At 47.2% G+C, this 67681-nt stretch overlaps 2 protein-coding genes and 3 pseudogenes across 2 annotated transcripts in view; 1 reads left to right on the forward strand and 4 right to left on the reverse strand.

Moving 5' to 3' along the window:
• Window positions 1-5729, reverse strand: part of LOC147121667 (uncharacterized) — a gene marked incomplete at its 5' end in the record, with an annotated part of 11162 nt that extends 5433 nt beyond the window's left edge. Inside the window, one exon of the mRNA XM_085977982.1 lies at window positions 5190-5729. Coding sequence (XP_085834108.1) covers window positions 5190-5729 — 540 coding nt within the window. The remainder of the gene's footprint in view (window positions 1-5189) is intronic.
• Window positions 5730-36625: 30896 nt separating this feature from the next.
• LOC147121668 (uncharacterized) lies at window positions 36626-37243 on the reverse strand (annotated as a pseudogene).
• Window positions 37244-37366: 123 nt separating this feature from the next.
• Window positions 37367-38071, reverse strand: LOC147121669 (uncharacterized; annotated as a pseudogene).
• Window positions 38072-40258: 2187 nt separating this feature from the next.
• LOC147121670 (uncharacterized) lies at window positions 40259-42745 on the reverse strand (annotated as a pseudogene).
• A 13114-nt stretch (window positions 42746-55859) lies between these two features.
• kiaa0040 (KIAA0040 ortholog) lies at window positions 55860-60298 on the forward strand. The gene is made up of 2 exons (XM_085982117.1): window positions 55860-56293; window positions 58246-60298. The coding sequence occupies exon 2, from the start codon at window positions 58931-58933 to the stop codon at window positions 59219-59221; it is 291 nt and encodes a 96-aa protein (XP_085838243.1). The 5' UTR covers window positions 55860-56293; window positions 58246-58930; the 3' UTR covers window positions 59222-60298.
• The last annotated feature ends 7383 nt before the right edge of the window (window positions 60299-67681 follow it).

Genomic DNA, 67681 nt, shown 5'->3' on the forward strand with positions numbered 1-67681 from the left:
GCGGTGTTTTGGAAGAAAGCCTATTTGGTTTTTTCTGAGGATATTATGTTTGTTAACAAAATCAAGTAATCTACTGTTTAGAATACTGCAGAATAACTTCCCTAGACAACTGTTGACACAGATGCCGCGGTAGTTATTTGGGTCTGATTTGTTTCCGCTTTTATATATGGGGGAGATTAGTCCTTGGCACCAGATATCGGGAAAACAGCCTGAACGTAATATGATGTTGAATAATTTGAGTACCGCACCCTGCATCTCCATATTGCTGAACTTGAGCATTTCATTTTTGATGTTGTCTGGGCCACAGGCTTTCTTTAGGTGGAGAGATTTTGTTTTTGTGGCCAGTTCTTTCCATGTGATTGGGGAGTCTAGAGGGTTTTGGTTGTCTTTAATTGTTGCTTCTAATGTGTGGAGTTTTTCTGTGACCTGATGTTGACTTGGGTTTGTTTCGTTTATTGGGATGTCTTTGTAGAGGTTTTCAAAATGTGTTCTCCAGATGTCGCCATCTTGGATTGGTAATGCTTGCAATTGTGTTGTACTCAGGTTATTCCACATTTCCCAGAATTGTTTTGGATTGGTGGAGTTTTCAATTTCTTCGAGTATTTTGTGGGTATAGTTTTGTGTTTTGTTCCTAATGGTGTGTTTATATCTTTTGAGGGTTTCATTGTATCTAGTACGTAGGTCCGGATTGTTTGGTTGCCGATGCTTTTGGTTTGATATTTTTCTCAGGTCTTTTCTGGCATTTTTGCATTCGTGGTCAAACCATTTCTTATTTTTATTTTGTCTTTTGTGACTCTTCCTCTTCTGTTTCACGAGGTCGGCTTTTACAGCTGCCTCATGGAAGATCATATTTATATCCTCTATGGCCATGTTTACACCACCTCTCCCTCTCTACTCTTTCTCTCCCTCTCTGCTCTTTCTCTCACACTCTGCTCTGTCTCTCCCACTCTGCTCGTTCTCTCCCTCTCTGCTTTCTCTCCCTCTCTGCTTTCTCTCCCTCTCTGCTCTCTCTCACTCTCTACTTGCTCTCCCTCTCTGCTTTCTCTCCCTCTCTGCCTTCTCTCCCTCTCTGCTTTCTCTCCCTCTCTGCTCTTTCTCTCCCTCGCTGCTCCTACTCTCTCTCTCTTGTTCAGCTCTTTCTCTCACTGTGTGCTCTTTCTCTCCCTCTCTGCTCTTTCTCTCCCTCTCTACTCTTTCTCTCTCTCTCTGCTCTTTCTCTCTCTCTCTCTGCTCTGTCTCTCTGCTATCTCTCTCTGCTCTTTCTCTCTCTCTCTACTCTTTCCCTCTCTCTGCTCTTTCTCACTCTCTGCTCTTTCCCTCTCTCTGCTCTTTCTCTCACTCTGCTCTTTTAATCTCTGCACTTTCTCTCTGTGCTTTTCTCCCTCTCTCTGCACTCTCTCTCTCCCTGCTCTTTCTCTCTCTCTCTGCTCTTTCTCTCTATTCTTTTCTCCCTCTCTCTGCTCTCTCTCTCTCTCTGCTCTTTCTCTCTCTCTCTACTCTTTCCCTCTCTCTGCTCTTTCTCACTCTCTGCTCTTTCCCTCTCTCTGCTCTTTCTCTCACTCTGCTCTTTTAATCTCTGCACTTTCTCTCTGTGCTTTTCTCCCTCTCTCTGCACTCTCTCTCTCCCTGCTCTTTCTCTCTCTCTCTGCTCTTTCTCTCTATTCTTTTCTCCCTCTCTCTGCTCTCTCTCTCTCTCTGCTCTTTCTCTCCCTCTCTGCTCATTCTCTCTCTGCTCTTTCTCTCTCTCTTTGCTCTTTCACTATCTTTGCTCTTTCTCTCCCTCTCTACTCTTTCTCTCTCTGCTCTTTCTCTCTCTCTCTGCTGTTTAGCTCTCTCTCTCTGCTCTTTCTCTCTCTCTTTGCTCTTTCACTATCTTTGCTCTTTCTCTCTCTCTCTATGCGCTCTCTCTCTCTCTCTCTCTTGCTCGGCTCTTTCTCTCTCTGTGTGCTCTTTCTTTCCCTGTCTGCTCTTACTCTCTCTATCTGGTCTTTCTCTCGCTCTCAGCTCTTTCTCTGCCTCACTGCTCTTTCTCTCTCTCTGCTCTGTCTCTGCTCTGCTGTTTGTCGCTCTCTCTGCTCTTTCTCCCTTTCTCTGCTCTCTCTCTTTCTCTCTCTCTCTGCTCTCTATCTCTCCCACTCTCGCTCAGCTCTTACTCTCTCTGTGTGCTCTTTCTTTCCCTCTCTGCTCTTACTCTCTATCTGGTCTTTCTCTCACTCTCTGATCTTTCTCTCCTTCTCTGCTCTTTCTCTCCATCTCTGCTCTTTCTCTCTCTCTCTCTCTGCTCATTCTCTCTCCCTCTCTGCTCTGTCTCTCTGCTTTCTCTCTGCGCGCTCTCTCTCTGCTCTTTCTCTCTCTCTGCTCTTTCTCTCCCTCTCTGCTATTTAACTCCCCGTGCTCTTTCTCTCTGTCTCTCTGCTCTTGCTCTCTATTCTTTTTCTCCCTCTCTCTGCTCTCTCTCTCTCTGCTCTTTCTCTCTCTCTCTGCTTTTTCTCTCTCTATCTCTGCTCATTATCCCTCTCTCCCTCTCTTTCTCTGCTCTCTCTCTCTCTGCTCATTCTCTCTCTCTCTGCTCTTTCCCTCTCTATGCTCTTTCTCTCATTCTGCTAATTTACTCTCTGCGCTTTCTCTGTGCTCTTTCTCTCTCTCCCTGCTCTATCTCTCTCTCTGCTCTTTCACTCTCTCTCTGCTCTTTCTCTCTCTCTCTCTCTCTCTCTCTTGCTCTGCTCTTTCTCTCTCCGTGTGCTCTTTCTCTCCCTCTCTGCTCTTTCTCTCCCTCTCTGCTCTTTCTCTGCCTCTCTGCTCTTTCTCTCTCTCTCTGCTCTCTCTCTCCCTCTTTGCTCTTTATCTCCCACTCTGCTCTTTACCGCCCTCTCTGCTCGTTCTCTCCCTCTCAGCTCTTTCTCTCCCTCTCTGCTGTTTCTCGCCCTCTCTGCTCTTTCTCTCTCTCTCTGCTCTTTCTCTCGCTCTCTCAGCTCTTTTTCTCTCCCTCCCTGCACTTTCTCTCCCTATCTGTGTTTTCACTCCCACTCTGCTCTTTCTCTCTCTCTGTGCTCTTTCTCTCACTCTCTGCACTTTCTCTCCCTCTCTGCTCTTTCTCTCTCTCTGCTCTTTGCCTCTCTCTGCTCTTTCACTCTATTCTTTTTCTCCCTCTCTCTGCTCTCTCTCTCTCTCTGCTCTTTCTCTCTCTCTCTCTCTGCTCTATCACTCTCTCTGCTCTTTCTCTCTCTCTCAGCTCTTTCTCCCTCTCTCTCTGCTCTTTCTCTCTCTCTGCTCTTTCACCCTCTGCTCTTTCTCTCTCTGCTCTTTTCCTCTCTCTCTGCTCTCTCTCTCTCTCTGCTCTTTCTCTCTCTGCTCCTTCTCTCTCTGCTCTTTCTCTCTCTGCTCTTTCTCTCTCTGCTCTTTCCCTCTCTCTCTGCTCTCTCTCTTTCTCTGCTTTTTCTCTCTAAGCTCCTTCTCTCACTGCTGTTTCTCTCTCTGCTCTATCTCTCTCTGCTCTTTTTCTCTCTCTCTCTGCTCTATCACTCTCTCGGCTCTTTCTTTCTCTCAGCTCTTTCTCCCTCCCTCTCTGCTCTTTCTCCCTCTCTGCTCTTTCTCCCTCTATCTCTGCTCTCTCTCTCTCTCTGCTCTTTCTGTCTCTGCTCTTTCTCTCTCTCTCTCAGATTTTTCTCCCTCTCTCTGCTCTTTCTCTCTCTGTCTCTCCCTGCTCTCTCTCTCTCTGCTCTTTCTCTCTCTCTGCTCTCTCTCTCCATCTCTGCTCTTTATCTCCCACTCTGCTCTTTCTCTCCCTCTCTGCTCTTTCATGCCCTCTCTGCTCTTTCTCACCCTCTCTGCTTTTTCTCTCCCTCTCTGCACTTTCTCTCTCTATCTGGTCTTTCTCTCCCTCTCTGCTCTTTCTCTCCCTCTCTGCCCTTTCTCTCTCTAGTCTTTCTCTCTCTCTCTGCTCTTTCTCTACCTCCATGCACCTTCTCTCTATCTTTGCTCTTTCACTCGCTTTGCTCTTTCTCTCCCTCTCTACACTTTCTCTCTCTGCTCTATCTCTCCCTCCCTGCTCTTTCTCTCTCTCTGTGCTCTTTCTCTCTCTCTCTCTCTCTGCTCTCTCTCTCTGCTCTTTCTCCTGCTCTACTCTTTCTCTCTCTCTGTGCTTTCTCTCCCTCTCTGTTCTTTCACTCTCTCTCTCTGCTTTCACTCTCTCTGCTCTTTCACACTTTCTCTCTCTCTGCTCTTTCTCTCTATTCTTTTTCTCCCTCTCTCTCTCTGCTCTTTCACTCTCTCTCTATGCTCTTTCTCTCCCTCTCTGCTGTTTCTCGCCCTCTCTGCTCTTTCTCTCTCTCTGTGCTCTTTCTCTCACTCTCTGCTCTTTCTCTCCCTCCCTGCAATTTCTCTCTCTCTGTGCTCTTTCTCTCTCTCTCTCTCTCTGCTCTTTCTCCCGCTCTGCTCTTTCTCTCTCTCTGTGCTCTTTCTCTCCCTCTCTGTTCTTTCACTCTCTCTCTCTGCTTTCACTCTCTCTGCTCTTTCGCACTTTCTCTCTCTCTGCTCTTTCTCTCTATTCTTTTTCTCCCTCTCTCCCCTCTCTCTCTCTGCTCTTTCACTCTCTCTCTCTGCTCTTTCTCTCCCTCTTTGCTGTTTCTCGCCCTCTCTGCTCTTTCTCTCTCTCTGTGCTCTTTCTCTCACTCTCTGCTGTTTCTCTCCCTCTCTGCACTCTCTCTCTCTATCTGGTCTTTCTCTCCCTCTCTGCTCTTTCTCTCCCTCTCTGCTCTTTCTCTCTCTCTGCGCTTTCTCTCTCTGCTCTTTGTCTCTCTCTGCTCTATGCCTCTCTCTGCTCTTTCTCTCTCTCTCTGCTCTTTCTCTCTATTCTTTTTCTCCCACTCTCTGCTCTCTCTCTCTCTCTGCTCTTTCTCTCTCTCTCTGCTCTTTATTTCTCACTCTGCTCTTTCTCGCTCTCTGATCTTTCTCTCTCTCTCTGCTCTTTTTCTCTCTCTCTGCTCTTTTTCTCTCTGCTCTTTCTCTCTCTCGCTGCTCTGTCTCTCTCTCTGCACTTTCTCTCTCTCTCCTCTTTCTCTCTCTGCTCTTTCTCTCTCTGCTCTTTCTCTCTCTCTCTCTCTGCTCTATCACTCTCTCTGCTCTTTCTCTTCCTCTCTCAGCTTTCTCCCTCTCTCTCTGCTCTTTCTCTCTCTGCTCTTTCACACTCTGCTTTCTCTCTCTGCTCTTTCCCTCTCTCTCTGCTCTCTCTCTCTGCTCTTCCACTCTCTGCTCGTTCTCTCTCTCTGCTCTTTCACTCTCTGTGCTTTCTCTCTCTGCTCTTTCCCTCTCTCTCTGCTCTCTCTCTCTCTGCTCTTTCCCTCTCTCTCTGCTCTCTCTCTCTCTGCTCTTCCACTCTCTGCTCTTTCTCTCTCTGCTCTTTCTCTCTCTGCTCTTTCTCTCTCTGCTCTTTCCCTCTCTCTCTGCTCTTTCTCTCTCTGCTCTTTCTCTCTCTGCTCTTTTTCTCTCTCTCTCTGCTCTATCAATCTCTCTGCTCTTTCTTTCTCTCTCTCAGCTCTTTCTCCCACCCTCTCTGCTGTCTCTCTCTCTCTGCTCTTTCTCTCTCTCTCTCTGCTCTTTCTCCCTCTCTCTCTGCTCTGTCTCTCTCTCTGCTCTCTCTCTCTCTCTCTCTGCTCTTTCTCTCTCTCTCTCTGCTCTTTCTCCCTCTCTCCCTCTCTCCCTGCTCTCTCTCTCCCTCTCTGCTCTTTCTCTCTCTATCTGGTCTTACTCTCCCTCTCTGCTCTTTTCTCTCTCTCTGCTCTTTCTCTCTCTCTCTCTCTCTGCTATTTCTCTCTCTCTCTCTGCTCTTTATCTCTCTCTCTGCTCTTTCTCTCTCTCTGCTCTGTCTCTCTCTGCTCTTTGCCTCTCTCTGCTCTTTTTCTCTCTCTCTCTGCTCTTTCTCTAGCTCTCTGCTCTTTCCCTCTCTGCTCTTTCTCTCTCTCTGCTCTATCAATCTCTCTGCTCTTTCTCTCTCTCTCTCAGCTCTTTCTCCCTCTCTCTCTGCTCTTTCTCTCTCTCTGCTCTTTCACTCTCTGCTCTTTCTCTCTCTGCTGTTTCTCTCTCTCTGCTCTTTCCCTCTCTCTCTGCTCTCTCTCTGCTCTTTCTCTCTCTGCTCTCTCTCTCTCTCTGCTCTTTCTCTCTCAGCACTTTCTCCCTCTCTCTCTGCCCTTTCTGTCTCTCTGCTCTTTCGCTCTCTGCTCCTTCGCTCTCTGCTCTTTCTCCCTCTGCTCTTATTCTCTCTGCTCTTTCTCTCTCTCAGCTTTCTCCCTCTCTCTCTGCTCTTTCTCTGTCTCTCTCTCTCTCCCTCTCTGCGCTTTCTCTCCCACTGCTCTTTATCTCCCACTCTGCTCTTTCTCTCCCTCTCTGCTCTTTCTCTCCCTCTCTGTTCATTCACTCTCTATCTGGTCTTTCTTTCTCTCTCTCTATCTTTCTCTCCCTCTCTGCTTTTTCTATCCCTCCCTGCTCTTTCTCTCAATTCAATTCAATTCAATTCAATTCAATTCAAATGCTTTATTGGCATGAAAGTTTACAGGGAACCATATTGCCAAAGCTTACATAACAAAAAGTCCAGTTTTCCAACATTCTGTAGGTGTCAAACAATTTTGACCTTCGTTGGGTACAGACAATATTAATTTAAACAGTCGTTGACCCTCGTTGGGTACATTCAGTATTAATTTTTTTTTAAACAGTCGTTGGGAACCTTCGGTATTGATTTAAACATTCTTAATGTTTATATATGCTATGGGTGTGCCCTCACTGTTCCTCAGGTTGTGACATGTTGTTACATATTGGGCACCAAGGTATGGTCTGTCTCCTTCTCCCAGGGCTAATCTTAATTTTGACAGGTCATCCAATTCTTTGAAATCTGGGGTTGTTTGGCTGAGCTTGTCAAAATATATGTTTCTTGTTTTGTTGAATTTTTCGCATTTTAGGAGGAAATGCATCTCTGTCTCAACCTTGCTGGCCAGACATTGATCACATATTCTATTCTCTCTAGGCTGCCAGGATTTCTTGTATCTTCCTTTTTCAATTGCCAGTTGGTGGTCGCTTAGTCTGTACCTGGTGAGGTTCTGTCTCTGTTTTGTGTCTCTGATGGTCGTGAGATAGTCTGCCAGTTTATATTCTCTTTTTAGGGCCTGGTAACATTCTAATCTGCTTTGGCTTTTGGTTATTTTGTTCCAATGTTCCAGGTAGGTTTCTTTGCATTGTTTAATGATTTGGTTCACTCGGATTGGTGTTTGGAGGGCAGTGTTGGTCTGGGACTGGTCAGGGTCCGGCTGAGTAGGAGTACTTAGTTTCAGTGGCAGCTGACTCAGGGGACTCATTTCTGGGTTCAGCTCTTGGGTCTGGAGGGCTTTAAAATGAAGGGTGTCTGGGGAACTAGATTTGAGGTGATTTAGAAAGTTTAGTGCTCGTTTTTGGATGTTTATTATCAGTGGGTATCTGCCTAGTTTGGCTCTACATGCATTTGTTGGTGTTTTCCTTTGGGTGCGAAGAATGCTTCGGCAAAATTCTGCATGTAGGTCTTCTATTGTGTGTTTTTCCCATTTAGTGTAGCTATGGTGATTGAGTGGGCCCCATACTTCACTACCGTACAGCGCAATGGGCAGGATTATGCTGTCAAATATTTTGAGCCAGATTTTGATTGGAATTTGGATGTTGTAGAATTTTCTTTTTATTGCATATAGGGCTCTTCGGGCTTTTTCTTTTAGTGCATTCACTGCTATGCTGAAGCTCCCTGATGCTGTGATGGTTAGACCAAGGTAAGTGTAGCTCATAGTGTGTCCTATGATGGTATCACTGAGAGTAAACTGGTAATAGTTTTCCTGACATCTGGGCCTTTTTTGAAAAATCAAGATGTTGGTTTTCTTTAGATTTACTGTCAGGGCGCAATTTTCTCTCTCTCTCTCTCTCTGCTCCTACTCTATCTCTGCTCTCTCTCTCTCTCTCTCTCTTGCTCTGCTCTTTCTCTCTCTCTGTGCTCTTTCTCTCCCTCTCTGTTCTTTATCTCTCTATCTGGACTTTCTTTCACTCTCTGCTCTTTCTCTCCCTCACTTCCCTTTCTCTCTCTCTCTGCTCTTTCTCGCTCTCTCTCTACTCTTTCTCCATCTCTCTCTCTGCTTTCTCTCTCTCTCTGCTCTTTCTCTCTCTCTCTCTCTCTCTGCTCTTTCTCTCTCCCTGCTCTCTCTCTCGCTCTGCTCTTTCTCCCTCTCTGCTCTTTCTCCCTCTCTCACTCTCTCTGCTCTCTCTCTCTGCTCTTTCTCCCGCTCTGCTCTTTCTCTCTCCCTGTGCTCTTTCTCTCCCTCTCTCTACTCTTTCTCCCTCTCTCTCTCTGCTCTTTCTCTCTCTCTCTCTGCTCTTTCTCTCTCCCTGCTCTCTCTCTCTCTCTCTCTGCTCTTTCTCACGCTCTGCTCTTTCTCTCTCTCTCTGCTCTATCTCTCTCCCTCTCTGTTCTTTCTCTCTCTATCTGGTCTTTCTCTCACTCTCTGCCCTTTCTCTCCCTCACTTCCCTTTCTCTCTCTTTCTATTCTTTCTCTCTCTCTCTCTACTCTTTCACCCTCTCTCTCTCTCTGCTCTTTCTCCCTCTCTGCTTTTTTGCCCTCTCTCTCTCGCTCTGCTCTCTCTCCCTCTCTGCTCTTTATCTCCCACTCTGCTCTTTCTCTCACTCTCTAATCTCTCTCTCTCTGCTCTTTCACTCCATCTGCTCTTTCTCTCTCTCTGCTCTTTCTCTCTCTCTGTGCGCTTTCTCTCCCTCTCTGTTCTTTCACTCTCTCTGCTTTCACTCTCTCTGCTCTTTCACTCTCTTTGCACTTTCTCTCCCTCTCTACTGTTTCTCTCTATTCTTTTTCTCCCTCTCTCTCCTCTCTTGCTCTGTTCTTTCTCTCTCCCTGTGCTCTTTCTCTCCCTCTCTGTTCTTTCAATCTCTCTCTGCTTTCACTCTGCTCTTTCACACTTTCTCTCTCTCTGCTCTTTCTCTCTATTCTTTTACTCCCTCTCTCTCCTCTCTCTCTGCTCTTTCTCTCTCTCTCTCTGCTCTCTCACTCTCTGCTTCCTCTCCCTCTCTGTGCTTTCTCTCCCTCTCTCTCGCTCTGCTCTCTCTCTCTCTCTGTGCACTTTCTCTCCCTCTCTGCTCTTACTATCCATCTCTGCTCTTTCTCTCTCTCTGTTCTTTCTCCCTCTCTGTGCTCTTTCTCCCCTTCTCTGCTCCCTCCCTCTCTCTCTGCTCTCTCTCTCTTGCTCTGCTCTTTCTCTCTCTCTGTGCTCTTTCTCTCCCTCTCTGCTTTTTCTCTCCCTCTCAGCTCTTTCTCTCTCGCTGCTCTTTCTCTCTCTGCTCTTTCTCTCTCTGCACTTTCTCTCTCTGCTCTTTCTCTCTCTGCTCTTTCTCTCTCTGCTCTTTCCCTCTCTCTCTGCTCTTTCTCTCGCTCTGCTCTTTCTCTCTCTGCTCTTTCACTACTCCTACTCTCTCTCTCTGCTCTTTCTCCCTCTCTCTGCTCTTTCACTCCCTCTCTGCTCTTTCTCTCTCTCTGCTCTTTCTCTCTCTCTGCTCTTTCTCGCTCTCTGCTCTTTCTCTCTCTCTGCTCTTTCGCTAGCCCTACTCTCTCTCTGCTCTTTCTCCCTCTCTCTGCTCTTTCTCTGACTCTCTGTTCTCCCTCTCTACTCTTTCTCTCTCTCTGCTCTTTCTCTCTGCTCTTTCTCCCTCTTTCTGCTTTCTCTCTGCTCCTTCTCCCTCTCTCTGCTCTTTCTCCCTCTCTCTGCTCTTTCTCCCTCTCTCTGCTCTTTCCCTATCTCTCTGCTCTTTCTCCCTCTCTTGGCTCTTTCTCTCCCTCTCTGCTCTTTCTCTCTCTCTGCTCTTTCTCTCTCTCTGCTCTTTCTCTCTCTCTGCTCTTTCTCCCTCTCTCTGCTCTTTCTCTCCCTCTCTGTTCTTTCACTCTTTCTCTCTGCTTTCACTCTCTCTGCACTTTCACACTTTCTCCCTCTCTGCTCTTTCTCTCTATTCTTTTTCTCCCGCTCTCTCCTCTCTCTCTTTGCTCTTTCATTCTCTCTCTCTGCTCTTTCTCTCTGCTCTCTCTCTCCCTCTCTGCTTTATCTCCCTCTCTGCTCTTATTCTCCCTCTCTGCTCTTTCTCTCTCTCTCTCTCTCTCCTCTTTCTCTCACTCGCTCCTCTTTCTCTCTCTCTCTCTCTGCTCTTTCTCTCTCTGCTCTTTCTTTCTCTCTCTCTGCTCTATCTCTCTCTCTGCTCTTTCTCTCTCTGCTCTCTCTCTCACTGCTCTTTTTCTCCTTCTCTGCTCTTTCTCCCCTCTCTGCTCTTTCTCTCCCTCTCTGCTCAATAATTCCCTGTGCTCTTTCTCTCTCCCTCTCTGCTCTTTCTCACTTTCTCTGCTCTTTCTCCCTCTGTCTGCTGTTTCACTCCCTCTCTGCTCTTTCTCTCTCTCTCTGCTTTTTCTCTCCCTCTCTGCTCTTTCTCCCTCTCCCTGCTCTTTCTCCCTCTCTCTGCTATTTCTCTCCCTCTCTGCTCATTCCGTCTCTGCTCTTTTGCTCTCTCTCTGATATTTCTCTCTCTCTCTGCTCTTTCCCTCTCTCTCTGCTCCTACTCTCTCTCTCTGCTCTTTCTCTCTCTCTGCTCTTTCTCTCTCTCTGCTCTTTCTCTCTCTGCTCTTTCTCACTCACTCTGCTCTTTCTCCCTCTCTCTGCTCTTTCTCTCCATCTTTGCTCTTTCTCTCTCTCTGCTCTTTCTCTCTGCTCTTTCTCTCTCTCTCTGCTCTTTCTCTCTCTCTGTGCACTTTCTCTCTCTCTGCTCTTTCTCCCTCTCTGCTCTTTCTCTCTCTCTATTCCTTCTCCCTCTCCCTGCTCTTTCTCTCCCTCTCTGCTCTTTCTCTCTCTCTGCTCTTTCTCGCTCTCTGCTCTTTCTCGCTCTCTGCTCTTTCTCTCTCTCTGCTCTTTCACTACTCCTACTCTCTCGCTTATCTTTCTCTCTCTCTGCTCTTTCTATCTCTCTCTGCTCTTTCTCTCTCTCTCTGCTCTTTATCCCTCTCTCTGCCCTTTCTCTCTCTCGGCTCTTTCTCTCTCTCTACTCTTTCTCTCTCTGCTCTTTCTCCCTCTCTCTGCCCTTTCTCTCTCACTGCTCTTTCTCCCTCTCTCTGCTCTTTCTCTCTGCTCTTTCTCTCTCTCTCTGCTCCTTCTCCCTCTCTCTGCCCTTTCTCTCCCTCTCTGCTCTTTCTCCCTCTCTGTGCTCCTTCTCTGCTCTTTCCCTATCTCTCTGCTCTTTCTTCCATTCAATTCAATTCAATTCAAATCGCTTTATTGGCATGACATCTTATGTTGCCAAAGCATCGGAAAACATTCATGTTTGTTCACAAAAATACAGATCTATCCATACAGTGTATAAACAGATATATCCCTGAGTGTATAAATATACTTTCATATAATTTATATATACTCTTATCTTTAGTGGTTGACCCTCTGTTTATGGCAAGCTGTAACATAGTGTGCCGCTAATGTTACGCAATTTCTCTCTTCCCCTAGTAGGTATGGGAGTTTTTGGTCATCATTCAAATTTCTGAATTCCAGGCATATTTTTGTAAATTTTGGGTAGAAATTCTCCCTTATGCCCTGATATTTTCTACAAGCTGTGAGGAAGTGCATCTCTGTCTCCACCATTCCCTGACTGCAGTGAGAGCATATCCTGTCCTCTCTTGGTAGCCGGGTCTGCCTGTGTCTACCTTTTTCGATCGCCAGGCTATGTTCACTAAGTCTGTACATTGTCAAGACTTTTCTCAGTTTGCTGTCCTTTACCATGGTCAGGTAATCAGCTATGTTGTATTGTCTGTTTAGGGTCAAGTAGCAATTGAGTTTGCTTTGGGTTTTTGTTGTTTCTGCCCAATATGTCAGATATTTTTCCTTTTGCTTAGCGATGATTGTGTTGGGTCGAATTCTTTGTGTTACGCTGTCACTGTCCTGGGGCTGGTTATTGTTAGTAGTGTTAGTAGTTACTTCGCTGAGTCCCAGGACTAGTTGACTGAGGGTATTCTTCTTTATGGTCATCTCTTGGCATTTCAGGGCGTCATAGTGATAGCATTGGGGGTTGCTCATTTCTAGGTGTTTCCAAAATTTGGTGGCTCTTTTTTGGATAGTGATTATTAATGGATATTGGCCTAGTTCTGCCCTGCATGCATTGTTTACTGTTTTCCTTTGAGTCCGGAGGATACTTTTACAGAATTCTGCATGTAGGATCTCAATTGGGTGTTTGTCCCATTTTGCAAATTCTTGTTGTGTTAGCGGTCCCCACACCTCACTGCCATAGAGTGCAATTGGTTCAATTACTGATTTGAAAATTTTGAGCCAAATGCTAATTGGGATTTCTATTTGGATTGATTTTTTAATGGCATAGAAAGCCCTTCTTGCTTTCTCTTTCAGTTCATTCACAGCCAGTTTGAAGTTTCCCGTAGAACTGATTTTTAAGCCCAAGTATGTGTAGTTAGTGGTTTGTTCAATTTTGGTTGTTCCTATTGTGAAATTTATTTTGGGTCCCTGATGTCTGGATCTTTGCTGGAACACAAGGACTTTGGTTTTTTGGGGATTTATTGTCAGGGCCCAAGTCTGGCAGTACGACTCCAGCACATCCAGGTTCTGCTGTAGACCCTCCTTAGTTGGTGACAGCAGAACCAGGTCGTCTGCATAGAGGAGGAATTTAACCTTGAATTCATATAGGGTGAGGCCGGGTGCTGTAGATTGTTCAAGTAGTTTTGCCAATTCATTTATGTAAATATTAAAGAGTGTCGGTGAGATTGGCGAGCCCTGCGTCACCCCCCGCCCCTGTGGGAAGTATTTTGTTTGTTTGTCTCCAATTTTAACTGCACATTTGTTGTTTGTATACATTGATTTAATTACATCATATGTTTTTCCCCCTACCCCGCTCTCCCTACTCTCCCTCTCTGCTTTTTCTCGCTCTCTGCTCTTTCTCGCTCTCTGCTGTTACTCCCTCTCTCTGCTCTTTCTCTCTCTCTCTGCTGTTTCTCCCTCTCTCTGCTCTTCCCCCTTCTCTGCTCTCTCTCTATCTGCTCTCTCTCTCGCTCTCTCTCTCACTCTGCTCTTTCTCTCTCTGTATGCTCTTTCTCTCCCTCTCTGCTCTTTCTCTCCCTCTCTGCTCTTTCTCTCCCTCTCTGCTCTTTCTCTCTCTATCTGATCTTTCTCTCCCTCTCTGCTCTTTCTCTCCCTCTCTGCTCTTTCTCTCGCTCTGCTCTTTCTCTCTCTCTCTGCCCTTTCTCTCCCTCACTGCCCTTTCTCTCTCTCACTACTCTTTCAGTCACTCTCTCTACTCTTTCTCGCTCTCTCTGCACTTTCTCTATCTCTCTGCTCTCTCTCTCCCTCTCTGCTCTTTCTCTCGCTCTGCTCTTTCTCTCTCTCTGTGCTCTTTCTCTCCCTCTCTGTTCTTTCACTCTCTCTCTCTGCTTTCACTCTCTCTGCTCTTTCACACTCTCTCTCTGCTTTCTCTCCCACTCTGCTCTTTCTCTCCCTCTCTGCTTCCTCTCCCTCTCTGCTTTCTCTCCCTCTCTGCTCTTTCTCCCTCTCTCTGCTCTTTCTCTCACTCTCTCTCCTCCTACTCTCTCTCTGCTCTTTCTCTCTCTCTCTCTTCTCCTACTCTCTCTTTATCTCTCTGCTCTTTCTCTCTCTCTGCTCTTTCTCGCTCTCTGCTCTTTCTCTCTCTCTATCTGCTCTTTCTCGCTCTCTGCTCTTTCTCCCACTCTGCTTTCTCTCTCTCTCTCTGCTCTTTCACTATTCCTACTCTCTCTCTGCTCTTTCTCCCTCTCTGCTTTCTCTCTCTCTCTGCTCTTTCTCTCTCTCTCTGCCCCTACTCTCTCTCTGCTCCATCTCTATCTCTCTGCTCTTTCTCTCTCTCTGCTCTTTCTCGCTCTCTGCTCTCTCTCTCTCTCTGCTCTTTCTCACTCTCTGCTCTTTCTCCCTCTCTGCTTTCTCTCTCTCTCTGCTCTTTCTCCCTCTCTCTGTTCTTTCTCTCCCTCTCTGCTTTCTCTCCCTCTCTGCTCTTTCTCTCACTCTCTGCTCCTTCTCTCCCTCTCTGCTCTTACTCTCTCTCCATCTGTTCTTTCTCTCTCTCTCTGCTCTTTCACTATTCCTACTCCCTCTCTGCTTTCTCTCCCTCTCTGCTCTTTCTCTCCCTCTCTGCTCTTTCTCTCCCTCTCTGCTTTTTCTCTCTCTATCTGATCTTTCTCTCCCTCTCTGCTCTTTCTCTCCCTCTCTGCTCTTTCTCTCGCTCTGCTCTTTCTCTCTCTCTCTGCCCTTTCTCTCCCTCACTGCCCTTTCTCTCTCTCACTACTCTTTCAGTCACTCTCTCTACTCTTTCTCGCTCTCTCTGCACTTTCTCTATCTCTCTGCTCTCTCTCTCCCTCTCTGCTCTTTCTCTCTCTCTGTGCTCTTTCTCTCCCTCTCTGTTCTTTCACTCTCTCTCTCTGCTTTCACTCTCTCTGCTCTTTCACACTCTCTCTCTCTCTGCTTTCTCTCCTACTCTGCTCTTTCTCTCCCTCTCTGCTTTCTCTCCCTCTCTGCTCTTTCTCTCCCTCTCTCTCACTCTCTCTCGCTCTGCTCTTTCTCCCTCTCTCTGCGATCTCTCCCTCTGCTCTCTCTCCCCCTCTGCTCTTTCTCTCTCTCTGCTCTTTCTCCCTCTCACTCTGCTCTTTCCCTCTCCCTCTGTCGCTCCTTCTCTCACTCTCCCTCTCTGCTCTTTCTCTCCCACTCTGCTCTTTATCTCCCGCTCTGCTGTTTCTCTCCCCCTCTGCTCTTTCTCTCCCTCTCTGCTCTTTCTCCCTCTCTCTGCTCTTTCTCTCACTCTCTCTCCTCCTACTCTCTCTCTGCTCTTTCTCTCTCACTGCTCTTTCTCTCTCTCTGCTCTTTCTCGCTCTCTGCTCTTTCTCTCTCTCTATCTGCCGCTCTCTGCTCTTTCGCCCACTCTGCTTTCTCTCTCTTTCTCTGCTCTTTCACTATTCCTACTCTCTCTCTGCTCTTTCTCCCTCTCTCTGCTTTCTCTCTCTCTGCTGTTTCTCGCTCTCTGCTCTTTCTCCCTCTCTGCTTTCTCTCTCTCTCTGCTCTTTCTCCCTCTCTCTGTTCTTTCTCTCCCTCTCTGCTCTTTCTCTACCTCTCTGCACTTTCTCTCTCTCTTTGCTCTTTTACTCTCTTTGCTCTTTCTCTCGCCCTGCTCTTTCTCTATCTCTCTGTGCTCTTTCTCTCCCTCTCTGTTCTTTCACTCTCTCTCTGCTTTCTCTCTCTCTGCTCTTTCTCTCTATTCTTTTACTCCCTCTCTTCTCTCTCTCTCTGCTCTTTATCTCCCTCTCTGCTTTCTTTCCCTCTCTGCTCTTTCTCTCCCTCTCTGCTCTTTCTCTCCCTCTCTGCTCTTTCTCTCCCTCTCTCTGATCCTCCTCTCTCTCTCTCTGATCTTTCTCTCTCTCTCTGCTCTTTCTCTCTCTCTGCTCTTTCTCTCTCTTTGCTCTTTCTCCCTCTCTGTGCTCTTTCTCCCCTTCTCTGCTCCCTCTCGCTCTCTCTTGCTCTGCTCTTTCTCTCTCCCTGTGCTCTTTCTCTCTCTCTCTGCGCTTTCTCTCCCTCTCTGCTCTTTCTCTCCCTTTCTGCTCTTTCTCTCCCTCTCTGCTATTTCTCTCCCTGTCTGCTCTTTCTCTCCCTCTCTCTGCTCTTTCTCTCTCTCTGTGCTCTTTCTCTCCCTCTCTGCCTTTTCTCTCCCTCTCAGCTCTTTCTCTCTCTCGCTGCTCTTCCTCTCTCTGCTCTTTCCCTCTCTCTCTGCTCTTTCTCTCTCTCTGCTCTTTCTCTCTCTGCTCTTTCTCTCTCTCTGCTCATACTCGCTCTCTGCTCTTTCTCTCTCTATGCTCTTTCGCTAGTCCTACTTTCTCTCTCTGCTCTTTCTCCCTCTCTCTGCTCTTTCTCTCCCTCTCTGCTCTTTCTCTCTCTCTGCACTTTCTCTCTCTCTGCTCTTTCTCTCTCTCTGCTCGTTCTCGCTCTCTGCTCTTTCTCTCTCTATGCTCTTTCGCTAGTCCTACTCTCTCTCTGCTCTTTCTCTCCCTCTCTGCTCCTTCTCTCCCTCTCTGCTCTTTCTCTCCCTCTCTCTGCTCTTTCTCTCTCTCTGTGCTCTTTCTCTCCCTCTCTGCTTTTTCTCTCCCTCTCAGCTCTTTGTCTCTCTCGCTGCTCTTTCTCTCTGCTCTTTCGCTCTCTGCACTTTCTCTCTCTGCTCTTTCTCTCTCTGCTCTTTCCCTCTCTCTCTGCTCTTTCCCTCTCTCTGCTCTTTCTCTCTCTCTGCTCTTTCGCAACTCCTACTCTCTCTCTCTGCTCTTTCTCCCTCTCTCTGCTCTTTCTCTCCCTCTCTGCTTTCTCTCTCTCTGCTCTTTCTCTCTCTCTGCTCTTTCTCACTCTCTGCTCTTTCTCTCTCTCTGCTCTTTCGCTAGTCCTACTCTCTCTCTGCACTTTCTCTATCTCTCTGCTCTCTCTCTCCCTCTCTGCACTTTCTCTCGCTCTGCTCTTTCTCTCTCTCTGTGCTCTTTCTCTCCCTCTCTGTTCTTTCACTCTCTCTCTCTGCTTTCACTCTCTCTGCTCTTTCACACTCTCTCTCTCTCTGCTTTCTCTCCCACTCTGCTCTTTCTCTCCCTCTCTGCTTTCTCTCCCTCTCTGCTTTCTCTCCCTCTCTCTCGCTCTATCTCGCTCTGCTCTTTCTCCCTCTCTCTGCGATCTCTCCCTCTGCTCTCTCTCCCCCTCTGCTCTTTCTCTCTCTCGCTGCTCTTTCTCCCTCTCACTCTGCTCTTTCCCTCTCCCTCTGTCGCTCCTTCTCTCACTCTCCCTCTCTGCTCTTTCTCTCCTACTCTGCTCTTTATCTCCCGCTCTGGTGTTTCTCTCCCCCTCTGCTCTTTCTCTCCCTCTCTGCTCTTTCTCCCTCTCTCTGCTCTTTCTCTCACTCTCTCTCCTCCTACTCGCTCTCTGCTCTTTCTCTCTCTCTCTCTTCTCCTACTCTCTCTCTATCTCTCTGCTCTTTCTCTCTCTCTGCTCTTTCTCTCTCTCTCTCTTCTCCTACTCTCTCTCTATCTCTCTGCTCTTTCTCGCTCTCTGCTCTTTCTCTCTCTCTATCTGCTCTTTCTCGCTCTCTGCTCTTTCTCCCACTCTGCTTTCTCTCTCTCTCTCTGCTCTTTCACTATTCCTACTCTCTCTCTGCTCTTTCCCTCTCTCTCTGCTTTCTCTCTCTCTCTGCTCTTTCTCCCTCGCTGCTTTCTCTCTCTCTCTCTGCTCTTTCTCACTCTCTCTGTTCTTTCTCTCCCTCTCTGCTCTTTCTCTACCTCTCTGCACTTTCTCTCTCTCTTTGCTCTTTTACTCTCTTTGCTCTTTCTCTCGCCCTGCTCTTTCTCTCTCTCTCTGTGCTCTTTCTCTCCCTCTCTGTTCTTTCACTCACTCTCTGCTTTCGCTCTCTCTGCTCTTTCTCTCTATTCTTTTTCTCCCTCTCTCTTCTCTCTCTCTCTGCTCTTTATCTCCCTCTCTGCTTTCTCTCCCTCTCTGCTTTCTCTCCCTCTCTGCTCTTTCTCTCCCTCTCTCTGATCCTCCTCTCTCTCTGATCTTTCTCTCTCTCTCTGCTCTTTCTCTCTCTCTGCTCTTTCTCCCTCTCTGTGCTCTTTCTCCCCTTCTCTGCTCCCTCTCGCTCTCTCTTGCTCTGCTCTTTCTCTCTCTCTGTGCTCTTTCTCTCTCTCTGTGCTCTTTCTCTCCCTCTCTGCGCTTTCTCTCCCTCTCTGCTCTTTCTCTCCCTTTCTGCTCTTTCTCTCCCTCTCTGCTATTTCTCTCCCTCTCTGCTCTTTCTCTCCCTCTCACTGCTCTTTCTCTCTCTCTGTGCTCTTTCTCTCCCTCTCAGCTCTTTCTCTCTCTCGCTGCTCTTCCTCTCCCTGCTCTTTCCCTCTCTCTCTGCTCTTTCTCTCTCTATGCTCTTTCGCTCGTCCTACTCTCTCTGCTCTTTCTCCCTCTCTCTGCTCTTTCTCCCTCTCTCTGCTCTTTCTCTCCCTCTCTGCTCTTTCTCTCTCTCTGCTCTTTCTCTCTCTCTGCTCTTTCTCTCTCTCTGCTCGTTCTCGCTCTCTGCTCTTTCTCTCTCTATGCTCTTTCGCTAGTCCTACTCTCTCTCTGCTCTTTCTCTCCCTCTCTGCTCTTTCTCTCCCTCTCTGCTCTTTCTCTCCCTCTCTCTGCTCTTTCTCTCTCTCTGTGCTCTTTCTCTCCCTCTCTGCTTTTTCTCTCCCTCTCAGCTCTTTGTCTCTCTCGCTGCTCTTTCTCTCTGCTCTTTCGCTCTCTGCACTTTCTCTCTCTGCTCTTTCTCTCTCTGCTCTTTCCCTCTCTCTCTGCTCTTTCTCTCTCTCTCTGCCCTTTCTCTCTCTCTGCTCTTTCGCAACTCCTACTCTCTCTCTCTGCTCTTTCTCCCTCTCTCTGCTCTTTCTCTCCCTCTCTGCTCTTTCTCTCTGTCTGCTCTTTCTCACTCTCTGCTCGTTCTCGCTCTCTGCTCTTCCTCTCTCTCTGCTCTTTCGCTAGTCCTATTCTCTCTCTGCTCTTTCTCCCTCTCTCTGCTCTTTCTCTCACTCTCTGCTCTCCCTCTCTACTCTTTCTCACTCTCTCTGCTCTTTCTCTCTGCTCTTTCTACATCTTTCTGCTCTTTCTCTCTGCTCAATCTCCCTCTCTCTGCTCTATCTCCCTCTCTCTGCTCTTTCTCCGTTACTCTGCTCTTTCCCTATCTCTCGGCTCTTTCTCCCTCTCTCGGCTCTTTCTCTCCCTCTCTCCTCTTTCTCTCTCTCTGTCTTTCTCTCTCTCTGCTCTTTCTCTCTCTCTGCTCTTTTTCTCTCTCTCTGCTCTTTCTCTCTCTCTCTGCTCTTTCTCTCTCTCTCTGCTCTTTCTCTCTCTCTGCTCTTTCTCTCTCTCTGCTCTTTCTCACTCTCTCTGCTCTTTCTCACTGTCTGCTCTTTCTCTCTCTCTGCTCTTTCTCCCTCTCTCTGCTCTTTCTCGCTCTCTGCTCTTTCTCGCTTTCTGCACTTTCACTACTGCTACTCTCTCTCTGCTTTCTCTCTCTCTCTTTGCTCTTTCACTACTCCTAGGCTCTCTCTGCTCTTTCTCTCTCTCTGCTCTTTCTCTCTCTCTCTGGTCTTTCTCTCTCTCTGCTCTTTCTTTCTCTCTGCTCTTTCTCTCTCTCTGCTCTTTCTCCCTCTCTCTGCTCTTTCTCACTGTCTGCTCTTTCTCTCTCTCTGCTCTTTCTCTCTCTCTGCTCTTTCTCTCTCTCTGCTCTTTCTCTCTCTCTGCTCTTTCTCTCTCTCTGTGCTCTTTCTCTCTCTCTGCTCTTTCTCCCTCTCTCTGCCCTTTCTCTCTCTCTGCTCTTTCTCTCTCTCTCTGCTGTTTCTCCCTCTCTCTGCCCTTTCTCTCTCTCTGCTCTTTCACCCTCTCTCTGCTCTCTCTCTCTCTCTTGCTCTGCTCTTTCTCTCTCTCTCTGCCCTTTCTCTCTCTCTGCTCTTTCTCTCTCTCTGCTCTTTCTCCCTCTCTCTGCTCTTTCTCTCCCTCTCTGTTCTTTCTCTCTTTCTCTCTGCTTTCACCCTCTCTGCTCTTTCACACTTTCTCTCTCTCTGCTCTTTCTCTCTATTCTTGTTCTCCCTCTCTCTCCTCTCTCTCTTTGCTCTTTCATTCTCTCTCTCTTCTTTCTCTCTCTCTGCTCTTTCTCTCCTTCCCTGCTTTATCTCCCTCTCTGCTCTTACTCTCCCTCTCTGCTCTTTCTCTCTCTCCTCTTTCTCTCACTCTCTGCTCTATCTCTCTCTCTGATTTTTCTCTCTCTCTGCTCTCTCTCTCGCTGCTCTTTTTCTCCTTCTCTGCTGTTTCTCCCCTCTCTGCTCTTTCTCTCTCTCTCTGCTCAATAATTCCCTGTGCTCTTTCTCTCGCCCTCTCTGCTCTTTCTCTCTTTCTCTGCTCTTTCTCCATCTCTCTGCTGTTTCTCTCCCTCTCTGCTCTTTCTCTGTCTGCTTTTTCTCTCCCTCTCTACTCTATCTCCCTCTCTATGCTCCTTCTCTACCTCTCTGTACTTTCTCTCTCTCTTTGCTCTTTCACTCTCTTTGCTCTTTCTCTCCCTCTCTAATCTTTCTCTCTCTGCTCTTTCGCTCCCTCTCTGCTCTTTCTCTCTCTCTGCTCTTTCTCTCTCTCTGTGCACTTTCTCTCCCTCTCTGTTCTTTCACTCTCTCTGCTTTCACTCTCTCTGCAGTTTCACTCTCTTTGCTCTTTCTCTCCCTCTGTACTTTTTCTCTATTCTTTTTCTCCCTCTCTCTCCTCTCTCGCTCTGTTCTTTCTCTCTCCCTGCTCTTTCGCTAGTCCTACTCTCTCTCTGCTTTCTCCCTCTCTCTGCTCTTTCTCTGACTCTCTGTTCTTTCTCCCTCTTTCTGCTCTTTCTCTCTGCTCCTTCTCCCTCTCTGCTCTTTCTCCCTCTCTCTGCTTTTTCTCCCTCTCTCTGCTCTTTCTCTGACTCTCTGTTCTCCCTCTCTACTGTTTCTCTCTCTCTCTGCTCTTTCTCTCTGCTCTCTCTCCCTCTTTCTGCTCTTTCTCTCTGCTCCTTCTCCCTTTCTCTGCTCTTTCTCCCTCTCTCTGCTCTTTTCCTATCTCTCTGCTCTTTCTCCCTCTCTCGGCTCTTTCTCTCCCTCTCTGCTCTTTCTCTCTCTCTGCTCCTTCTCTCTCTCTGCTCTTTTCCTCTCTCTCTGCTTTTTCTCTCTCTCTGCTCCTTCTCTCTCTCTGCTCTTTCTCTCTCTCTGCTCTTTCTCTCTCTCTGCTCTTTCTCTCTCTCTCTGCTCTTTCTCTCTCTCTGCTCTTTCTCTCTCTGCTCTTTCTCGCTCTCTGCTCTTTCTCGCTCTCTGCTCTTTCTCTGCTCTTTCTCGCTCTCTGCTCTTTCTCGCTCGCTGCACTTTCACTACTGCTACTCTCGCTCTGCTCTTTCTCTCTCTCTGCTCTTTCTCGCTCTCTGCTCTTTCTCCCTCTCTCTGCTCTTTCTCACTGTCTGCTCTTTCTCTCTCTCTGCTATTTCTCACTCTCTGCTCTTTCTTGCTCTCTGCACTTTCAGTACTGCTACTCTCTCTCTGCTCTTTCTCTCTCTCTGCTTTCTCTCTTTATCTTTGCACTTTCACTACTCCTGCTCTCTCTCTGCTCTTTCTCCCTCTCTCTGCTCTTTCTCTCTCTCTCTCTGCCCTTTCTCCCTCTCTCTGCCCTTTCTCCCTCTCTGCTCTTTCTCCCTCTCTCTGCTCTTTCTCTCCCTCTCTGTTCTTTCACTCTTTCTCTCTGCTTTCACTCTCTCTGCACTTTCATACTTTCTCTCTCTCTGCTCTTTCTCTCTATTCTTTTTCTCCCTCTCTCTCCTCTCTCTCTTTGCTCTTTCATTCTCTCTCTCTGCTCTTTCTCTCTCTCTCTGCTCTTTCTCTCCCTCTCTGCTTTATCTCCCTCTCTGCTCTTACTCTCCCTCTCTGCTCTTTCTCTCTCTCTCTCTCTCTCTCTCCTCTTTCTCTCACTCTCTCCTCTTTCGCTCTATCTCTCTCTCTGCTCTTTCTCTCTCTGCTCTCTCTCTCGCTGCTCTTTGTCTCCTTCTATGCTCTTTCTCCCCTCTCTGCTCTTTCTCTCCCTCTCTGCTCAATAATTCCCTGTGCTCTTTCTCTCTCCCTCTCTGCTCTTTCTCTCTTTCTCTGCTCTTTCTCCCTCTCTCTGCTGTTTCTCTCCCTCTCTGCTCTTTCTCTCTCTCTCTGCTTTTTCTCTCCCTCTCTGCTCTTTCTCCCTCTCTCTGCTCTTTCTCCCTCTATCTGTTCTTTCTCTCCCTCTCTGCTCTTTCTCTCCCTCACTGCCCTTTCTCTCTCTCACTACTCTTTCAGTCTCTCTCTCTACTCTTTCTCCCTCTCTCTCTATGCTCCTTCTCTACCTCTCTGCACTTTCTCTCTCTCTTTGCTCTTTCACTCTCTTTGCTCTTTCTCTCCCACTCTACTCTTTCTCTCTCTGCTCGTTCGCTCCCTCTCTGCTCTTTCTCTCTTTCTGCTCTTTCTCTCTCTCTGTGCTCTTTCTCTCCCTCTCTGTTCTTTCAATCTCTCTCTGCTTTCACTCTCTCTGCTCTTTCACACTTTCTCTCTCTCTGCTCTTTCTCCCTCTCTCTCCTCACTCTCTCTGCTCTTTCTCTCTCTCTCTCTGCTCTTTCTCTCCCTCTCTGCTTTCTCTCCCTCTCTGCTCTTTCTCTCCCTTTCTGTCGCTCTGCTCTTTCTCTCCCTCTGTGCTCTTTCTCTCCCTCTCTGCTCTTACTATCCATCTCTGCTCTTTCTCTCTCTCTGTTCTTTCTCCCTCTCTGTGCTCTTTCTGCACTTCTCTGCTCCCTCACTCTCTCTCTGCTCTCTCTCTCTTGCTCTGCTCTTTCTCTCTCTCTGTGCTCTTTCTCTCCCTCTCTGCTTTTTCTCTCCCTCTCAGTGCTTTCTCTCTCTCGCTGCTCTTTCTCTCTCTGCTCTTTCCATTTCTCCCTGCTCTTTCTCTCTCTCTGCGCTTTCTCTCTCTCTGCTCTTTCTCTCTCTCTGCTCTTTCTCTCTCTCTGCTCTTTCTCTCTCTCTGCTCTTTCACTACTCCTACTCTCTCTCTCTGCTCTTTCTCCCTCTCTCTGCTCTTTCTCTCCCTCTCTACTCTTTCTCTCTCTGCTCTTTCGCTCCCTCTCTGCTCTTTCTCTCTCTCTGCTCTTTCTCTCTCTCTGTGCTCTTTCTCTCCCTCTCTGTTCTTTCAATCTCTCTCTGCTTTCACTCTCTCTGCTCTTTCACACTTTCTCTCTCTCTGCTCTTTCTCTCTATTATTTTTCTCCCTCTCTCTCCTCTCTCTCTCTGCTCTTTCTCTCTCTCTCTCTGCTCCTTCTCTCCCTCTCTGCTTTCTCTCCCTCTCTGCCCTTTCTCTCCCTCTCTCTCGCTCTGCTCTTTCTCTCCCTCTGTGCTCTTTCTCTCCCTCTCTGCTCTTACTATCCATCTCTGCTCTTTCTCTCTCTCTGTTCTTTCTCCCTCTATGTGCTCTTTCTCCCCTTCTCTGCTCCCTCTCTCTCTCTCTCTGCTCTCTCTCTCTCGCTCTGCTCCCTCTCTCTCTGCTCTCTCTCTCTTGCTCTGCTCCTTCTCTCTCTCGCTGCCCTTTCTCTCTCTGCTCTTTCTCTCTCTGCTCTTTCTCTCTCTGCTCTTTCTCTCTCTGCTCTTTCCCTCTCTCTCTGCTCTTTCTCTCTCTCTGCTCTTTCACTACTCCTACTCTCTCTCTCTCTGCTCTTTCTCCCTCTCTCTGCTCTTTCTCTCCCTCTCTGCTCTTTCTCTCTCTCTGCTCTTTCTCACTTTCTCTCTCTCTGCTCTTTCTCTATATTCTTTCTCCCTCTCTGCTCTTACTCTCCCTCTCTGCTCTTTCTCTCTCTCTCTTCTCTTTCTCTCACTCTCTCCTCTTTCTCTCTCTCTCTCTCTGCTCTATGTCTCTCTGCTCTTTCTTTCTCTCTCTCTGCTCTATCTCTCTGCTCTTTCTCTCTCTGCTCTCTCTCTCGCTGCTCTTTGTCTCCTTCTCTGCTCTTTCTCCCCCCTCTGCTCTTTCTCTCCCTCTGCTCAATAATTCCATGTGCTCTTTCTCTCCCCCTCTCTGCTCTTTCTCTCTTTCTCTGCTCTTTCTCCTTCTCTCTGCTGTTTCTCTCCCTCTCTGCTCTTTCTCTCTCTCTCTGCTTTTTCTCTCCCTCTCTGCTCTTTCTCCCTCTCTCTGCTCTTTCTCCCTCTCTCTGCTCTTTCTCTCCCTCTCTGCTCTTTCTCTCCCTCTCTGCTCAATAATTCCCTGTGCTCTTTCTCTCCCCCTCTCTGCTCTTTCTCTCTTTCTCTGCTCTTTCTCCCTCTCTCTGCTGTTTCTCTCCCTCTCTGCTCTTTCACTCTCTTTGCTCTTTCTCTCCCACTCTACTCTTTCTCTCTCTGCTCGTTCGCTCCCTCTCTGCTCTTTCTCTCTTTCTGCTCTTTCTCTCTCTCTGTGCTCTTTCTCTCCCTCTCTGTTCTTTCAATCTCTCTCTGCTTTCACTCTCTCTGCTCTTTCACACTTTCTCCCTCTCTGCTCTTTCTCCCTCTCTCTCCTCACTCTCTCTGCTCTTTCTCTCTCTCTCTCTCTGCTCTTTCTCTCCCTCTCTGCTTTCTCTCCCTCTCTGCTCTTTCTCTCCCTTCCTCTCGCTCTGCTCTTTCTCTCCCTCTGTGCTCTTTCTCTCCCTCTCTGCTCTTACTATCCATCTCTGCTCTTTCTCTCTCTCTGTTCTTTCTCCCTCTCTGTGCTCTTTCTGCACTTCTCTGCTCCCTCACTCTCTCTCTGCTCTCTCTCTCTTGCTCTGCTCTTTCTCTCTCTCTCTGCTCTTTCTCTCTCTCTGCTCTTTCTCTCTCTCTGCTCTTTCTCTCTCTCTGCTCTTTCACTACTCCTACTCTCTCTCTGCTCTTTCTCCCTCTCTCTGCTCTTTCTCTCCCTCTCTACTCTTTCTCTCTCTGCTCTTTCGCTCCCTCTCTGCTCTTTCTCTCTCTCTGCTCTTTCTCTCTCTCTGTGCTCTTTCTCTCCCTCTCTGTTCTTTCAATCTCTCTCTGCTTTCACTCTCTGCTCTTTCACACTTTCTCTCTCTCTGCTCTTTCTCTCTATTATTTTTCTCCCTCTCTCTCCTCTCTCTCTCTGCTCTTTCTCTGCTCCTTCTCTCCCTCTCTGCTTTCTCTCCCTCTCTGCCCTTTCTCTCCCTCTCTCTCGCTCTGCTCTTTCTCTCCCTCTGTGCTCTTTCTCTCCCTCTCTGCTCTTACGATCCATCTCTGCTCTTTCTCTCTCTCTGTTCTTTCTCCCTCTATGTGCTCTTTCTCCCCTTCTCTGCTCCCTCTCTCTCTCTCTCTGCTCTCTCTCTCTCGCTCTGCTCCCTCTCTCTTTGCTCTCTCTCTCTTGCTCTGCTCCTTCTCTCTCTCGCTGCCCTTTCTCTCTCTGCTCTTTCTCTCTCTGCTCTTTCTCTCTCTGGTCTTTCTCTCTCTGCTCTTTCCCTCTCTCTCTGCTCTTTCTCTCTCTCTGCTCTTTCACTACTCCTACTCTCTCTCTCTCTGCTCTTTCTCCCTCTCTCTGCTCTTTCTCTCCCTCTCTGCTCTTTCTCTCTCTCTGCTCTTTCTCACCTTCTCTCTCTCTGCTCTTTCTCTATATTCTTTCTCCCTCTCTGCTCTTACTCTCCCTCTCTGCTCTTTCTCTCTCTCTCTCTCTCTTCTCTTTCTCTCACTCTCTCCTCTTTCTCTCTCTCTCTCTCTCTGCTCTATGTCTCTCTGCTCTTTCTTTCTCTCTCTCTGCTCTATCTCTCTGCTCTTTCTCTCTCTGCTCTCTCTCTCGCTGCTCTTTGTCTCCTTCTCTGCTCTTTCTCCCCCCTCTGCTCTTTCTCTCCCTCTGCTCAATAATTCCATGTGCTCTTTCTCTCCCCCTCTCTGCTCTTTCTCTCTTTCTCTGCTCTTTCTCCTTCTCTCTGCTGTTTCTCTCCCTCTCTGCTCTTTCTCTCTCTCTCTGCTTTTTCTCTCCCTCTCTGCTCTTTCTCCCTCTCTCTGCTCTTTCTCCCTCTCTCTGCTCTTTCTCTTCCTCTCTGCTCTTTCTCTCCCTCTCTGCTCAATAATTCCCTGTGCTCTTTCTCTCCCCCTCTCTGCTCTTTCTCTCTTTCTCTGCTCTTTCTCCTTCTCTCTGCTGTTTCTCTCCCTCTCTGCTCTTTCTCTCTCTCTCTGCTTTTTCTCTCCCTCTCTGCTCTTTCTCCCTCTCTCTGCTCTTTCTCCCTCTCTCTGCTCTTTCTCTCCTTCTCTGCTCTTTCTCTCCCTCTCTGCCCTTTCACGCCCTCACTGCCCTTTCTCTCTCTCACTACTCTTTCAGTCTCTCTCTCTACTCTTTCTCCCTCTCTCTCTATGCTTCTTCTCTACCTCTCTGCACTTTCTCACTCTCTTTGCTCTTTGTCTCCCTCTCTACTCTTTCTCTCTCTGCTCTTTCGCTCCCTCTCTGCTCTTTCTCTCTCTGCTCTTTCTCTCTCTCTGTGCTCTTTCTCTCCCTCTCTGTTCTTTCAATCTCTCTCTGCTTTCACTCTCTCTGCTCTTTCACACTTTCTCTCTCTCTGCTCTTTCTCTCTATTATTTTTCTCCCTCTCTCTCCTCTCTCTCTCTGCTCTTTCTCTCTCTCTCTCTGCTCTTTCTCTCCCTCTCTGCTTTCTCTCCCTCTCTGCTCTTTCTCTCCCTCTCTCTCGCTCTGCTCTTTCTCTCCCTCTGTGCTCTTTCTCTCCCTCTGTTCTTTCTCCCTCTCTGTGCTCTTTCTCCCCTTCTCTGCTCCCTCTCTCTCTGCTCTCTGTCTCTTGCTCTGCTCTTTCTCTCTCTCTGTGCTCTTTCTCTCCCTCTCTGCTTTTTCTCTCCTCTCAGCTCTTTCTCTCTCTCGCTGCTCTTTCTCTCTCTGCTCTTTCTCCCTCTGCTCTTTCTCTCTCTGCTCTTTCTCTCTCTAGTCTTTCTCTCTCTGCTCTTTCTCTCTCTGCTCTTTCCCTCTCTCTCTGCTTTTTCTCTCTCTGCTCTTTCTCTCTCTCTGCTCTTTCACTACTCCTACTCTCTCTCTCTGCTCTTTCTCCCGCTCTCTGCTCTTTCTCTCCCTCTCTGCTCTTTCTCTCTCTCTGCTCTTTCTCTCTCTCTGCTCTTTCTCTCTCACTGCTCTTTCTCGCTCTCTGCTCTTTCCCTCACTCTCTGCTCTTTCTCTCTTCTGCTCTTTCTCTGCTCTTTCACTACTCCTACTCTCTCTCTCTCTGCTCTTTCTCCCTCTCCCTGCTCTTTCTCTCCCTCTCTGCTCTTTCTATCTCTCTCTGCTCTTTCTCTCTCTCTCTGCTCTTTCTCTCTCTCTGCTCTTTCTTTCTCTCTGCTCTTTTGCTAGTCCTACTCTCTGCTCTTTCTCCCTCTCTCTGCTCTTTCTCTCACTCTCTGCTCTCCCCCTCTACTCTTTCTCTCTCTCTCTGCTCTTTCTCTCTGCTCTTTCTCCCTCTTTCTGCTCTTTCTCTCTGCTCCTTCTCCCTCTCTCTGCTCTTTCTCCCTCTCTCTGCTCTTTCTCCAATTCCAATTCCAATTCCAATTAAAATGCTTTATTGGCATGAAAGTTTACAGAGAACCATATTGCCAAAGCTTACATAGCAAAAAGGTACAGTTTTCCAACATTCTGTAGGTGTCAATCGATTTGACATTTGTTGGGTACATACAATATTACTTTTAAACAATATTAATTTTAAACAGTCTTTGTACTTCATTTGGTACGTTCAATATTAATTTTAAACAGTCCTCAGGTTGTGACATGTTGTTACATATTTGGCCCCAAGGTATGGTCTGTCTCCTTCTCCTAGGACTAATCTCAATTTTGACAGATCATCCAATTCCTTGAAATCTGGGGTTGTTTGGCTTAGCTTGTTGAATAATATGTTTCTTGATGTGTTGAATTTTTCGCATTTTAGGAGGAAATGCATTTCTGTTTCAACCTCGCCAGCCAGACATTGATCGCATATTCTATTCTCTCTAGGCTGCCAGGATTTCTTGTATCTGCCTTTTTCAATTTCCAGTTGGTGGTCGCTTAGTCTGTACCTGGTGAGGGTCTGTCTCTGTTTTGTGTCTCTGATGGTCGTGAGGTAGTCTGCCAGTTTATATTCTCTTTTTAGGGCCCGGTAACATTCTAATCTGCTTTGGCTTTCGGTTATTTTGTTCCAATGTTCCAGGTAGGTTTCTTTGCATTTTTTAATGATTTGGTTCACTCGGATTGGTGTTTGGGCGGCTGTGTTGGTCTGGGGCTGGTCAGGGTCCGGCTGAGTACTTAGTTTCCGTAGCAGCTGACTCAGGGGACTCTTTTCTGGGTTTAGCTCTTGGGTCTGAAAGGCTTTGAAATGAAGGGTGTCTGGGGAGCTAGATTTGAGGTGATTTAGGAAGTTTAGTGCTCGTTTTTGGATGTTTATTATCAGTGGGTATCTGCCTAGTTCGGCTCTGCATGCATTTGTTGGCGTTTTCCTTTGGGTGCGAAGGATGCTTCGGCAGAATTCTGCATGTAGGGCTTCTATTGTATGTTTTTCCCATTTAGTGTAGCTTTGGTGATTTAGCGGGCCCCATACTTCACTACCGTACAGTGCAATGGGCAGGATTATGCTGTCAAATATTTTGAGCCAGATTTTGATTGGGATTTGGATGTTGTAGAATTTTCTTTTTATTGCATATAGGGCTCTTCGGGCTTTTTCTTTTAGTGCATTCACTGCTATGCTGAAGCTCCCTGATGCTGTAATAGTTAGACCAAGGTAGGTGTAGCTCATAGTGTGTCCTATAGTGATATCACTGAGGGTAAACTGGTATTTGTTTTCCTGACATCTGGGCCTTTTTTGAAAAATCATGATGTTGGTTTTCTTTAGATTTACTGTTAGAGCCCAATTTTGGCAGTATTTGTCGAGTAGGTCTAGTTGTTGCTGTAATCCCTGTTCTGTGGGAGACAGCAGAACCAGGTCGTCCGCATAGAACAGGGATTTCACTTCTCCATCTAGGAGACGGAGACCTGGTGACTCGCTTTGCTCCAGCATGTCTGCTAATTCATTTATGTATATGTTGAACAGGGTTGGGCTCAAATTGCAGCCCTGCCGGACGCCTCTTCTCTGGGTGAAGAAATCGGTGCGTTTGTCTCCAATTTTGACCCCGCATTTGTTTTTCAGATACATTGATTTAATAAGGTCATAGACTTTGCCCCCTATTCCACATTGAAGAAGTTTATAATAGAGCCCTTCGTGCCATATAGAGTCAAAGGCTTTCTTGAAGTCGATGAAACAGGCGAATATTTTCCCATTTTTTGTTTGGTGTATATGTTTTTCAATGAGGGTGTGAAGGGTATAGATATGGTCGGCGGTGCGGTGTTTTGGAAGAAAGCCTATTTGGTTTTTTCTGAGGATATTATGTTTGTTAAGAAAATCAAGTAATCTACTATTTAGAATACTGCAGAATAACTTCCCTAGACAACTGTTGACACAGATGCCGCGGTAGTTATTTGGGTCTGATTTGTTTCCGCTTTTATATATGGGGGAGATTAGTCCTTGGCACCAGATATCGGGAAAACAGCCTGAACGTAATATGATGTTGAATAATTTGAGTACCGCACCCTGCATCTCCATATTGCTGAACTTGAGCATTTCATTTTTGATGTTGTCTGGGCCACAGGCTTTCATTAGGTGGAGAGATTTTGTTTTTGTGGCCATTTCTTTCCATGTGATTGGGGAGTCTAGAGGGTTTTGGTTGTCTTTGATTGTTGCTTCTAATGTGTGGAGTTTTTCTGTGACCTGATGTTGACTTGGGTTTGTTTCGTTTATTGGGATGTCTTTGTAGAGGTTTTCAAAATGTGTTCTCCAGATGTCGCCATCTTGGATTGGTAATGCTTGCAATTGTGTTGTACTCAGGTTATTCCACATTTCCCAGAATTGTTTTGGGTTGGTGGAGTTTTCAATTTCTTCTAGTATTTTGTGGGTATAGTTTTGTGTTTTGTTCCTAATGGTGTGTTTATATCTTTTGAGGGTTTCATTGTATCTAGTACGTAGGTCCGGATTGTTTGGTTGGCGATGCTTTTGGTTTGATATTTTTCTCAGGTCTTTTCTGGCATTTTTGCATTCGTGGTCAAACCATTTCTTATTTTTATTTTGTCTTTTGTGACTCTTCCTCTTCTGTTTCACGAGGTCGGCTTTTACAGCTGCCTCATGAAAGATCATATTTATATCCTCTATGGCCATGTTTACCCCATCTCTGGTGATCTCATATAGATTTTCTTTAAATTTTGAAATTTTACTTGTGAGATCAGGTGAATTTAGTGCTGTGATGAATTTATCTCCACTCTCTGGGGCCCATCTGTATGTCTGGTTTATTTTATGTAGCTTACTGGGTTCCTTTTTTGTGTCTGTAGTTTGGGCAGAAAGTTTAAGGTACACATTTATTTGGTTATGGTCTGAGAGGGGGGATTGCTGCCTGACAGTGAATGCGTTGATATCGCAGGGGTCCAGGTCAGTGATTGTATAATCCACCACACTAGACCCAAGAGTTGAGGAATATGTGAGTCTCCCTAAGGAGTCCCCTCTGAACCTACCGTTAACTATGTACAGGCCTAAGGCTCGGCAGAGTTGCACTACCTCCCTACCGCTTTTATTTATTTCACAATCGAGGTTGTTTCGGTTTGCGATGGCTGGTGTGACATATAGAGGGGTCTGGCCAAACACATGGTTGTTGCCCTGTGGGTCTATGAAGTCAGGTTCACATCCTGTCCTTGCATTTAGGTCCCCACATAGTAGCACCTTTCCTTGGGCCTGGAAATGGCTCTCCCTCTCTCGGCTCTTCCTCTCCCTCTCTGCTCTTTCTCCCTCTCTGCTCTTTCTTTCTCTCTGCTCTTTCTCTGCTCTTTCTCTCTCTCTGCTCTTTCTCGCTCTCTGCTCTTTTTCTCTCTCTGCTTTTTCTCTCTCTCTGCTCTCTCTCTCTCTGCTCTTTCTCTCTCTCTGCTCTTTCTCCCTCTCTCTGCTCTTTCTCTCCCTCTCTGCTCTTTCTCTCTCTGTGCTCTTTCTCTCTCTCTGCTCTTTCTCTCTCTCTGCTCTTTCACTACTGCTACTCTCTCTCTGCTCTTTCTCTCTCTCTCTGCTCTTTCTCTCACTCTCTGCTCTTTCTCTCTCTCTGCTCTTTCTCTCTCTCTGCTCTTTCTCTCTCTCTGCTTTTTCACTACAGCTACTCTCTCTCTGCTCTTTCTCTCTCTCTGCTCTTTCTCTCTCTCTCTGCTCTTTCTCTCTCTCTGCTGTTTCTCGCTCTCTGCTCTTTCACTACTGCTACTCTCTCTGCTCTTTGTCTCTCTCTCTGCTCTTTCTCTCACTGCTCTTTCTCTCTCTGCTCTTTCTCTCTCTCTGCTCTTTCTCCCTCTCTCTGCTCTTTCTCCCTCTCTTTGCCCTTTCTCTCTCTCTGCTCTTTCTCCCTCTCTCTGCTCTTTCTCTCCCTCTCTGTTATTTCACTCTCTCTCTCTGCTTTCCCTCTCTCTGCTCTTTCACACTTTCTCTCTCTCTGCTCTTTCTCTCTATTCTTTTTCTCCCTCTCTCTCATCTCTCTCGCTGCTCTTTCATTCTCTCTCTCTGCTCTTTCTCTCTCTCTCTGCTCTTTATCTCCCTCTCTGCTTTACCTCCCTCTCTGCTCTTACTCTCCCTCTCTGCTCTTTCTCTCTCCCTCTCCTCTTTCTCTCACTCTCTCCTCTTTCTCTCTCTCTCTCTGCTCTTTCTCTCTCTGCTCTTTCTCTCTCTCTCCTCTTTCTCTCACTCTCTCCTCTTTCTCTCTCTCTCTGCTCTTTCTCTCTCTGCTCTTTCTCTCTCTGCTCTTTCTCTCTCTCTCTCTGCTCTATCTCTCTCTCTGCTCTTTCTCTCCCTCTCTCTGCTCTTTCTCTCCTTCTCTGCTCTTTCTCCCCTCTCTGCTCTTTCTCTCCCTCTCTGCTCAATAATTCCCTGTGGTCTTTCTCTCTTTCTCTGCTTTTTCTCTCCATCTCTGCTCTTTCTCCCTCTCTCTGCTCTTTCTCCTTCTCTCTGCTCTTTCTCTCCCTCTCTGCTCTTTCTCTCCCTCTCAGCCCTTTCTCTCCCTCACTGCCCTTTCTCTCTCTCACTACTCTTTCAGTCTCTCTCTCTCTCTCTGGTCCTACTCTCTCTCTATCTCTCTGCTCTTTCTCTCTCTCTGCTCTTTCTCGCTCTCTGCTCTTTCTCTCTCTCTCTATCTGCTCTTTCTCGCTCTCTGCTCTTTCTCCCACTCTGCTTTCTCTCTCTCTCTCTGCTCTTTCACTACTCCTACTCTCTCTCTGCTCTTTCTCCCTCTCTCTGCTCTTTCTCTCTCTCACTCTCTGCTCCTTCTCTCTCTCTGCTCTATCTCGATCTCTCTGCTTTCTCTCTCTCTGCTCTTTCTCGCTCTCTGCTCTCTCTCTCTCTGCTCTTTCTCACTCTCTGCTCTTTCTGCCTCTCTGCTTTCTCTCTCTCTCTCTGCTCTTTCTCCCTCGCTCTGCTGTTTCTCTCCCTCTCTGCTCTTTCTCTCCCTCTCACTTGCTCTGCTCTTTCTCTCTCTCTGTGCTCTTTCTCTCCCTCTCTGCTCTTACTAGCCATCTCTGATCATCCTCTCTCTCTTTGCTCCTTCTCTCTCTCTCTGCTCTCTCTCTCTCTCTGCTCTTTCTCCCTCTCTCTGCACTCTCTCTCTCTGCTCTTTCTCTCTGCTCTTTATCCCTCTGACTCGCTCTGTCTCGCTCTGCTCTTTCTCTCCCTCTGCTCCTTCTCTCTCTCTCTGCTCTCTCTCTCTGCTCTTTTTCACTCCCTCTGCTCTTTCTCTCTCTGCTCTTTCTCTCTCTCTCTGCTCTTTCTCTCTCTCTGTTCTTTCTCTCGCTCTCTGCTCTCTCTCTCTCTCTGCTCTTTCTCTCTCTCTGCTCTTTCTCCCTCTCTCTGCTCTTTCTCTCCCTCTCTGCTCTTTCTCTCTCTCTGCTCTTTCTCGCTCTCTGCTCTGTCTCGCTCTCTGCTCTTTCACTACTGCTACTCTCTCTCTGCTCTTTCTCTCTCTCTCTGCTCTTTCTCTCTCTCTGCTCTTTCTCTCTCTCTCTGCTCTTTCTCTCTCTGCTCTTTCTCTCTCTCTGCTCTTTCTCCCTGTCTCTGCTCTTTCTCTCTCTCTCTGCTCTTTCTCTCTCTCTCTGCTCTTTCTCTCTCTCTCTGCTCTTTCTCCCTCTCTCTGCCCTTTCTCTCTCTCTGCTCTTTCTCCCTCTCTCTGCTCTTTCTCTCCCTCTCTGTTCTTTCACTCTCTCTCTCTCTGCTTTCCCTCTCTCTGCTCTTTCACACTTTCTCTCTCTCTGCTCTTTCTCTATATTCTTTTTCTCCCTCTCTCTCCTCTCTTTCATTCTCTCTGCTTTTTCTTTCTCTCTCTGCTCTTTCTTTCTCTCTGCTCTCTCTCTCCCTCTCTGCTCTTTCTCCCTCTCTCTGCTCTTTCTCTCCCTCTCTGCTCTTTCTCTCTCTCTGCTCTTTCTCGCTCTCTGCTCTGTCTCGCTCTCTGCTCTTTCACTACTGCTACTCTCTCTCTGCTCTTTCTCTCTCTCTCTGCTCTTTCTCTCTCTCTGCTCTTTCTCTCTCTCTCTGCTCTTTCTCTCTCTGCTCTTTCTCTCTCTCTGCTCTTTCTCCCTGTCTCTGCTCTTTCTCTCTCTCTCTGCTCTTTCTCTCTCTCTCTGCTCTTTCTCTCTCTCTCTGCTCTTTCTCCCTCTCTCTGCCCTTTCTCTCTCTCTGCTCTTTCTCCCTCTCTCTGCTCTTTCTCTCCCTCTCTGTTCTTTCACTCTCTCTCTCTCTGCTTTCCCTCTCTCTGCTCTTTCACACTTTCTCTCTCTCTGCTCTTTCTCTATATTCTTTTTCTCCCTCTCTCTCCTCTCTTTCATTCTCTCTGCTTTTTCTTTCTCTCTCTGCTCTTTCTTTCTCTCTGCTCTCTCTCTCCCTCTCTGCTTTACCTCCCTCTCTGCTCTTACTCTCCCTCTCTGCTCTTTCTCTCTCTCTCTCCTTTCTCTCACTCTCTCCTCTTTCTCTCTCTCTCTCTCTGCTCTTTCTTTCTCTGCTCTTTCTCTCTCACTCTCCTCTTTCTCTCACTCTCCTCTTTCTCTCTCTCTCTCTCTGCTCTTTCTCTCTCTGCTCTTTCTCTCTCTCTCTCTGCTCAATCTCTTTCTCTGCTCTCTCTCTCTGCTCTTTCTCTCCTTCTCTGCTCTATCTCCCCTCTCTGCTCTTTCTCTCCCTCTCTGCTCTTTCTCCCTCTCTCTTCCCTTTCACCCTCTCTCTGCTCTTTCTCTCCCTCTCTGCTCTTTCTCCCTCTCTCTGCTCTTTCTCTCTCTCCCTCTCTCTATCTGTTTTTCTCTCCCTCTCTGCTCTTTCTCTCCCTCTCTGCCCTTTCTCTCCCTCACTGCCCTTTCTCTCTCTCACTCCTCTTTCAGTCTCTCTCTCTACTCTTTCTCGCTCTCTCTCTGCTCCTTCTCTACCTCTCTGCACTTTTTCTCTTTGCTCTTTCACTCCCTTTGCTCTTTCTCTCCCTCTCTACTCTTTCTCTCTGTGCTCTTTCTCCCTCTCTGTGCTCTTTCTCTCCCTCTCTGTTCTTTCAATCTCTCTCTGCTTTCACTCTCTCTGCTCTTTCACACTTTCTCTCTCTCTGCTCTTTCTCTCTATTCTTTTTCTCCCTCTCTCCCCCTCTCTCTGCTCTTTCTCTCTCTCTCTACTCTTTCTCTCCCTCTCTGCTTTCTCTCCCTCTCTGCTCTTTCTCTCCCTTTCTCTCGCTCTGCTGTTTCTCTCTCTCTGTGCTCTTTCTCTCCCTCTCTGCTCTTACTATCCATCTCTGATCGTCCTCGCTCTCTCTGCTCCTTCTCTCTCTCTGCTCTTTCCCCCTCTCTCTGCTTTCTCTCTCTCTCTGCTCTTTCTCCCTCTCACTCGCTCTCTCTCGCTCTGCTCTTTCTCTCCCTCTCTGCTCCTTCTCTCTCTTTCTGCTCTTTCTCCCCCTCTCTGCTCTTTCTCTCCCTCTCTGCTCTTTCTCTCTCTCTCTCTCCTCTTTCTCTCCCTTTCTCCTCTTTCGCTCTCTCTCTCTCTCTGCTCTTTCTCTCTCTGCTCTTTCTCTCTCTCTCACTCCTCTTTCAGTCTCTCTCTCTACTCTTTCTCGCTCTCTCTCTGCTCCTTCTCTACCTCTCTGCACTTTTTCTCTTTGCTCTTTCACTCCCTTTGCTCTTTCTCTCCCTCTCTACTCTTTCTCTCTGTGCTCTTTCTCCCTCTCTGTGCTCTTTCTCTCCCTCTCTGTTCTTTCAATCTCTCTCTGCTTTCACTCTCTCTGCTCTTTCACACTTTCTCTCTCTCTGCTCTTTCTCTCTATTCTTTTTCTCCCTCTCTCCCCCTCTCTCTGCTCTTTCTCTCTCTCTCTACTCTTTCTCTCCCTCTCTGCTTTCTCTCCCTCTCTGCTCTTTCTCTCCCTTTCTCTCGCTCTGCTGTTTCTCTCTCTCTGTGCTCTTTCTCTCCCTCTCTGCTCTTACTATCCATCTCTGATCGTCCTCGCTCTCTCTGCTCCTTCTCTCTCTCTGCTCTTTCCCCCTCTCTCTGCTTTCTCTCTCTCTCTGCTCTTTCTCCCTCTCACTCGCTCTCTCTCGCTCTGCTCTTTCTCTCCCTCTCTGCTCCTTCTCTCTCTTTCTGCTCTTTCTCCCCCTCTCTGCTCTTTCTCTCCCTCTCTGCTCTTTCTCTCTCTCTCTCTCCTCTTTCTCTCCCTTTCTCCTCTTTCGCTCTCTCTCTCTCTCTGCTCTTTCTCTCTCTGCTCTTTCTCTCTCTCTCTCTGCTCTATCTCTCTCTCTGCTCTTTCTCTCTCTGCTCTCTCTCGCTGCTCTTTGTCTCCTTCTATGCTCTTTCTCCCCTCTCTGCTCTTTCTCTCCCTCTCTGCTCAATAACTCCCTGTGCTCTTTCTCTCTCCCTCTCTGCTCTTTCTCTCTTTCTCTGCTCTTTCTCCCTCACTCTGCTGTTTCTCTCCCTCTCTGCTCTTTCTCTCTCTCTCTGCTTTTTCTCTCCCTCTCTGCTCTTTCTCCCTCTCTCTGCTCTTTCTCCCTCTATCTGTTCTTTCTCTCCCTCTCTGCTCTTTCTCTCCCTCACTGCCCTTTCTCTCTCTCACTACTGTTTCAGCCTCTCTCTCTACTCTTTCTCCCTCTCTCTCTATGCTCCTTCTCTACCTCTCTGCACTTTCTCTCTCTGTTTGCTCTTTCACTCTCTTTGCTCTTTCTCTCCCACTCTACTCTTTCTCTCTCTGCTCGTTCGCTCCCTCTCTGCTCTTTCTCTCTTTCTGCTCTTTCTCTCTCTCTGTGCTCTTTCTCTCCCTCTCTGTTCTTTCAATCTCTCTCTGCTTTCACTCTCTCTGCTCTTTCACACTTTCTCCCTCTCTGCTCTTTCTCCCTCTCTCTCCTCACTCTCTCTGCTCTTTCTCTCTCTCTGCTCTTTCTCTCCCTCTCTGCTTTCTCTCCCTCTCTGCTCTTTCTCTCCCTTTCTCTCGCTCTGCTCTTTCTCTCCCTCTGTGCTCTTTCTCTCCCTCTCTGCTCTTACTATCCATCTCTGCTCTTTCTCTCTCTCTGTTCTTTCTCCCTCTCTGTGCTCTTTCTGCACTTCTCTGCTCCCTCACTCTCTCTCTGCTCTCTCTCTCTTGCTCTGCTCTTTCTCTCTCTCTGTGCTCTTTCTCTCCCTCTCTGCTTTTTCTCTCCCTCTCAGTGCTTTCTCTCTCTCGCTGCTCTTTCTCTCTCTGCTCTTTCCATTTCTCCCTGCTCTTTCTCTCTCTCTGCACTTTCTCTCTCTCTGCTCTTTCTCTCTCTCTGCTCTTTCTCTCTCTCTGCTCTTTCTCTCTCTGCTCTTTCACTACTCCTACTCTCTCTCTCTGCTCTTTCTCCCTCTCTCTGCTCTTTCTCTCCCTCTCTACTCTTTCTCTCTCTGCTCTTTCGCTCCCTCTCTGCTCTTTCTCTCTGCTCTTTCTCTCTCTCTGTGCTCTTTCTCTCCCTCTCTGTTCTTTCAATCTCTCTCTGCTTTCACTCTCTCCGCTCTTTCACACTTTCTCTCTCTCTGCTCTTTCTCTCTATTATTTTTCTCGCTCTCTCTCCTCTCTCTCTCTCTGCTCTTTCTCTCTCTCTCTCTGCTCCTTCTCTCCCTCTCTGCTTTCTCTCCCTCTCTGCCCTTTCTCTCCCTCTCTCTCGCTCTGCTCTTTCTCTCCCTCTGTGCTCTTTCTCTCCCTCTCTGCTCTTACTATCCATCTCTGCTCTTTCTCTCTCTCTGTTCTTTCTCCCTCTATGTGCTCTTTCTCCCCTTCTCTGCTCCCTCTCTCTCTCTCTGCTCTCTCTCTCTCACTCTGCTCCCTCTCTCTCTGCTCTCTCTCTCTTGCTCTGCTCCTTCTCTCTCTCGCTGCCCTTTCTCTCGCTGCCCTTTCTCTCTCTGCTCTTTCTCTCTCTGCTCTTTCTCTCTCTGGTCTTTCTCTCTCTGCTCTTTCCCTCTCTCTCTGCTCTTTCTCTCTCTCTGCTCTTTCACTACTCCTACTCTCTCTCTCTCTGCTCTTTCTCCCTGTCTCTGCTCTTTCTCCCTCTCTCTGCTCTTTCTCTCCTTCTCTGCTCTCTCCCTCTCTGCCCTTTCTCGCCCTCACTGCCCTTTCTCTCTCTCACTACTCTTTCAGTCTCTCTCTCTACTCTTTCTCCCTCTCTCTCTATGCTCCTTCTCTACCTCTCTGCACTTTCTCACTCTCTTTGCTCTTTGTCTCCCTCTCTACTCTTTCTCTCTCTGCTCTTTCGCTCCCTCTCTGCTCTTTCTCTCTCTGCTCTTTCTCTCTCTCTCTGTGCTCTTTCTCTCCCTCTCTGTTCTTTCAATCTCTCTCTGCTTTCACTCTCTCTGCTCTTTCACACTTTCTCTCTCTCTGCTCTTTCTCTCTATTATTTTTCTCCCTCTCTCTCCTCTCTCTCTCTGCTCTTTCTCTCTCTCTCTCTGCTCTTTCTCTCCCTCTCTGCTTTCTCTCCCTCTCTGCTCTTTCTCTCCCTCTCTCTCGCTCTGCTCTTTCTCCCTCTGTGCTCTTTCTCTCCCTCTGTTCTTTCTCCCTCTCTGTGCTCTTTCTCCCCTTCTCTGCTCCCTCTCTCTCTCTCTGCTCTCTGTCTCTTGCTCTGCTCTTTCTCTCTCTCTGTGCTCTTTCTCTCCCTCTCTGCTTTTTCTCTCCCTCTCAGCTCTTTCTCTCTCTCGCTGCTCTTTCTCTCTCTGCTCTTTCTCCCTCTGCTCTTTCTCTCTCTGCTCTTTCTCTCTCTGGTCTTTCTCTCTCTGCTCTTTCTCTCTCTGCTCTTTCCCTCTCTCTCTGCTTTTTCTCTCTCTCTGCTCTTTCTCTCTCTCTGCTCTTTCACTACTCCTACTCTCTCTCTCTGCTCTTTCTCCCGCTCTCTGCTCTTTCTCTCCCTCTCTGCTCTTTCTCTCTCTCTGCTCTTTCTCTCTCTCTGCTCTTTCTCTCTCTCTGCTCTTTCTCGCTCTCTGCTCTTTCCCTCACTCTCTGCTCTTTCTCTCTCTCTGCTCTTTCTCTGCTCTTTCACTACTCCTACTCTCTCTCTCTCTGCTCTTTCTCCCTCTCTCTGCTCTTTCTCTCCCTCTCTGCTCTTTCTCTCTCTCTCTGCTCTTTCTCTCTCTCTCTGCTCTTTCTCTCTCTCTGCTCTTTCTTTCTCTCTGCTCTTTTGCTAGTCCTACTCTCTGCTCTTTCTCCCTCTCTCTGCTCTTTCTCTCACTCTCTGCTCTCCCCCTCTACTCTTTCTCTCTCTCTCTGCTCTTTCTCTCTGCTCTTTCTCCCTCTTTCTGCTCTTTCTCTCTGCTCCTTCTCCCTCCCTCTGCTCTTTCTCCCTCTCTCTGCTCTTTCTCCCTCTCTCGGCTCTTCCTCTCCCTCTCTGCTCTTTCTCCCTCTCTGCTCTTTCTCTCTCTCTGCTCTTTCTCTCTCTCTGCTCTTTCTCGCTCTCTGCTCTTTTTCTCTCTCTGCTCTTTCTCTCTCTGCTTTCTCTCTCTCTGCTCGTTCTCTCTCTCACTGCTCTTTCTCTCTCTCTGCTCTCTCTCTCTCTGCTCTTTCTCTCTCTCTGCTCTTTCTCCCTCTCTGCTCTTTCTCTCCCTCTCTGCTCTTTCTCTCTCTCTGCTCTTTCTCTCTCTCTGCTCTTTCTCTCTCTCTGCTCTTTCACTACTGCTACTCTCTCTCTGCTCTTTCTCTCTCTCTCTGCTCTTTCTCTCACTCTCTGCTCTTTCTCTCTCTCTGCTCTTTCTCTCTCTCTGCTCTTTCTCTCTCTCTGCTCTTTCTCTCTCTCTGCTTTTTCACTACTGCTACTCTCTCTCTGCTCTTTCTCTCTCTCTGCTCTTTCTCTCTCTCTCTGCTCTTTCTCTCTCTCTGCTGTTTCTCGCTCTCTGCTCTTTCACTACTGCTACTCTCTCTGCTCTTTCTCTCTCTCTCTGCTCTTTCTCTCACTGCTCTTTCTCTCTCTGCTCTTTCTCTCTCTCTGCTCTTTCTCCCTCTCTCTGCTCTTTCTCCCTCTCTTTGCCCTTTCTCTCTCTCTGCTCTTTCTCCCTCTCTCTGCTCTTTCTCTCCCTCTCTGTTATTTCACTCTCTCTCTCTGCTTTCCCTCTCTCTGCTCTTTCACACTTTCTCTCTCTCTGCTCTTTCTCTCTATTCTTTTTCTCCCTCTCTCTCATCTCTCTCGCTGCTCTTTCATTATCTCTCTCTGCTCTTTCTCTCTCTCTCTGCTCTTCACTCCCTCTCTGCTTTACCTCCCTCTCTGCTCTTACTCTCCCTCTCTGCTCTTTCTCTCTCCCTCTCCTCTTTCTCTCACTCTCTCCTCTTTCTCTCTCTCTCTGCTCTTTCTCTCTCTGCTCTTTCTCTCTCTGCTCTTTCTCTCTCTCTCTCTGCTCTATCTCTCTCTCTGCTCTTTCTCTCCCTCTCTCTGCTCTTTCTCTCCTTCTCTGCTCTTTCTCCCCTCTCTGCTCTTTCTCTCCCTCTCTGCTCAATAATTCCCTGTGGTCTTTCTCTCTTTCTCTGCTTTTTCTCTCCATCTCTGCTCTTTCTCCCTCTCTCTGCTCTTTCTCCTTCTCTCTGCTCTTTCTCTCCCTCTCTGCTCTTTCTCTCCCTCTCAGCCCTTTCTCTCCCTCACTGCCCTTTCTCTCTCTCACTACTCTTTCAGTCTCTCTCTCTCTCTCTGGTCCTACTCTCTCTCTATCTCTCTGCTCTTTCTCTCTCTCTGCTCTTTCTCGCTCTCTGCTCTTTCTCTCTCTCTCTATCTGCTCTTTCTCGCTCTCTGCTCTTTCTCCCACTCTGCTTTCTCTCTCTCTCTCTGCTCTTTCACTACTCCTACTCTCTCTCTGCTCTTTCTCCCTCTCTCTGCTCTTTCTCTCTCTCACTCTCTGCTCCTTCTCTCTCTCTGCTCTATCTCGATCTCTCTGCTTTCTCTCTCTCTGCTCTTTCTCGCTCTCTGCTCTCTCTCTCTCTGCTCTTTCTCACTCTCTGCTCTTTCTGCCTCTCTGCTTTCTCTCTCTCTCTCTGCTCTTTCTCTCTCTGCTCTTTCTCTCTCTGGTCTTTCTCTCTCTGCTCTTTCCCTCTCTCTCTGCTCTTTCTCTCTCTCTGCTCTTTCACTACTCCTACTCTCTCTCTCTCTGCTCTTTCTCCCTCTCTCTGCTCTTTCTCTCCCTCTCTGTTATTTCACTCTCTCTCTCTGCTTTCCCTCTCTCTGCTCTTTCACACTTTCTCTCTCTCTGCTCTTTCTCTCTATTCTTTTTCTCCCTCTCTCTCATCTCTCTCGCTGCTCTTTCATTATCTCTCTCTGCTCTTTCTCTCTCTCTCTCTGCTCTTTATCTCCCTCTCTGCTTTACCTCCCTCTCTGCTCTTACTCTCCCTCTCTGCTCTTTCTCTCTCCCTCTCCTCTTTCTCTCACTCTCTCCTCTTTCTCTCTCTCTCTGCTCTTTCTCTCTCTGCTCTTTCTCTCTCTGCTCTTTCTCTCTCTCTCTCTGCTCTATCTCTCTCTCTGCTCTTTCTCTCCCTCTCTCTGCTCTTTCTCTCCTTCTCTGCTCTTTCTCCCCTCTCTGCTCTTTCTCTCCCTCTCTGCTCAATAATTCCCTGTGGTCTTTCTCTCTTTCTCTGCTTTTTCTCTCCATCTCTGCTCTTTCTCCCTCTCTCTGCTCTTTCTCCTTCTCTCTGCTCTTTCTCTCCCTCTCTGCTCTTTCTCTCCCTCTCAGCCCTTTCTCTCCCTCACTGCCCTTTCTCTCTCTCACTACTCTTTCAGTCTCTCTCTCTCTCTCTGGTCCTACTCTCTCTCTATCTCTCTGCTCTTTCTCTCTCTCTGCTCTTTCTCGCTCTCTGCTCTTTCTCTCTCTCTCTATCTGCTCTTTCTCGCTCTCTGCTCTTTCTCCCACTCTGCTTTCTCTCTCTCTCTCTGCTCTTTCACTACTCCTACTCTCTCTCTGCTCTTTCTCCCTCTCTCTGCTCTTTCTCTCTCTCACTCTCTGCTCCTTCTCTCTCTCTGCTCTATCTCGATCTCTCTGCTTTCTCTCTCTCTGCTCTTTCTCGCTCTCTGCTCTCTCTCTCTCTGCTCTTTCTCACTCTCTGCTCTTTCTGCCTCTCTGCTTTCTCTCTCTCTCTCTGCTCTTTCTCTCTCTGCTCTTTCTCTCTCTGGTCTTTCTCTCTCTGCTCTATCTCGATCTCTCTGCTTTCTCTCTCTCTGCTCTTTCTCGCTCTCTGCTCTCTCTCTCTCTGCTCTTTCTCTCTCTCTGCTCTTTCTTTCTCTCTGCTCTTTTGCTAGTCCTACTCTCTGCTCTTTCTCCCTCTCTCTGCTCTTTCTCTCACTCTCTGCTCTCCCCCTCTACTCTTTCTCTCTCTCTCTGCTCTTTCTCTCTGCTCTTTCTCCCTCTTTCTGCTCTTTCTCTCTGCTCCTTCTCCCTCCCTCTGCTCTTTCTCCCTCTCTCTGCTCTTTCTCCCTCTCTCGGCTCTTCCTCTCCCTCTCTGCTCTTTCTCCCTCTCTGCTCTTTCTCTCTCTCTGCTCTTTCTCTCTCTCTGCTCTTTCTCGCTCTCTGCTCTTTTTCTCTCTCTGCTCTTTCTCTCTCTGCTTTCTCTCTCTCTGCTCGTTCTCTCTCTCACTGCTCTTTCTCTCTCTCTGCTCTCTCTCTCTCTGCTCTTTCTCTCTCTCTGCTCTTTCTCCCTCTCTGCTCTTTCTCTCCCTCTCTGCTCTTTCTCTCTCTCTGCTCTTTCTCTCTCTCTGCTCTTTCTCTCTCTCTGCTCTTTCACTACTGCTACTCTCTCTCTGCTCTTTCTCTCTCTCTCTGCTCTTTCTCTCACTCTCTGCTCTTTCTCTCTCTCTGCTCTTTCTCTCTCTCTGCTCTTTCTCTCTCTCTGCTCTTTCTCTCTCTCTGCTTTTTCACTACTGCTACTCTCTCTCTGCTCTTTCTCTCTCTCTGCTCTTTCTCTCTCTCTCTGCTCTTTCTCTCTCTCTGCTGTTTCTCGCTCTCTGCTCTTTCACTACTGCTACTCTCTCTGCTCTTTCTCTCTCTCTCTGCTCTTTCTCTCACTGCTCTTTCTCTCTCTGCTCTTTCTCTCTCTCTGCTCTTTCTCCCTCTCTCTGCTCTTTCTCCCTCTCTTTGCCCTTTCTCTCTCTCTGCTCTTTCTCCCTCTCTCTGCTCTTTCTCTCCCTCTCTGTTATTTCACTCTCTCTCTCTGCTTTCCCTCTCTCTGCTCTTTCACACTTTCTCTCTCTCTGCTCTTTCTCTCTATTCTTTTTCTCCCTCTCTCTCATCTCTCTCGCTGCTCTTTCATTATCTCTCTCTGCTCTTTCTCTCTCTCTCTGCTCTTTATCTCCCTCTCTGCTTTACCAATTCCAATTCCAATTCCAATTAAAATGCTTTATTGGCATGAAAGTTTACAGAGAACCATATTGCCAAAGCTTACATAGCAAAAAGGTACAGTTTTCCAACATTCTGTAGGTGTCAATCGATTTGACATTTGTTGGGTACATACAATATTACTTTTAAACAATATTAATTTTAAACAGTCTTTGTACTTCATTTGGTACGTTCAATATTAATTTTAAACAGTCTTAATTTTAAACAGTCCTCAGGTTGTGACATGTTGTTACATATTTGGCCCCAAGGTATGGTCTGTCTCCTTCTCCTAGGACTAATCTCAATTTTGACAGATCATCCAATTCCTTGAAATCTGGGGTTGTTTGGCTTAGCTTGTTGAATAATATGTTTCTTGATGTGTTGAATTTTTCGCATTTTAGGAGGAAATGCATTTCTGTTTCAACCTCGCCAGCCAGACATTGATCGCATATTCTATTCTCTCTAGGCTGCCAGGATTTCTTGTATCTGCCTTTTTCAATTTCCAGTTGGTGGTCGCTTAGTCTGTACCTGGTGAGGGTCTGTCTCTGTTTTGTGTCTCTGATGGTCGTGAGGTAGTCTGCCAGTTTATATTCTCTTTTTAGGGCCCGGTAACATTCTAATCTGCTTTGGCTTTCGGTTATTTTGTTCCAATGTTCCAGGTAGGTTTCTTTGCATTTTTTAATGATTTGGTTCACTCGGATTGGTGTTTGAGCGGCTGTGTTGGTCTGGGGCTGGTCAGGGTCCGGCTGAGTACTTAGTTTCCGTAGCAGCTGACTCAGGGGACTCTTTTCTGGGTTTAGCTCTTGGGTCTGAAAGGCTTTGAAATGAAGGGTGTCTGGGGAGCTAGATTTGAGGTGATTTAGGAAGTTTAGTGCTCGTTTTTGGATGTTTATTATCAGTGGGTATCTGCCTAGTTCGGCTCTGCATGCATTTGTTGGCGTTTTCCTTTGGGTGCGAAGGATGCTTCGGCAGAATTCTGCATGTAGGGCTTCTATTGTATGTTTTTCCCATTTAGTGTAGCTTTGGTGATTTAGCGGGCCCCATACTTCACTACCGTACAGTGCAATGGGTAGGATTATGCTGTCAAATATTTTGAGCCAGATTTTGATTGGGATTTGGATGTTGTAGAATTTTCTTTTTATTGCATATAGGGCTCTTCGGGCTTTTTCTTTTAGTGCATTCACTGCTATGCTGAAGCTCCCTGATGCTGTAATAGTTAGACCAAGGTAGGTGTAGCTCATAGTGTGTCCTATAGTGATATCACTGAGGGTAAACTGGTATTTGTTTTCCTGACATCTGGGCCTTTTTTGAAAAATCATGATGTTGGTTTTCTTTGGATTTACTGTTAGAGCCCAATTTTGGCAGTATTTGTCGAGTAGGTCTAGTTGTTGCTGTAATCCCTGTTCTGTGGGAGACAGCAGAACCAGGTCGTCCGCATAGAACAGGGATTTCACTTCTCCATCTAGGAGACGGAGACCTGGTGACTCGCTTTGCTCCAGCATGTCTGCTAATTCATTTATGTATATGTTGAACAGGGTCGGGCTCAAATTGCAGCCCTGCCGGACGCCTCTTCTCTGGGTGAAGAAATCGGTGCGTTTGTCTCCAATTTTGACCCCGCATTTGTTTTTCAGATACATTGATTTAATAAGGTCATAGACTTTGCCCCCTATTCCACATTGAAGAAGTTTATAATAGAGCCCTTCGTGCCATATAGAGTCAAAGGCTTTCTTGAAGTCGATGAAACAGGCGAATATTTTCCCATTTTTTGTTTGGTGTATATGTTTTTCAATGAGGGTGTGAAGGGTATAGATATGGTCGGCGGTGCGGTGTTTTGGAAGAAAGCCTATTTGGTTTTTTCTGAGGATATTATGTTTGTTAAGAAAATCAAGTAATCTACTATTTAGAATACTGCAGAATAACTTCCCTAGACAACTGTTGACACAGATGCCGCGGTAGTTATTTGGGTCTGATTTGTTTCCGCTTTTATATATGGGGGAGATTAGTCCTTGGCACCAGATATCGGGAAAACAGCCTGAACGTAATATGATGTTGAATAATTTGAGTACCGCACCCTGCATCTCCATATTGCTGAACTTGAGCATTTCATTTTTGATGTTGTCTGGGCCACAGGCTTTCTTTAGGTGGAGAGATTTTGTTTTTGTGGCCATTTCTTTCCATGTGATTGGGGAGTCTAGAGGGTTTTGGTTGTCTCCTCCCTCTCTGCTCTTACTCTCCCTCTCTGCTCTTTCTCTCTCCCTCTCCTCTTTCTCTCACTCTCTCCTCTTTCTCTCTCTCTCTGCTCTTTCTCTCTCTGCTCTTTCTCTCTCTCTCCTCTTTCTCTCACTCTCTCCTCTTTCTCTCTCTCTCTGCTCTTTCTCTCTCTGCTCTTTCTCTCTCTCTCTCTGCTCTATCTCTCTCTCTGCTCTTTCTCTCCCTCTCTCTGCTCTTTCTCTCCTTCTCTGCTCTTTCTCCCCTCTCTGCTCTTTCTCTCCCTCTCTGCTCAATAATTCCCTGTGGTCTTCCTCTCTCTCTCTGCTTTTTCTCTCCATCTCTGCTCTTTCTCCCTCTCTCTGCTCTTTCTCCTTCTCTCTGCTCTTTCTCTCCCTCTCTGCTCTTTCTCTCCCTCTCTTCCCTTTCTCTCCCTCACTGCCCTTTCTCTCTCTCACTACTCTTTCAGTCTCTCTCTCTCTCTCTCTGGTCCTACTCTCTCTCTATCTCTCTGCTCTTTCTCTCTCTCTGCTCTTTCTCGCACTCTGCTCTTTCTCTCTCTCTCTATCTGCTCTTTCTCGCTCTCTGCTCTTTCTCCCACTCTGCTTTCTCTCTCTCTCTGCTCTTTCACTACTCCTACTCTCTCTCTGCTCTTTCTCCCTCTCTCTGCTCTTTCTCTCTCTCTCTGCTCTTTCTCTCCCTCTCTGCCCTTTCTCGCCCTCACTGCCCTTTCTCTCTCTCACTACTCTTTCAGTCTCTCTCTCTACTCTTTCTCCCTCTCTCTCTATGCTCCTTCTCTACCTCTCTGCACTTTCTCACTCTCTTTGCTCTTTGTCTCCCTCTCTACTCTTTCTCTCTCTGCTCTTTCGCTCCCTCTCTGCTCTTTCTCTCTCTGCTCTTTCTCTCTCTCTGTGCACTTTCTCTCCCTCTCTGTTCTTTCAATCTCTCTCTGCTTTCACTCTCTCTGCTCTTTCACACTTTCTCTCTCTCTGCTCTTTCTCTCTATTATTTTTCTCCCTCTCTCTCCTCTCTCTCTCTGCTCTATCTCTCTCTCTCTCTGCTCTTTCTCTCCCTCTCTGCTTTCTCTCCCTCTCTGCTCTTTCTCTCCCTCTCTCTCGCTCTGCTCTTTCTCTCCCTCTGTGCTCTTTCTCTCCCTCTCTTCTTTCTCCCTCTCTGTGCTCTTTCTCCCCTTCTCTGCTCCCTCTCTCTCTCTCTCTGCTCTCTCTCTCTTGCTCTGCTCTTTCTCTCTCTCTGTGCTCTTTCTCTCCCTCTCTGCTTTTTCTCTCCCTCTCAGCTCTTTCTCTCTCTCGCTGCTCTTTCTCTCTCTGCTCTTTCTCTCTCTGCTCTTTCCCTCTCTCTCTGCTCTTTCTCTCTCTCTGCTCTTTCTCTCTCTCTGCTCTTTCACTACTCCTACTCTGTCTCTCTCTGCTCTTTCTCCCGCTCTCTGCTCTTTCTCTCCCTCTCTGCTCTTTCTCTCTCTCTGCTCTTTCTCTCTCTCTGCTCTTTCTCTCTCTCTGCCCTTTCTCGCTCTCTGCTCTTTCCCTCACTCTCTGCTCTTTCTCTCTCTCTGCTCTTTCACTACTCCTACTCTCTCTCTCTCTGCTCTTTCTCCCTCTCTCTGCTCTTTCTCTCCCTCTCTGCTCTTTCTCTCTCTCTCTGCTCTTTCTCTCTCTCTCTGCTCTTTCTCTCTCTCTGCTCTTTCTTTCTCTCTGCTCTTTTGCTAGTCCTACTCTCTGCTCTTTCTCACTCTCTCTGCTCTTTCTCTCACTCTCTGCTCTCCCCCTCAACTCTTTCTCTCTCTCTCTGCTCTTTCTCTCTGCTCTTTCTCTCTCTCTCTGCTCTTTATCTCCCTCTCTGCTTTACCTCCCTCTCTGCTCTTACTCTCCCTCTCTGCTCTTTCTCTCTCCCTCTCTTTCTCCCACTCTCTCCTCTTTCTCTCTCTCTCTCTGCTCTTTCTCTCTCTGCTCTTTCTCTCTCTCCTCTTTCTCTCACTCTCTCCTCTTTCTCTCTCTCTCTGCTCTTTCTCTCTCTGCTCTTTCTCTCTCTGCTCTTTCTCTCTCTCTCTCTGCTCTATCTCTCTCTCTGCTCTTTCTCTCCCTCTCTCTGCTCTTTCTCTCCTTCTCTGCTCTTTCTCCCCTCTCTGCTCTTTCTCTCCCTCTCTGCTCAATAATTCCCTGTGGTCTTTCTCACTCTCTCTGCTTTTTCTCTCCATCTCTGCTCTTTCTCCCTCTCTCTGCTCTTTCTCCTTCTCTCTGCTCTTTCTCTCCCTCTCTGCTCTTTCTCTCCCTCTCTGCCCTTTCTCTCCCTCACTGCCCTTTCTCTCTCTCACGACTCTTTCAGTCTCTCTCTCTCTCTCTGGTCCTACTCTCTCTCAGTTCAAATGCTTTATTGGCATGAAAGTTTACAGAGAACCATATTGCCAAAGCTTACATAGCAAAAAGGTACAGTTTTCCAACATTCTGTAGGTGTCAATCGATTTGACATTTGTTGGGTATATACAATATTACTTTTAAACAATATTAATTTTAAACAGTCTTTCTACTTCATTTGGTACGTTCAATATTAATTTTAAACAGTCTTACTTTTAAACAGTCCTCAGGTTGTGACATGTTGTTACATATTTAGCCCCAAGGTATGGTCTGTCTCCTTCTCCTAGGACTAATCTCAATTTTGACAGATCATCCAATTCCTTGAAATCTGGGGTTGTTTGGCTTAGCTTGTTGAATAATATGTTTCTTGATGTGTTGAATTTTTCGCATTTTAGGAGGAAATGCATTTCTGTTTCAACCTCGCCAGCCAGACATTGATCGCATATTCTATTCTCTCTAGGCTGCCAGGATTTCTTGTATCTGCCTTTTTCAATTTCCAGTTGGTGGTCGCTTAGTCTGTACCTGGTGAGGGTCTGTCTCTGTTTTGTGTCTCTGATGGTCGTGAGGTAGTCTGCCAGTTTATATTCTCTTTTTAGGGCCCGGTAACATTCTAATCTGCTTTGGCTTTCGGTTATTTTGTTCCAATGTTCCAGGTAGGTTTCTTTGCATTTTTTAATGATTTGGTTCACTCGGATTGGTGTTTGGACGGCTGTGTTGGTCTGGGGCTGGTCAGGGTCCGGCTGAGTACTTAGTTTCAGTAGCAGCTGACTCAGGGGACTCTTTTCTGGGTTTAGCTCTTGGGTCTGAAAGGCTTTGAAATGAAGGGTGTCTGGGGAGCTAGATTTGAGGTGATTTAGGAAGTTTAGTGCTCGTTTTTGGATGTTTATTATCAGTGGGTATCTGCCTAGTTCGGCTCTGCATGCATTTGTTGGCGTTTTTCTTTGGGTGCGAAGGATGCTTCGGCAGAATTCTGCATGTAGGGCTTCTATTGTGTGTTTTTCCCATTTAGTGTAGCTTTGGTGATTTAGCGGGCCCCATACTTCACTACCGTACAGTGCAATGGGCAGGATTATGCTGTCAAAAATTTTGAGCCAGATTTTGATTGGGATTTGGATGTTGTAGAATTTTCTTTTTATTGCATATAGGGCTCTTCGGGCTTTTTCTTTTAGTGCATTCACTGCTATGCTGAAGCTCCCTGATGCTGTAATAGTTAGACCAAGGTAGGTGTAGCTCATAGTGTGTCCTATAGTGGTATCACTGAGGGTAAACTGGTATTTGTTTTCCTGACATCTGGGTCTTTTCTGAAAAATCATGATGTTGGTTTTCTTTAGATTTACTGTTAGAGCCCAATTTTGGCAGTATTTGTCGAGTAGCTCTAGTTGTTGTTGTAATCCCTGTTCTGTGGGAGACAGCAGAACCAGGTCGTCCGCATAGAACAGGGACTTCACTTCTCCATCCAGGAGACGGAGACCTGGTGACTCGCTTTGCTCCAGCATGTCTGCTAATTCATTTATGTATATGTTGAACAGGGTCGGGCTCAAATTGCAGCCCTGCCGGACGCCTCTTCTCTGGGTGAAGAAATCGGTGCGTTTGTCTCCAATTTTGACCCCGCATTTGTTTTTCAGATACATTGATTTAATAAGGTCATAGACTTTGCCCCCTATTCCACACTGAAGAAGTTTATAATAGAGCCCTTCGTGCCATATAGAGTCAAAGGCTTTCTTGAAGTCGATGAAACAGGCGAATATTTTCCCATTTTTTGTTTGGTGTTTATGTTTTTCAATGAGGGTGTGAAGGGTATAGATATGGTCGGCGGTGCGGTGTTTTGGAAGAAAGCCTATTTGGTTTTTTCTGAGGATATTATGTTTGTTAAGAAAATCAAGTAATCTACTATTTAGAATACTGCAGAGTAACTTCCCTAGACAACTGTTGACACAGATGCCGCGGTAGTTATTTGGGTCTGATTTGTTTCCACTTTTATATATGGGGGAGATTAGTCCTTGGCACCAGATATCGGGAAAACAGCCTGAGCGTAATATGATGTTGAATAGTTTGAGTATCGCACCCTGCATCTCCATATTGCTGAACTTTAGCATTTCATTTTTGATGTTGTCTGGGCCACAGGCTTTCTTTAGGTGGAGAGATTTTGTTTTTGTGGCCAGTTCTTTCCATGTGATTGGGGAGTCTAGAGGGTTTTGGTTGTCTTTAATTGTTGCTTCTAATGTGTGGAGTTTTTCTGTGACCTGATGTTGACTTGGGTTTGTTTTGTTTATTGGGATGTCTTTGTAGAGGTTTTCAAAATGTGTTCTCCAGATGTCGCCATCTTGGATTGGTAATGCTTGCAATTGTGTTGTACTCAGGTTATTCCACATTTCCCAGAATTGTTTTGGATTGGTGGAGTTTTCAATTTCTTCGAGTATTTTGTGGGTATAGTTTTGTGTTTTGTTCCTAATGGTGTGTTTATATCTTTTGAGGGTTTCATTGTATCTAGAACGTAGGTCCGGATTGTTTGGTTGCCGATGCTTTTGGTTTGATATTTTTCTCAGGTCTTTTCTGGCATTTTTGCATTCGTGGTCAAACCATTTCATATTTTTATTTTGTCTTTTGTGATGCTTCCTCTTCTGTTTCACGAGGTCGGCTTTTACAGCTGCCTCATGGAAGATCATATTTATATCCTCTATGGCCGTGTTTACACCATCTCTGGTGATCTCATATAGATTTTCTTTAAATTTTGAAATTTTACTTGTGAGATCAGGTGAATTTAGTGCTGTGATGAATTTATCTCCACTGTCTGGGGCCCATCTGTATGTCTGGTTTATTTTATGTAGCTTACTGTGTTCCTTTTTTGTGTCTGTAGTTTGGGCAGAAAGTTTAAGGTACACATTTATTTGGTTATGGTCTGAGAGGGGGGATTGCTGCCTGACAGTGAATGCGTTGATATCGCAGGGGTCCAGGTCAGTGATTGTATAGTCCACCACACTAGACCCAAGAGTTGAGGAGTATGTGAGTCTCCCTAGGGAGTCCCCTCTGAACCTACCATTAACTATGTACAGGCCTAAGGCTCGGCAGAGTTGCACTACCTCCCTACCGCTTTTATTTATTTCACGATCAAGGTTGTTCCGATTTGCGATGGCTGGTGTGACATCTAAAGGGGTCTGGCCAAACACATGGTTGTTTCCCTGTGGGTCTATGAAGTCAGGTTCACAACCGGTCCTTGCATTTAGGTCCCCACATATTATCACCTTTCCTTGGGCCTGGAAATGGCTGATTTCCATGTGGAGAGTATCAAATAACTCCTCTTCGAAATATGGCGAATCTATTGGAGGTATGTAGATCGCACATAAGTAAACATCTTTTTTTGCTATTCCTATATTTTTATCTAGTTTTAGCCATACGTGTGATTTCCCCTGTTTTACCGGTGAGATGTGTTTGTCCAGTTCTCCCTTATACCACACCAATATTCCCCCGGAGGTTCTGCCCTTGCGTGTTTTAGTGTTCTTTACTGAGGGCACAATGATTTCATGGTACATTGGAGGACAGTGGGTCGGCATGTCCTTTTGGCACCATGTTTCTGTTAACACAATTATATCAATGTCTTTTATAGCTTTTAGGAATTCAGGGTCTGTACTCTTCATCCCAAAAGTTGAGGAGCGGAGGCCCTGGATATTCCAGCAGCTTATGTGGAAAGAACGCATTTATATAGTTCAATAAAACGAAATAAAATGGACCTATTTTGTGGGATGAGTGTGGAAACACTATTTTCTATAATGCTAAGTGATGATTTAGTATAAATTTCATGAGGCATGCACATATATCTATCTAATAATAGTAATAATACTGATAAGATAACAATAATGATAATGATAAATAACAATATTAATAATTTCTCCGGCTTTCTATCAGGCTGTTCAGCATCGTCATGATCTTTCTCAGTTCTTGGTCTACAGTCTGTGGTCTAGAAGGGGGTCTTGGGTCAGGTATAAAAGCACGGTTCTGTTGTCGGTTTTGTAAAGGGGGGTGGGGGACATTGGTGGTCCTGTTTGGGCTCCCAATGGTAGAGGGGGTGGGAGGGCTGCGTCTTTTGGCAGTGTTTATGAGGTTTCTTGCGAAGACCCACATCCGCTGTTTGAGTAGATGTATTTCGTCATAGAGGTCCCTTGTGTTGATGTTTGGATGATGGGCCAGGGAGACGTTGGGGAGGACAGAACATCTCGTGTCGATCTCCCTGTTGGTGTTGTGGATTATATAGGCTGGGGTGTCCTTTCTGGGCAGTAGTGTGGAGATCACGATCCGCGCCTCGGGGAATTCCCTGCTGGCCTTTTCTGCCATCCTGCTCACCGCCCAAGCCGTGCCTTCCTGTAGGGTGCGTAGGTCGTTCGTGCCTGTGTGGATCACAATCCATTTGGGGCTTCCAAGGGATTCTTTGTTCAGGATCTTCATTGCTTGGCCTGTGTTGCTGCACCATTTTTTCAGGACTTGATGGTCTGGGAACAGCCTCTGGGGGTCCAGAAACTTTCCGTTGGAGTCGGTCAGCAGGACCGCCTGAGGGGCTGGTTTTTCAGACTCTCTCTCTCTCTGCTCTTTCTCTCTCTCTCCTCTTTCTCTCTCTCTGCTCTTTCTCTCTCTCTGCTCTTTCTCCCTCTCTCTGCTCTTTCTCTCTCTGCTCTTTCTCTCTCTTGCTCTGCTCTATCAAATTCAAATTCAAATGCTTTATTGGCATGAAAGTTTACAGGGAACTATATTGCCAAAGCTTACATAACAAAAAAGTACAGGTTTCCAACATTCTGTAGGTGTCAAACAATTTTGACCTTCGTTGGGTACAGACAGTATTAATTTAAACAGTCGTTGACCCTCGTTGGGTACATTCAGTATTAATTTAAACAGTCGTTGGGTACATTCGGTATTGATTTAAACATTTTTAGAGTATATATGCTATGGGTGTGCTCGTTAGTCACTCACTGTTCCTCAGGCTGTGACATGTTGTTACATATTGGGCACCAAGATATGGTCAGTCTCCTTCCCCCAGGACTATTCTTAATTTTGACAGGTCATCCAATTCTTTGAAATCTGGGGTTGTAAGGCTGAGCTTGTCAAAATATATGTTTCTTGTTTTGTTGAATTTTTCGCATTTTAGGAGGAAGTGCACCTCTGTCTCAACCTCGCCGGCCAGACAGTGATCACATATTCTATTTTCTTTAGGTTGCCAGGATTTCTTGTATCTTCCTTTTTCAATTGCCAGTTGGTGGTCGCTTAGTCTGTATCTGGTGAGGGTCTGTCTCTGTTTTGTGTCTCTGATGGTCGAGAGATAGTCTGCCAGTTTATATTCTCTTTTTAGGGCCCGGTAGCATTCTAATCTGCTTTGGCTTCTGGTTATTTTGTTCCAATGTTCCAGGTAGGTTTCTTTGCATTGTTTAATGATTTGGTTCACTCGGATTGGTGTTTCTCTTTCTCTCTCTCTCTCTGCTCTCTCTCTTTCTGCTCTTTCTCTCCTTCTCCGCTCTTTCTCCCCTCTCTGCTCTTTCTCTCCCTCTCTGCTCAATAATTCCCTGTGCTCTTTCTCTCTCTCTTCTTTTTCTCTCCCTCTCTGCTCTTTCTCCCTCTCTCGTCTCTTTCTCCCTCTGTCTGCTCTTTCTCTCCCTCTCTGCTCTTTCTCCCTCTCTCTGCTCTTTCTCTCCCTCTCTACTGTTTCTCTCTATTCTTTTTCTCCCTCTCTCTCCTCTCTCTGCTCTTTCTCTCCCTCTCTGCTTTCTCTCCCTCTCTGCTCTTTCTCTCCCTCTCACTTGCTCTGCTCTTTCTCTCTCTCTGTGCTCTTTCTCTCCCTCTCTGCTCTTACTATCCATCTCTGATCGTCCTCTCTCTCTCTGATCCTTCTCTCTCTCTGCTCTTTCTCCCTCTCACTGCTCTCTCTCTCTGCTCTTTCTCTCTGCTCTTTCTCCCTCTCACTCACTCTCTCTCTGCTCTTTCTCTCCCTCTCTGCTACTTCTCTCTCTCTCTGCTCTCTCTCTCTCTCTGCTCTGTTTCACTCTCTGCTCTTTCTCTCTCTGCTCTTTCTCTCTCTCTGCTCTTTCTCTCTCTCTGCTCTTTCTCTCTCTCTCTGCTCTTTCTCTCTCGCTGCTCTTTCTCCCTCTCTCTGCTCTTTCTCTCTCTCTCCTCTTTCTCTCTCTCTGCTCCTTCTCTCTCTCTGCTCTTTCTCCCTCTCTCTGCTCTTTCTCTCTCTGCTCTTTCTCTCTCTCGCTCTGCTCTATCAAATTCAAATTCAAATTCAAATGCTTTATTGGCATGAAAGTTTACAGGGAACTATATTGCCAAAGCTTACATAACAAAAAAGTACAGGTTTCCAACATTCTGTAGGTGTCAAACAATTTTGACCTTCGTTGGGTACAGACAGTATTAATTTAAACAGTCGTTGACCCTCGTTGGGTACATTCAGTATTAATTTAAACAGTCGTTGGGTACATTCGGTATTGATTTAAACATTTTTAGAGTATATATGCTATGGGTGTGCTCGTTAGTCACTCACTGTTCCTCAGGCTGTGACATGTTGTTACATATTGGGCACCAAGATATGGTCTGTCTCCTTCCCCCAGGACTATTCTTAATTTTGACAGGTCATCCAATTCTTTGAAATCTGGGGTTGTAAGGCTGAGCTTGTCAAAATATATGTTTCTTGTTTTGTTGAATTTTTCGCATTTTAGGAGGAAGTGCACCTCTGTCTCAACCTCGCCGGCCAGACAGTGATCACATATTCTATTTTCTTTAGGTTGCCAGGATTTCTTGTATCTTCCTTTTTCAATTGCCAGTTGGTGGTCGCTTAGTCTGTATCTGGTGAGGGTCTGTCTCTGTTTTGTGTCTCTGATGGTCGAGAGATAGTCTGCCAGTTTATATTCTCTTTTTAGGGCCCGGTAGCATTCTAATCTGCTTTGGCTTTTGGTTATTTTGTTCCAATGTTCCAGGTAGGTTTCTTTGCATTGTTTAAAGATTTGGTTCACTCGGATTGGTGTTTCTCTTTCTCTCTCTCTGCTCTCTCTCTTTCTGCTCTTTCTCTCCTTCTCCGCTCTTTCTCTCCCTCTCTGCTCAATAATTCCCTGTGCTCTTTCTCTCTCTCTCTTCTTTTTCTCTCCCTCTCTGCTCTTTCTCCCTCTCTCGTCTCTTTCTCCCTCTCTCTGCTCTTTCTCTCTCTCCCTCTATCTGTTTTTCTCTCCCTCTCTGCTCTTTCTCTCCCTCTCTGCCCTTTCTCTCCCTCACTGCCCTTTCTCTCTCTCACTACTCTTTCAGTCTCTCTCTCTACTCTTTCTCCCTCTCTCTCTCTGCTCCTTCTCTACCTCTCTGCAATTTTTTCTCTTTGCTCTTTCACTCTCTTTGCTCTTTCTCTCCCTCTCTACTCTTTCTCTCTCTGCTCTTTCTCTCCCTCTCTACACTTTCTCTCTGCTCTTTCTCACCCTCTCTGCTCTTTCTCTCCTCTCTCTCTATTCTTTCTCTCCCTCTCTGCTCTTTCTCTCCCTCTCTGCTCTCTCTTTCTGCTTTCTCCCTCTCACTCTGCTCTTTCCCTCTCTCTCTGTCGCTCTTTCTCCCGCTCTCTCTGTCACTCTTTCTCTCTCTCTCTGCTCTTTCTCCCTCTCTCTGCTCTTTCCCTCTCTCTCTGTCACTCTTTCTCGCCCTCTCTGCTCTTTCTCCCTCTCTCTGCTCTTTCTCGCCCTCTCTGCTTTTTCTCGCCCTCTCTGCTCTTTCACGCCCTCTCTGCTCTTTCTCTCTCTCTCCTCTTTCTCTTCTCTCTCTGCTTTCTCTATTCTCTCTGCTTTCTCCCTCTCATTGCGCTTTCTCTCTCTGCTCTTTCTCTCTCTGCTCTTTATCTCCCTCTCTCTGCTCTTCCTCTCCCTCTCTCTGCTCTTTCCCTCTCTCTCTCCTCTTTCACCCTCTCTCTGCTCTTTCTCCCTCTCTCTGCTCTTTCTCTCCCTCTCTGCACTTTCTCTCTGCTTCTCGTTCTCTCTCTTTCTCTTTCACTCTTTCTACTCTTTCTCTCTCTCTCTGCTTTCTCTCCCTCTCTGCCCTTTGACTCTCTCTCTCTCTGCCCTTTCTCTCTTCTCTCTCTCCCTCTCTTCATTTCTCTCTCTCTCTCTGCCTTTTCTCTCTCTCTGCTCTTTCTCTCTCTGCTCTTTCTCGCTTCCTCTCTGCTCTTTCTCTCTTCCTCTCTGCTCTTTCTCACCCCCGCTCTGTTCTTTCTCTCTCTGCTCTTTCCCTCTCTCTCTCTCTCTGCTTTCTTTCCCTCTCTGCTCTTTCTCTCCCTCTCTGCTCTTTCTCTCCCTCTCTGCTCTTTCACTCTCTCTCTCTGCTCTTTCCCTAATTCTCTGCTCTTTCTCTCCTTCTCTGCTCATTCCCTCTCTATCTGCTGTTCCTGTCTCTCTGGTGTTTCTTTCTCTCACTTGCTTTCTCCTCATCTCTTTTTTCTGATCTGCAGCCAGCTTCAACACTGGAACTCCACATATCCATCCCCGCCACCTTCCCTCAGTTGCACCTCAACCTCAAACAGGCTGTGAAAGAGGCCGCTCATTCAACTCGCCTGGCTGACTGGCCATAGATTGAACGAGCCTATGATACTTAATCGGAACCTTTTATTCACACACAGAGACTTAGCCCTCTCCCACGAGGAGATGAATTCCATAACACTCCAGTCATTTCAGCAGCACTGCCATTCTGGATCATGTTAAAAATACTGAATGTCTCTTGAGAGTGCTTTGTGAACTCGGGTCAGGCCTCTTAGAATCTAAAGTTAGTACAGGCCAGCTAAATATAGCCCATAATAGTCAGAGATTGCAACCAGAGTGTGAGCTGCTTTCTCAGCGTGGCGGGGGATAAATAAAGTTTTTTTTCTCTGAACAGGCCTCAGCTCTGTGTGTAATCGGCGAGATAAACAGGAAGTTTTAGTCAGTATGTGAGCTTTGACGTCAGATGTGAAAGCATCAAAGTTACTGACCACAGACTGCCAGAGTGGGGAGCACGGAGTGAGCTCAGACACACGCAATGAGAGAGAGAGCTGTCAGCACCTCTTCCACAGCCACTGCTCAGTGAAATTACCTGCGAGGCTGGAGCTGACCATCTGAGAGGTGTGAGGACAGATCAAGCAGCAAGTCAGAGCTTTGAAAAGTGTCGTCGGGTTGCCACAGAAGCTGGAGCGGTGAGGAGAGTCTCAGTAAAGCAGCAAAGAGTTGCGGCTGAGTATTGCAGCAAGTTCAGGCTGTGGCCTGCCCAGGTGGGTCCAGGCCTGTTCGGGTGAGGGTGGGGTGACAGAACAAGGATTCTATATCACAGTCTCTCAGGTTTAACTCAATCAAGGACACATTGCTTTATCTTAAAGGCACAGAAGCATTTGCTTAACATTTTATCTCTTACTTGTCACTGTGTGTATTAAATACAGTTTAAATGATTCACTCTCATCTGGTGCTGTGCAGCATGTCTGCTCCTGTACGTGTGTAGCACACATTGGGTAAAAGGGAACGATTCACTCCCGTCTGGGACTGTACGGCGCGTGTATGCCTCAGTGTCAGCTCCTGTACGTGTACAGCACACATCGGGTAAAAGGGAACGATTCACTCCCGTCTGGGACTGTACGGCTCGTGTATGCCTCAGTGTCAGCTCCTGTACGTGTACAGCACACATCGGGTAAAAGGGAACTATTCACTCCTGTCTGGTACTGTTTGGCCCATGTATGTCTCAGCGTCTGCTCCTGTACATGTACAGCACATAGTGGGTAAAAGGGAACGATTCACTCCTGTCTGGTACTGTACAGCCCGTGTGTGTCTCAGTGCCAGCTCCTGTACATGTACAGCACATAGTGGGTAAAAGGGAACGATTCACTCCCTTCTGGTACAGTACAGTCCGTGTGTGTCTCAGTGTCAGCTCCTGAACATGTGCAGTTTACAGCGGTTAAAAGGGAATGATTCACTCCCTTCTGGTACTGTTTGTGTCTCAGTGTTAGTGAGAAGGTGGGTAGGTGGGATTGAGGGATATGGGGAGAAGGTGGGTAGGTGGGGTTGAGGGATATGGGGAGAAGGTGGGGTAGGGGGATATGGGGAGAAGGTGGGGTAGGGGAATATGGGGAGAGGGTGGGTAGGTGGGGTAGGGGGATATGGGGAGAAGGTGGGGTAGGGGAATATGGGGAGAGGGTGGGTAGGTGGGGTAGGGGGATATGGGGAGAAGGTGGGTAGGTGGGGTTGAGGGATATGGGGAGAAATGGGTAGGTGGGGTAGGGGGATATGGGGAGAAGGTGGGGTAGGGGGATATGGGGAGTAGGTGGGGTAGGGGGATATGGGGAGTAGGTGGGGTAGGGGGATATGGGGAGAAGGTGGGGTAGGGGGATATGGGGAGTAGGTGGGGTAGGGGATATGGGGAGAAGGTGGGTAGGTGGGGTCAGGGGATATGGGGAGACGGTGGTTAGGTAGGGTTGAGGGATATGGGAAGAAGGTGGGTAGGTGGTGTAGGGGGATAGGGGAGAAGATGGGCAGGTGGGGTAGGGGATATGGGGAGAAGGTGGGTAGGTGGGGTAGGGGGATATGGGGAGAGGGTGGGGTAGGACGATATGGGGGGAGGGTGGGTAGGTGGGGTAGGGGGATATGGGGAGAGGGTGGGTTGGTGGGGTAGGGGGATATGGGGAGAGGGTGAGGTAGGGGGATATGGGGAGAGGGTGGGGTAGGGGGATATGGGGAGAAGGTGGGCAGGTGGGGTAGTGGGATATGGGGAGAAGGTGGGCAGGTGGGGTAGGGGGACATGGTGAGAAGGTGGGTAGGGGGACATGGTGAGAAGGTGGGTAGGGGGACATGGTGAAAAGGTGGCTAGGTGGGGTAGGGGGATATGGAGAGAAGGTGGGCAGGTGGGGTAGGGGATATGGGGAGAAGGTGAGGTAGGGGGATATGAGGAGAAGGTGGGCAGGTGTGGTGGGGGTTATGGTGAGAAGGTGGGCAGGTGGGGTAGGGGGATATGGAGAGTAGGTGGGCAGGTGGATATGGGGAGAAGGTGGGTAGGTGGGGTTGAGGGATATGGTGAGAAGATGGGTAGGTGGGGTAGGGGGATATGGAGAGGAGGTGGGATTGTTCAGATGGTGGTGAGCCGGGGTTTTTCAGGAGTGAGCATCCACACTATCAGTGTCAGTTAACTTTGAACTGTTTACTTTTGGTCTCTTACTGATTTTCTGCTTCCTTCCTGCAGGAGCCCTGTGGGACAGGGCATGAGGTGAAGCACAGAGACTTTACTCCGCCAGCGGAAGCACCTGAGGATCTCCGTGCAGCCCATGCTGAATCGAATAGTCTGCGTCTGGCCCCTCCTGAGCAGGAAGTGGAACCTGTGTGTGAGAGTGTGAGCGCTGACCCAGCCTGTGCCCTGTGTGTGAGAGTGTGTGAGCGCTGACCCAGCCTGTGCCCTGTGTGTGAGAGTGCGAGCGCTGACCCAGCCTGTGCCCTGTGTGTGAGAAAGTGTGAGCGCTGACCCAGCCTGTGCCCTGTGTGTGAGAGAGTGAGCGCTGACCCAGCCTGTGCCCTGTGTGAGTGCTGACACAGCCTGTGCCGTGTGTGAGAAAGTGTGAGCGCTGACCCAGCCTATGCCCTGTGTGTGAGAGTGCGAGCGCTGACCCAGCCTGTGCCCTGTGTGTGAGAGCGCTGACCCAGCCTGTGCCCTGTGTGTGAGAGAGTGCGAGCGCTGACCCAGCCTGTGCCCTGTGTGTGAGAGTGCGAGCGCTGACCCAGCCTGTGCCCTGTGTGTGAGAGCGCTGACCCAGCCTGTGCCCTGTGTGTGTGGGAGTGCGAGCGCTGACACAGCCTGTGCCGTGTGTGTGAGAGTGTGAGCGCTGACCTAGCCTGTGCCCTTTGCCGTGGGCCAGAGCAGGCACAGTGTGACAATGCTGGAGCATGTGTACTCATTTGTTAAGTCGATGTGGGACTTGATCGTGACCAAGCACTCCGAGGGGGTGTTTAACTCCCTCTGCCTGGCCGTCCTGTTGATTCTGCCCCTGGTGCTGCTGATTATCACTGTGTGCCTCTGCTGCCAGGGGTGTTGCTGTGGTCAGGGCTTCATCTGCAAGTGCTGCTGTCGGCGGAAAGAGACAACTAAGAAGAAAAAATTGGACGACCTTTGGATTCCAAGCCAGCCACAGCCCATCATGTTGGAGAGTCTCTCAGTACCAGTGTAGCACTGCGTCACAGGACTCCATGTCACCTGGCAGTCCATGGCCCCTCTGCCCCATTGGAAAACAGGACTTCAGATCAAGTGTGGAGTTTGGCTGGACTGCAGGCTCTGGAGTGACCACCTCACACCTTGGCTGCTGACACCTTGGAGACATTTACAAGTTATCTACTTCACTGCGCTGTTTGTTCTGGGATGAAGTTAGTCAGAGGGTTTCAGATATTGCGCCTCTCACCCTCGCACTGGTAATTACGTCACAGTGGCAGAGTGAGTCGCTTCACAGGAGGAGCCAGACCCTGCTCACCACCTCAACCGCTCTGGGTCCCAGCTCAGTCACAATCTTAACCTCTCTACTCTCCCTTTCTGAACACACCCTTTGCTTAAAATCTAGATTCTGTGGTTTTGTCCTCCTTTATGACTTAAAAGTATCAGTTTCTGCATCAAAGCACGGTGTTTACAATTATACATGTACGTCTGTTACAGTATGACTGCAGTGTGGCTGCAGTGTTTGTAGTTTGTGCAGTGTGACTGTTGTATAAAGTGTGCCTGTAGTATTTTTTAGACGAATGACACGGAACTAACACTTGGACTCCGTGCTTTAGGGTTTTAGACTGACGATACAGTTTTCTCTTTACATTTGCTTTATTTGAATGGTTAGATCCACAGTGCCCATCAAACAGGAGCCCATTGCCAGTCAGACTGGCCCATCTTGTTGACCTTAATGTGCAGTCAGTGCCAATACCGGGCGTGGGCCAGCGGGAGTGAGAGCAAGGTACGAGAGTCTCAGTAAAGCTTCCTGGGTGGTGAGTTTCCAGCTGAACTGTAAATCGCCCCCTCACCCACATACAATGTGCCTGCAGCTTAACAGTGGGTGCCAGTGGGAGTATGAAATGTATTGATATAAAGAGCAGTGTTATTGACGTATATAGATTTCTATGGAGTGTCTTCTATTTTCTTGAGATCGACATCGAATATCATGAAAAAGTAAATATTTTGCTAAATTGCAATTATTGAGTTGTAGATCAGCATGTGAAAAGCCATTTATACAGAAAAATTATATTTAATAAACTCCATTTGGATGAAACTTATGTCTCATGGGATGGTTACGCAACAATGTGTCACACATCAATCTGTCATACATCAACATGTCATACATATACAGGGCATGGGATCTCTCTATATACACGGTCCGGGGTCACGCTATATACAGGGTCCGGGGAGACGTTATATACAGGGTCCGGGTTCTCTCTATATACAAGGTCCGGGTGCTTCTATATACAGGGTCTGGGGTCTGTCTCTCTATATAGGGTCCAGGGTCTCTATATACAGGATCCGGGGTCTCTCTATATATACAGGGTCCGTGGTCTCTCCATATACAGTGTCCGGGGTCTCCCAATATACAGGGTCCCCGCTATATAAAGGCCCGTGGTCTCCCTATATAAAGACCCAGGGGGTCTCTATATACAGCGTCCGGGGTGCCTCTCTTTACAGGATCCGGGGTCTCTCTATATACAGGGTCCTGGGTCTCTTTATATAAAGGCCCGTGGTCTCTCTGTATACAGGGTCCGGGGTCTGTCTATAGGCAGTGTCCGGGGTCCCTCTATATACAGGGTCCGGGGTCTCTCTCAATACAGGGCCTGGGGTATCTCTATATACAGGGTCCAGGGACTCTCTCTATACAGGGTCCATGGTCTCCTTATATAGAGAGTCCGGGGTCTCTCTACATACAGGGCCTCGGGTCTCTCTATATACAGCGTCCGTGGTCTCTCTATATACAGGGCTCGGGGTCTCTCTATATACAGCGTCCAGGGTCTCTCTATATACAGAGTCCGGTGTCTCTCTATATACAGGGCCTCGGGTCGCTCAATAGACAGGGCCCGGTGTCTCTCTATATACATGGTCAGGGGTTCACTCTATACAGTGTCCGGGGTCTCTCTATATACAGGGCCTGGGCTCTCTCTATATACAGTTTCCAGGGTCCCTCTATATATTATATACACACGGTCAGGGATTTCTCTATATACAGTGTCTGGGGTCTATCTATATCCGAGGTCTCTCAATTTAAAGGCCCAGGATCTCTCTATATACAGCGTCCGTGGTCTCTCTATATAAAGGCCCAGGGTCTCGCTATATACAGTGTCCGGGGTCTCTCTATATACACGGTCAGGGGTTTCCCTATATACAGAGTCCAGGGTCTCTATATGTCAGGATCAGGGGTCTCTCTATATACAGTGTCCGGTGCCTCCCTATATACAGTGTCTGGCGTCTCTCTATATACACGGTCCGGGGACTCTCTCTATACAGGGCTCGGGGTCTTTCTATATACAGCGTCCGGTGTCTCTCTATATACAGGGCCTCGGGTCTCTCTATAGACAGGGCCCGGGGTCTCTCTATATACATGGTCAGTGGTTCACTCTATACAGTGTCCGGGTCTCTCTATATACAGGGCCTGGGCTCTCTCTATATACAGAGTCCGGTGTCTCTCCATAGACAGGGCCCGGGGTCTCTCTATATATAGGGTCCAAGGTCTGTCTATATACAGTGTCCGGGGTCTCTCTATATACAGGGTCCAGGGACTCTCTATATACAGTGCCCGGGGTCTCTCTATATAGAAGGTCTGGGGTCTCACTATATAAAGAGCCGTGGTCTCTCTGTATACAGGGTCAGGGGTCTCTCTATACAGTCAGTGGTCTCTCTATATAGAGGGTCCGGGGTGTCTCTATATACACGGTCAGGGGTCTCTCTATATACAGGGCTCGGGTTCTCTCCATATAGAGGGTCCGGGGTCTCTCTATATAGAGGGTCCAGGGTATCTCTATATAAAGACCCGTGGTCTCTCTATATACAGGGTCAGGGGTCTCTCTATATACAGTCAGTGGTCTCTCTCTATACAGGGTCTGGGTCTCTCTTAATAAGGACCCGTGGTCGCTCTATATAAAGACCCGTGGTCTCTCTATATACAGGGTCCGGGGTCTCTCTATATACACAGTCAGGGGTTTTTCTATATACATTGTCTGGGGTCTCTCTATTTATAGTTCCTGGGGTCTCTCTATATACACGGTCCGGAATCTCTCTTTATAAAGATCCAGGGTCTCTCTATATACAGGGTCCGGGGTCTCTCTATATACAGGGCCTGGGGTCTCTCTATATACATGGCCCGGTGTCTCTTTCTGTATAAAGGCCCAGTGTGTCTCATAATTAAGGGCCCGAGGTCTCTCTATATGCAGGGCCTGGGGTCTCTCTATATACAGGGACCACGGTCTCTCTATATTCAGGGACCACGGTCTCTCTATATACAGGGTCCAGTGTCTCTCTATATACAGGGCCTGGGGTCTCTCTATATACATGGCCCGGGGTCTCATATATATATACAGCGTCTGGGGTCTCTCTATATACACGGTCCGGGGTCTCTCTATATAAAGGCCCAGTGTCTCTCAATATACAGGGCCCAAGGTCTCTCTATATACAGGGCCCGGGGTCTCTCTATATACAGGGACCACGGTCTCTCTATATATAGGGTCCAGTGTCTCTCTATATACAGGGTCCAGTGTCTCTCTATATACAGGGCCTGGGGTCTCTCTCTATACAGGGTCCAAGGTAACTATAGTAATCTGGGATATTATGATTAAGGTTATCCACCAGGTGGTGCTGCTGAGAGTTAAGGTCAGCGGAGGTGGAATGGGAGGATGCAGGCCTGTATGTTTGTTACGCAGTTGTTTAATAAAGTACACGGACTAATTCTAATATCTCGCCTCTTCGAGTTCCTTGTTTCACTACATGGATTTATCACATTTGGCGACGAGGTAAAAGGACACTGACTAAAGAAGAGAAGTCTGCCGGGACTTTTAAAAAAACAAACTCACGAGCTAAAGTTAGCTACCAATTGGACAAGAGGATGGCTGCCATGGTAGGAACGGTCTCCGCTTTTGATATTCAAGCACAAACCTTGGAGGAATACTGTGAAGTGTTGGGTTATTTCTTCGAAGCAAATAAAATAAACGATGCCGGAAAAAGGAAAGCCATTCTGCTTAGTTCAGTGGGAAGCCAAACCTACAGTTTGATGAAGAATCTGCTCAGTCCTGAAAAGCCTGGAGACAAATCAATTGTTGAATTAGTGGCCTTGCTAAAAGAACATTTCAATCCTAAACCTAGTGAGATTGTACAGCGGTTCAAGTTTAATTCAAGGAACAGAAAAGAGGAAGAGAGTGTAATGGACTATGTAGCGGTGTTGCGTAAATTAGCACAAGGTTGCAATTATGGGAACAACCTGAAGGAAATGCTGAGAGATAGGCTAGTTTGCGGAATAATGGACGACCGAATGCAGCGTAGATTATTATCCGAGACTGGGCTTACTTATGAAAAAGCATTGGAACTTGCTCAAGCCATAGAGACAGCGAACTGAGATGTAAAAGAAATACAGGGTTCAGACAGGGCTAATGCTAAGCAAGTTGCAGGTCAGGTTCTTGTGCACAAGTTAAACATGCGTCAGAAACCACAACGTGAGCATGTGAAGGCATGTTATAGATGCAAGGGCGATCACCTGGCGAGTGAATGCCGGTTTCTGGAGGAAAAGTGCCACAAGTGTGGGAAACAAGGACACATAAAACGAGCATGCAGGGCAAAATCACCTGTGGAGGAATCCAAACCAAAAGGGGGAGGAAAGCAAAACCAAGGAAGAGAAGTGAAAAAACATGGAGCACACCACATCAGCGGGGAAGCTGAGGAAGAAGAGGACATGTTCATAATGTATAGCATGTTAGAGAACATTCCAAAAGTGGCTCCTATCACATTGCAACTGACAGTAAATGACTCTAAGGTGAACTTTGAAGTTGATACAGGGTGCGGTGTAACCGTAATGAACAGGGCAGAGTACGCAAAATTGGGGAACCGTGCAAAAGTTCCAGAGTTAAAGTCTTGCTCTCTGCATCTTAAAACATATAAAGGTGAACGAGTAGCGACATTAGGTGCAGATAATGTAACTGTGCAACACAGGGACACAGTGGAACAGCTACCTGTAGTTATAGTTTCGGGTACCGGGCCAAACCTGTTAGGTCAGGGCTGGATAAAAGAACTTAAATTAGACTGGGGAGCAGTAAATCAAATAGATGAGGGCAAACAGTTGACTTTGCAAGAAGTGTTGAGTGAACATGAGAATGTGTTCAAGGAGGAACTTGGCACATTTAATGGCCCCCCAGCTAAGATTTATGTAGACAAGGAGGCACCGCCAAGGTTTTTTAAACAACGATCTGTGCCTTATGCCATGAAACCAAAGGTAGAGGGTGAGCTTGACCGTCTATTGAGAGAGAACATACTGGAGCCAGTGAAATGTTCAGAATGGGCAGCTCCCATAGTACCTGTTTTAAAACCGGACAATTCGGTAAGACTCTGTGGAGATTATAAATTGACAGTCAATCGGGTGTCCAGACTAGAGCAGTATCCTATTCCCAAAACAGAGGATCTCTTTGCAAACCTGGCTGGAGGAAAGAAATTCACAAAGTTGGATATGAATCATGCATACTTGCAGATTACACTGGATGACGAATCAAAGAAGTATGTTACCATAAATATACACAAGGGCCTGTTTACATATAACCACTTACCGTTTGGTGTCTCATCTAGTCCAGCTATCTTCCAGAGGACAATCGAAGGTGTACTGCAAGGGATTCCACATGTTTCCATCTATCTGGATGATATTCTGGTGACGGGAAGAACCGACCAGGAGCATCTGAGCACTCTGAGAGAGGTACTACAGAGATTGGAGAGGGCAGGGTTACGACTCAAGAGGAGTAAGTGCACTTTCCTGGGGAATGAGGCAGTGTTCCTGGGACACAGAGTGGACGCCACCGGGCTCCATCCAACCAAGGAGAAGGTACAAGCACTGCAGGACGCTCCTGCTCCTACCAATGTGGCTGAGTTAAAAGCTTACCTGGGACTGCTGAACTATTATAACAGGTTTTTACCAAACTTGTCAACAGTGTTGGCACCTCTTCACAAACTACTGCGCAAGGAGACACAGTGGCAGTGGGGAGAGGAGCAGGGGGTTTCATTTGAACAGTCCAAGAAACTGATGCTGTCGTCGGATGTGCTAGTTCACTACAATGAAGAGAAAGACATAATTCTCTCTTGTGACGCTTCACCTTACGGGGTGGGGGCAGTTCTTTCACACTGCATGAAAGATGGAACTGAAAGACCAATAGGGTTTATGTCCCGAACTCTTAATGCCAGTGGAAAAAAACTATTCCCAGTTAGACAAAGAGGGGTTAGCAGTAATGTTACAGAGGTTCCACAAGTACATATATGGCAGGAAGTTCACCATATGCACCGATCATAAACCTCTTCTCTCTCTTTTCAATGAAATGAAAGCAGTGCCACAGATGGTGTCACCCCAGATCCAGAGGTGGGCAGTGACGTTGAGGGCATATGAGTATGTCATCGTCTACAAGGCGGGCAAGTACCATGGGAACGCAGATGCCTTGAGCCGTCTTCCACTGCCAGGCACACCTTGCAGCTCCAGAGGACAGAGTTTTGATGTTGGAGGACACTGACACGGCACTTGTGACTGCAGAGCAAGTAAGAACATGGACAGGTAAACATCCAGTACTGTCTAGAGTTCGAGAATATGTGGTGAGGGGATGGCCACAGCATCCGGAAGGGACTGACTTCACACCTTACAGTGTCAGGAAAACAGAGCTGAGTGTGCAGGATGGTTGCGTGTTGGGGGGAGCACGAGTGATTATTCCACAGCCAGCACGACAGTCTATCCTAGAGCAACTACATTAGTGTCATCTTGGGGTCTCGCGTATGAAAGCCTTGGCTAGGAGTTACTTGTGGTGGTCAAAGCTAGATGAGGAGATAGAAAATCTAGTCAAGACCTGCAGCACTTGTCAGGTACACAGGAAGGCACCAGCAGCGGCTCCTCTCCACCCCTGGGAGTGGCCGGATAAACCATGGAGAAGACTGCACTTAGATTATGCGGGTCCATTCATGGGGAAGATGTTCCTCATAATCATTGATGCACATTCCAAATGGATGGATGTTTATCCTGTTAATTCTACTTCCTCCACTACTACTATAGACTGCCTGCGTCAGAGCTTCAGTAATCAAGGGCTACCGGAGATCGTGGTAAGTGACAATGCCACTTGTTTTGTGAGTACAGAGACAAGAGAGTTCATGAGAAACAATGGCATAGTGCAGGTGACCTCGGCTCCATATCATCCGTCCTCAAATGGACTTGCGGAGAGAGCCGTACAAACATTTAAAGAGATGATAAAAAAAAGTGCAGAAGGGAGTTTAGCAGCCAAAGTGTCACGGGTTCTGTTCAGCTACAGAATAACACCTCAATCCACCACAGGACTCTCTCCTGCTGAGTTGTTATTAGGTCGTAGGCTATGCTCCACTCTTGACCTTGTCCACCCAGACCTAAAAAGGAAAATGGAAAACAGACAAAACAAACAAAAAGAGAACCATGACAAAAGAACAAAGAGCCGAAGTTTTGGAGAAGGAGATGCGGTCCTTACCAGGAATTTCAGTTATTGACCAAAGTGGATTCCTGGCTTCATAGACTCAATGACAGGTCCAGTATCATACAAGGTCATGTTGGGAGATGGTAGGGTAGTACGCAGACATGTAGATCAGATACTTACCAGACAAGGGGAAATTGAAATTGAGGTTCCAGATGCAATGGCTAAGGACAGGTCTGCCCCCAGTTATCCAAGTGCATCTGTGGTGCCACCACCATGGACAGAGACAATTCCACAAGAACCCATTCGTCAAGAGGAAACCATCGTTGCAGAGTCAGATACTCTGAGCACTGCTCAGGAGCAGCTGGTGGCTTCACCACAAATAAGCAGGGACTTTACTGTTAGACGTTCACAAAGGTCTCGCAAGCCACCAGAGAGATTGGTACTGCCCTGTTAGATTCATCAAGTATTGAACATAGTGAATGGAGACTTCTTATGTGACCCTTAGGAATGGTTGTTTGTTAAGAAATTCATACTGAAATCTTAAGGGTGGAGGAATATAGTAATCTGGGATGTTATGATTAAGGTTATCCAACAGGTGGTGCTGTAGCTAGTGCTGCTGAGAGTTAAGGTCAGCGGAGGTGGAATGGGAGGATGCAGGCCTGTATGTTTGTTATGCAGTTGTTTAATAAAGTACAGGGACTAATTCTAATTTCTCGCCACTTCGAGTTCCTTGTTTCACTACATGGATTTATCACAGTATAACTCTATATAAAGACCCAGGGTCTCTCTATATACAGGGTCCGGGGTCTCTCTATATACACGGTCCGGGGTCTCTCTATATACAGAGCCTGGAGTCTCTCTATATACAGGGCCTCGGGTCTCTCTATATAGTGTCCGGTGTCTCTCTATATACAGGGCCTCGGGTCTCTCTATCTACAGGAAACTTTGCGATATCTGGCACCGACGGGACCGAGCTGCTGCCGATCTATCAAAACTTCCGGATA

This window comes from Somniosus microcephalus, chromosome 3, assembly GCF_052327205.1.
Source record: "Somniosus microcephalus isolate GS21.2 chromosome 3, FLI_Smic_1.0, whole genome shotgun sequence".
Classification (NCBI taxonomy): Eukaryota; Metazoa; Chordata; class Chondrichthyes; order Squaliformes; family Somniosidae; genus Somniosus; species Somniosus microcephalus.

What these genes read in the sequence shown, in the direction of transcription:
- kiaa0040 (XM_085982117.1), top strand. Translation starts at nt 58,931, where the DNA reads ATGCTGGAGCATGTGTACTCATTTGTTAAGTCGATGTGGGACTTGATC.